We start from the raw sequence: 72,089 nt of genomic DNA on the forward strand, positions 1-72,089 counted from the left end.
TAGATGGTTATTCAGGTAGAGTTAGATGGTAGATGGTTATTCAGGTAGAGTTAGATGGTAGATGGTTATTCAGGTAGAGTTAGATGGTAGATGGTTATTAATGTAGATGGTAGATGGTTATTCAGGTAGAGTGAGATGGTAGATGGTTATTAATGTAGATGGTAGATGGTTATTCAGGTAGAGTTAGATGGTAGATGGTTATTCAGGTAGAGTTAGATGGTAGATGGTTATTCAGGTAGAGTTAGATGGTAGATGGTTATTCAGGTAGAGTTAGATGGTAGATGGTTATTCAGGTAGAGTTAGATGGTAGATGGTTATTAATGTAGATGGTAGATGGTTATTCAGGTAGAGTTAGATGGTAGATGGTTATTCAGGTAGAGTTAGATGGTAGATGGTTATTCAGGTAGAGTTAGATGGTAGATGGTTATTCAGGTAGAGTTAGATGGTAGATGGTTATTAATGTAGATGGTAGATGGTTATTCAGGTAGAGTTAGATGGTAGATGGTTATTCAGGTAGAGTTAGATGGTATATGGTTATTCAGGTAGAGTTAGATGGTAGATGGTTATTCAGGTAGAGTTAGATGGTAGATGGTTATTCAGGTAGAGTTAGATGGTAGATGGTTATTAATGTAGATGGTAGATGGTTATTCAGGTAGAGTTAGATGGTAGATGGTTATTCAGGTAGAGTTAGATGGTATATGGTTATTCAGGTAGAGTTAGATGGTAGATTGTAAGTTACTTTAGTAGGGTATTTGTTTATTTATTTCCCTTTTTTCAAGCTAAGTATAAGGGAGTTTTACTCTGTCTAATAGGCTGCGGTAATACAACATTTATTGGATCCCAACCATCGTTAACCATTTATTGGATCCCAACCATCGTTAACCATTTATTGGATCCCAACCATCGTTAACCATTTATTGGATCCCAACCATCGTTAACCATTTATTGGATCCCAACCATCGTTAACCTCATTGAAGAAGGAGAAGAACCTTGGGGACAGCAGGCTGGGCAGGTAACAGGTTGGCTAAATTAGAGTCAATCCTGGGTTTGGTTATAGACAAACACTTGTTGCCTGAATAGTTTATACTGTGAATATTTAGATTTTTTAAGGTCTTTACATCCATGTCCTGTTTGTTCTTTCCTGAACAAAGTTTCTTGGCCAATTTGTCCTAATATTGTAACTAAAAGCCTGTTAGAGAGGTGAATACCAGAACATCCTGTCTGTCTCCTCTCTGTCCCATCCACCACCTCGGCTTCCTGCACCTGTTAATATTGTAACTAAAAGCCTGTTAGAGAGGTGAATACCAGAACATCCTGTCTGTCTCCTCTCTGTCCCATCCACCACCTCGGCTTCCTGCACCTGTTAATATTGTAACTAAAAGCCTGTTAGAGAGGTGAATACCAGAACATCCTGTCTGTCTCCTCTCTGTCCCAACCACCGCCTCGGCTTCCTGCACCTGTTAATATTGTAACTAAAAGCCTGTTAGAGAGGTGAATACCAGAACATCCTGTCTGTCTCCTCTCTGTCCCATCCACCACCTCGGCTTCTGCTTCACAATCTCCTTGGAATATTATTCTATTTATGCCTCACTTTGAAAGAGAGAAAAACACACCAAATCAACTAATCTATTCCCAAGAAATGTATCAAAATTAGGGGTAGTGCTTGGATAATGATTTTCTATTTAAGTGTTGCTCTATTTATCATTAATTTGAAGCAATATATGGGTCTCCGCGGTGCTGTGGAATAAAGTAGCTTTGGTGTGTGAGTACTAATCTGTCCCAGAGGTTTAGGAGGAGATCCAGATCAGTAGTGTGAATAGAAAACTGCCTGAAGGGCTCAGAACACAGAGGAGATAACAGGAAGATTAAGCTGTTGCTGCTTTCTGAGGTTTCTCTGTGGTTCCTGCCCCCTATATTCACCTTATCTGGTTTATAGGCTTCTTAAGAGTCCCTAACCCTATAGGGTTCTTAACCCAACCTAACCCTAGCCTCGTCGAGAACCACACTTCCCTAAAACAGGTAAGCCTGTCAAAGTTCATGAAATAAATATTGCTAAATAGGGGTGGAGACCGGATGTAAATCAGTGACTCCTTGCAACACGTCAAACCAATGAAATGCCTTGCTTGGGCGGAGCTTGGGCGGAGCTACAGTAGTGCTCACTAGGTGCAACACTGGGAAATTGCTCATTAAAACCCTATACATTTGGTGTATAGAGTACAAAACAGAATAACGTTTTCCTTCCAGAGTTTCTTCCATGTTCTGCTAACTAACTAGCAAAAACATCCATGTGGGGGGAAGGTTCTAGGAAGTGTAACATCCAAGCCGGACCATTCAAACCATTTATACAATACAACATTCTACAGACCTCCATGGGAGGCGTGACAGTGCCGTGATATTGGAAGTATGTCAACATAACAGACCGTAAACCTTTAGGCTTCTAAACCGACTCTAACCCTATAGGCTTCTAAACAGACTCTCCCCCTATAGGCTTCTAAACAGACTCTAACCCTGTAGGCTTCTAAACAGACTCTAACCCTGTAGGCTTCTAAACAGACTCTACCCCTATAGGCTTCTAAAGAGACTCTAACCCTATAGGCTTCTAAACAGACTCTACCCCTATAGGCTTCTAAACAGACTCTAACCCTATAGGCTTCTAAACAGACTCTCCCCCTATAGGCTTCTAAACAGACTCTCCCCCTATAGGCTTCTAAACAGACTCTCCCCCTATAGGCTTCTAAACAGACTCTCCCCCTATAGGCTTCTAAACAGACTCTCCCCCTATAGGCTTCTAAACAGACTCTCCCCCTATAGGCTTCTAAACAGACTCTAACCCTATAGGCTTCTAAACAGACTCTCCCCCTATAGGCTTCTAAACAGACTCTCCCCCTATAGGCTTCTAAACAGACTCTCCCCCTATAGGCTTCTAAACAGACTCTAACCCTATAGGCTTCTAAACAGACTCTCCCCCTATAGGCTTCTAAACAGACTCTAACCCTATAGGCTTCTAAACAGACTCTCCCCCTATAGGCTTCTAAACAGACTCTCCCCCTATAGGCTTCTAAAGAGACTCTAACCCTGTAGGCTTCTAAACAGACTCTCCCCCTATAGGCTTCTAAAGAGACTCTAACCCTGTAGGCTTCTAAACAGACTCTAACCCTATAGGCTTCTAAACAGACTCTAACCCTATAGGCTTCTAAAGAGACTCTCCCCCTATAGGCTTCTAAACAGACTCTAACCCTATAGGCTTCTAAACAGACTCTCCCCCTATAGGCTTCTAAACAGACTCTCCCCCTATAGGCTTCTAAACAGACTCTACCCCTATAGGCTTCTAAACAGACTCTACCCCTATAGGCTTCTAAAGAGACTCTAACCCTATAGGCTTCTAAACAGACTCTAACCCTATAGGCTTCTAAAGAGACTCTAACCATATAGGCTTCTAAACAGACTCTAACCATATAGGCTTCTAAACAGACTCTAACCCTATAGGCTTCTAAACAGACTCTAACCCTATAGGCTTCTAAACAGACTCTCCCCCTATAGGCTTCTAAACAGACTCTAACCCTATAGGCTTCTAAACAGACTCTAACCATATAGGCTTCTAAAGAGACTCTAACCCTATAGGCTTCTAAACAGACTCTAACCCTATAGGCTTCTAAACAGACTCTCCCCCTATAGGCTTCTAAACAGACTCTACCCCTATAGGCTTCTAAACAGACTCTAACCCTATAGGCTTCTAAACAGACTCTCCCCCTATAGGCTTCTAAACAGACTCTCCCCCTATAGGCTTCTAAACAGACTCTACCCCTATAGGCTTCTAAACAGACTCTAACCCTGTAGGCTTCTAAACAGACTCTACCCCTATAGGCTTCTAAAGAGACTCTAACCATAAAGGCTTCTAAACAGACTCTAACCATAAAGGCTTCTAAACAGACTCTAACCATATAGGCTTCTAAACAGACTCTAACCATAAAGGCTTCTAAACAGACTCTAACCCTATAGGCTTCTAAACAGACTCTACCCCTATAGGCTTCTAAACAGACTCTCCCCCTATAGGCTTCTAAACAGACTCTAACCATAAAGGCTTCTAAACAGACTCTCCCCCTATAGGCTTCTAAACAGACTCTAACCATAAAGGCTTCTAAACAGACTCTAACCCTATAGGCTTCTAAAGAGACTCTAACCCTATAGGCTTCTAAACAGACTCTCCCCCTATAGGCTTCTAAAGAGACTCTAACCATAAAGGCTTCTAAACAGACTCTAACCCTATAGGCTTCTAAACAGACTCTCCCCCTATAGGCTTCTAAACAGACTCTAACCCTATAGGCTTCTAAACAGACTCTCCCCCTATAGGCTTCTAAAGAGACTCTAACCATAAAGGCTTCTAAACAGACTCTAACCCTATAGGCTTCTAAACAGACTCTCCCCCTATAGGCTTCTAAACAGACTCTAACCATAAAGGCTTCTAAACAGACTCTAACCCTATAGGCTTCTAAAGAGACTCTAACCCTATAGGCTTCTAAACAGACTCTCCCCCTATAGGCTTCTAAAGAGACTCTAACCATAAAGGCTTCTAAACAGACTCTAACCATAAAGGCTTCTAAACAGACTCTAACCATAAAGGCTTCTAAACAGACTCTAACCCTGTAGGCTTCTAAACAGACTCTAACCATAAAGGCTTCTAAACAGACTCTAACCCTGTAGGCTTCTAAACAGACTCTAACCCTGTAGGCTTCTAAACAGACTCTAACCATATAGGCTTCTAAAGAGACTCTAACCATATAGGCTTCTAAACAGACTCTAACCATAAAGGCTTCTAAACAGACTCTAACCATAAAGGCTTCTAAACAGACTCTAACCCTGTAGGCTTCTAAACAGACTCTAACCATATAGGCTTCTAAACAGACTCTAACCATAAAGGCTTCTAAACAGACTCTAACCCTGTAGGCTTCTAAACAGACTCTAACCATAAAGGCTTCTAAACAGACTCTAACCCTGTAGGCTTCTAAACAGACTCTAACCATATAGGCTTCTAAACAGACTCTAACCATAAAGGCTTCTAAACAGACTCTAACCCTATAGGCTTCTAAACAGACTCTCCCCCTATAGGCTTCTAAACAGACTCTAACCCTATAGGCTTCTAAACAGACTCTAACCATATAGGCTTCTAAACAGACTCTAACCATAAAGGCTTCTAAACAGACTCTAACCCTATAGGCTTCTAAACAGACTCTAACCATATAGGCTTCTAAACAGACTCTAACCATATAGGCTTCTAAACAGACTCTCCCCCTATAGGCTTCTAAACAGACTCTAACCCTATAGGCTTCTAAACAGACTCTCCCCCTATAGGCTTCTAAACAGACTCTACCCCTATAGGCTTCTAAACAGACTCTACCCATATAGGCTTCTAAACAGACTCTAACCATATAGGCTTCTAAACAGACTCTAACCCTATAGGCTTCTAAACAGACTCTAACCCTATAGGCTTCTAAACAGACTCTCCCCCTATAGGCTTCTAAACAGACTCTAACCCTATAGGCTTCTAAACAGACTCTCCCCCTATAGGCTTCTAAACAGACTCTAACCCTGTAGGCTTCTAAACAGACTCTAACCCTATAGGCTTCTAAACAGACTCTAACCATATAGGCTTCTAAAGAGACTCTAACCCTATAGGCTTCTAAACAGACTCTAACCATAAAGGCTTCTAAACAGACTCTAACCATAAAGGCTTCTAAACAGACTCTAACCATATAGGCTTCTAAACAGACTCTAACCATATAGGCTTCTAAACAGACTCTAACCATATAGGCTTCTAAACAGACTCTAACCATAAAGGCTTCTAAACAGACTCTAACCATATAGGCTTCTAAACAGACTCTAACCATATAGGCTTCTAAACAGACTCTAACCATAAAGGCTTCTAAAGAGACTCTAACCATATAGGCTTCTAAACAGACTCTAACCATATAGGCTTCTAAACAGACTCTAACCATATAGGCTTCTAAACAGACTCTAACCATAAAGGCTTCTAAAGAGACTCTCCCCCTATAGGCTTCTAAACAGACTCTCCCCCTATAGGCTTCTAAAGAGACTCTAACCCTGTAGGCTTCTAAAGAGACTCTAACCCTGTAGGCTTCTAAAGAGACTCTAACCCTGTAGGCTTCTAAAGAGACTCTAACCCTGTAGGCTTCTAAACAGACTCTAACCATAAAGGCTTCTAAACAGACTCTCCCCCTATAGGCTTCTAAAGAGACTCTAACCCTATAGGCTTCTAAACAGACTCTACCCCTATAGGCTTCTAAAGAGACTCTAACCCTGTAGGCTTCTAAACAGACTCTAACCCTATAGGCTTCTAAAGAGACTCTAACCCTGTAGGCTTCTAAACAGACTCTAACCCTATAGGCTTCTAAACAGACTCTAACCCTGTAGGCTTCTAAACAGACTCTCCCCCTATAGGCTTCTAAAGAGACTCTAACCCTGTAGGCTTCTAAACAGACTCTCCCCCTATAGGCTTCTAAAGAGACTCTAACCCTATAGGCTTCTAAACAGACTCTACCCCTATAGGCTTCTAAACAGACTCTCCCCCTATAGGCTTCTAAAGAGACTCTAACCCTGTAGGCTTCTAAACAGACTCTCCCCCTATAGGCTTCTAAAGAGACTCTAACCCTATAGGCTTCTAAACAGACTCTACCCCTATAGGCTTCTAAACAGACTCTCCCCCTATAGGCTTCTAAACAGACTCTAACCATATAGGCTTCTAAACAGACTCTAACCATATAGGCTTCTAAACAGACTCTAACCCTATAGGCTTCTAAACAGACTCTCCCCCTATAGGCTTCTAAACAGACTCTCCCCCTATAGGCTTCTAAACAGACTCTAACCCTATAGGCTTCTAAACAGACTCTAACCCTATAGGCTTCTAAACAGACTCTACCCCTATAGGCTTCTAAAGAGACTCTAACCCTGTAGGCTTCTAAACAGACTCTAACCCTGTAGGCTTCTAAACAGACTCTAACCATATAGGCTTCTAAACAGACTCTAACCCTATAGGCTTCTAAACAGACTCTAACCCTATAGGCTTCTTAACAGACTCTAATTAGCCAATTAGGCTTCTAAACAGACTCTAACCCTATAGGCTTCTAAACAGACACAAACCATATAGGCTTCTAAACAGACTCTAACCCTATAGGTTTCTAAACAGACTCTAACCATATAGGCTTCTAAACAGACTCTAACCCTATAGGCTTCTTAACAGACTCTAACCCTGTAGGATTCTAAACAGACTTTAATTAGCCCATATGCTTTTAAACAGACTCTAACCCTATAGGCTTCTTAACAGACTCTAATTAGCCAATTAGGCTTCTGAACAGACTCTAAACCTATAGGATTCTAAACAGACTCTAACCCTGTAGGCTTCTAAACAGACTCTAACCATTTAGGCTTCTAAACAGACTCTAACCCTATAGGCTTCTAAACCGACTCTAACCCTATTGGCTTCTAAACAGACTCTAACCCTATAGGCTTCTAAACAGACTCTAACCCTGTATGCTTCTAAACAGACTCTAATCCTATAGGCTTCAAAACAGACTGGTTTGTCAGAACCACCACAGTCCAGATTGGTTGGGTTTGGTTTGTCAGAACCACCACAGTGCAGAGTGGTTGGGTTTGGTTTGTCAGAACCACCACAGTCCAGGCTGGTTGGGTTTGGTTTGTCAGAACCACCACAGTCCAGGCTAGTTGGGTACGGTTTGTCAGAACCACCACAGTCCAGGCTGGTTGGGTTTGGTTTGTCAGAACCACCACAGTCCAGGCTGGTTGGGTTTGTATCAGTACCACCACAGTCCAGACTGGGTGGGTTGGGTTTGTATCAGAACCACCACAGTCCAGGTTGGTTGGGTTTGTATCAGTACCACCACAGTCCAAACTGGTTGGGTTTGGTTTTTCAGAACCACCACAGTCCAGGCTGGTTGGGTACAGTTTGTCAGAACCACCACAGTCCAGACCACCTGCTACCAGTGACTCTAATGTACTAAGCAGGAGGGGAGATGATTAAGAAGAGCTAAAACAGAGAGAGGTGCAGGGACTGACAGCCAGCTGTCTGTCTGGCCATACTACAGTTACAACAGAGAGAGGTGCAGGGACTGACAGCCAGCTGTCTGTCTGGCCATACTACAGTTACAACAGAGAGAGTTGCAGGGACTGACAGACAGCTGTCTGTCTGGCCATACTACAGTTACAACAGAGAGAGGTGCAGGGACTGACAGCCAGCTGTCTGTCTGGCCATACTACAGTTACAACAGAGAGAGTTGCAGGGACTGACAGCCAGCTGTCTGTCTGGCCATACTACAGTTACAACAGAGAGAGGTGCAGGGACTGACAGCCAGCTGTCTGTCTGGCCATACTACAGTTACAACAGAGAGAGGTGCAGGGACTGACAGCCAGCTGTCTGTCTGGCCATACTACAGTTACAACAGAGAGAGGTGCAGGGACTGACAGCCAGCTGTCTGTCTGGCCATACTACAGTTACAACAGAGAGAGGTGCAGGGACTGACAGACAGCTGTCTGTCTGGCCATACTACAGCTACAACAGAGAGAGGTGCAGGGACTGACAGCCAGCTGTCTGTCTGGCCATACTACAGTTACAACAGAGAGAGGTGCAGGGACTGACAGACAGCTGTCTGTCTGGCCATACTACAGCTACAACAGAGAGAGGTGCAGGGACTGACAGACAGCTGTCTGTCTGGCCATACTACAGTTACAACAGAGAGAGGTGCAGGGACTGACAGCCAGCTGTCTGTCTGGCCATACTACAGTTACAACAGAGAGAGGTGCAGGGACTGACAGCCAGCTGTCTGTCTGGCCATACTACAGTTACAACAGAGAGAGGTGCAGGGACTGACAGCCAGCTGTCTGTCTGGCCATACTACAGTTACAACAGAGAGAGGTGCAGGGACTGACAGCCAGCTGTCTGTCTGGCCATACTACAGTTAAAACAGAGAGAGGTGCAGGGACTGACAGCCAGCTGTCTGTCTGGCCATACTACAGCTACAACAGAGAGAGGTGCAGGGACTGACAGCCAGCTGTCTGTCTGGCCATACTACAGTTACAACAGAGAGAGGTGCAGGGACTGACAGCCAGCTGTCTGTCTGGCCATACTACAGCTACAACAGAGAGAGGTGCAGGGACTGACAGCCAGCTGTCTGTCTGGCCATACTACAGTTACAACAGAGAGAGGTGCAGGGACTGACAGCCAGCTGTCTGTCTGGCCATACTACAGTTACAACAGAGAGAGGTGCAGGGACTGACAGCCAGCTGTCTGTCTGGCCATACTACAGTTACAACAGAGAGAGGTGCAGGGACTGACTACTAGAAGAGAATGATTAATATCTGGGTCTGAACAGTTTTTCAGAATGACACAGTTTCTATTTCTGCAAAACAGAAAAATAGATGATAAAAAAACGAAAAACTAAAACTGAGACAGAAACCAAACAAATCATTGAAACTACTGAGCAGAAATCAACACTGCAGTGTTTAATTATTTACAGGTTCTGCATATTCAGCATAATAATTCAGAGTAATACAGGGAGAATTGTAATGACAAAATGTGCTTGAAGTGAATTATGTATAGTAAAATAGTTTTTGTATAACAAATGAACAAACACATTAAGACTCTTTTTACATTTTGATTTGCTATCTGATTCAATTAGTGAAAGAATGTCATCTTCAGAAGAAGTTCTGTTTCTACTGAGTACACTCTTAGAAAAAGGCTTACAAATGGGTTCAGCTGTCCTCATAGGATAACTCTTTTGGTTCCAGGTTGAACAAGTTTGGATTTCATGTAGAACCCTCTGTAGAAATGGATCTACATGGAACTGAAAAGGGCTCTACATGGAACTGGAAAGGGCTCTAAATGGAACTGGAAAGGGTTCTGAATGGAACTGGAAAGGGTTCTAAATGGAACTGGGAAGGGCTCTAAATGGAACTGGAAAGGGATCTAAATGGAACTGAAAAGGGCTCTAAATGGAACTGAAAAGGGCTCTACATGGAACTGAAAAGGGCTCTAAATGGAACTGGAAAGGGATCTACATGGAACTGAAAAGGGCTCTACATAGAACTGGAAAGGGCTCTAAATGGAACTGAAAAGGGCTCTAAATGGAACTGAAAAGGGCTCTACATGGAACTGAAAAGGGCTCTAAATGGAACTGGAAAGGGCTCTAAATGGAACTGAAAAGGGCTCTAAATGGAACTGAAAAGGGCTCTAAATGGAACTGGAAAGGGTTCTGAATGGAACTGGAAAGGGTTCTGAATGGAACTGGGAAGGGTTCTATGTGGAACTGGAAAGGGTTCTATGTGGAACTGGAAAGGGTTCTATGTGGAACTGGAAAGGGCTCTATGTGGAACTGGAAAGGGCTCTATGTGGAACTGGAAAGGGCTCTACATGGAACTGGAAAGGGTTCTATATGGAACTGGAAAGGGTTCTGAATGGAACTGGAAAGGGTTCTGAATGGAACTGGAAAGGGTTCTGAATGGAACTGGAAAGGACTCTAAATGGAACTGGAAAGGACTCTAAATGGAACTGGGAAGGACTCTAAATGGAACTGGGAAGAACTCTAAATGGAACTGGGAAGGACTCTAAATGGAACTGGGAAGGACTCTAAATGGAACTGGGAAGGACTCTAAATGGAACTGGGAAGGACTCTAAATGGAACTGGGAAGAACTCTAAATGGAACTGGGAAGGACTCTAAATGGAACTGGGAAGGACTCTAAATGGAACTGGGAAGGACTCTAAATGGAACTGGGAAGGACTCTAAATGGAACTGGGAAGGACTCTAAATGGAACTGGGAAGGACTCTAAATGGAACTGGGAAGGACTCTAAATGGAACTGGGAAGGGCTCTAAATGGAACTGGGAAGGGCTCTAAATGGAACTGGGAAGGGCTCTAAATGGAACTGGGAAGAACTCTAAATGGAACTGGGAAGGACTCTAAATGGAACTGGGAAGGACTCTAAATGGAACTGGGAAGGACTCTAAATGGAACTGGGAAGGACTCTAAATGGAACTGGGAAGGGCTCTAAATGGAACTGGGAAGGGCTCTAAATGGAACTGGGAAGGGCTCTAAATGGAACTGGAAACGGCTCTAAATGGAACTGGGAAGGGTTCTGAATGGAACTGGGAATGGTTCTAAATGGAACTGGGAAGCGCTCTAAATGGAACTGGGAAGGACTCTAAATGGAACTGGGAAGGACTCTAAATGGAACTGGAAAAGGTTATACATGGAACTGGAAAGGGTTCTGAATGGAACTGGAAATGGTTCTACATGGAACTAGAAAGGGTTCTGAATGGAACTGGGAAGGGCTCTAAATGGAACTGGAAAGGGTTCTGAATGGAACTGGAAAGGGCTCTATGTGGAACTGGAAAGGATTCTACCTGGAACTGGGAAGGGCTCTACATGGAACTGGGAAGGGCTCTATGTGGAACTGGAAAGGGTTCTACCTGGATCTGGGAAGGGCTCTACATGGAACTGGAAATGGTTCTACATGGAACTAGAAAGGGTTCTGAATGGAACTGGGAAGGGCTCTAAATGGAACTGGGAAGGGCTCTAAATGGAACTGGGAAGGGCTCTAAATGGAACTGGGAAGGGCTCTAAATGGAACTGGAAAGGGCTCTAAATGGAACTGGAAAGGGCTCTAAATGGAACTGGGAAGGGTTCTAAATGGAACTGGGAAGCGCTCTAAATGGAACTGGGAAGGACTCTAAATGGAACTGGGAAGGACTCTAAATGGAACTGGAAAAGGTTATACATGGAACTGGAAAGGGTTCTGAATGGAACTGGAAATGGTTCTACATGGAACTAGAAAGGGTTCTGAATGGAACTGGGAAGGGCTCTAAATGGAACTGGAAAGGGTTCTGAATGGAACTGGAAAGGGCTCTATGTGGAACTGGAAAGGATTCTACCTGGAACTGGGAAGGGCTCTACATGGAACTGGGAAGGGCTCTATGTGGAACTGGAAAGGGTTCTACCTGGATCTGGGAAGGGCTCTACATGGAACTGGAAATGGTTCTACATGGAACTAGAAAGGGTTCTGAATGGAACTGGGAAGGGCTCTAAATGGAACTGGGAAGGGCTCTAAATGGAACTGGGAAGGGCTCTAAATGGAACTGGGAAGGGCTCTAAATGGAACTGGAAAGGGCTCTAAATGGAACTGGAAAGGGCTCTAAATGGAACTGGGAAGGGTTCTGAATGGAACTGGGAAGGGCTCTAAATGGAACTGGGAAGGACTCTAAATGGAACTGGAAAGGGTTCTGAATGGAACTGGGAAGGGCTCTAAACGGAACTTGGAAGGGCTCTAAATGGAACTGGAAAGGGTTCTATGTGGAACTGGAAAGGGTTCTGAATGGAACTGGGAAGGACTCTAAATGGAACTGGGAAGGACTCTAAATGGAACTGGGAAGGACTCTAAATGGAACTGGGAAGGACTCTAAATGGAACTGGGAAGGACTCTAAATGGAACTGGGAAGGACTCTAAATGGAACTGGAAAGGGCTCTAAATGGAACTGGGAAGGGCTCTAAATGGAACTGGGAAGGGCTCTAAATGTAACTGGGAAGGGCTCTAAATGTAACTGGGAAGGGCTCTAAATGGAACTGGGAAGGGCTCTATGTGGAACTGGAAAGGGTTCTGAATGGATCTGGGAAGGGCTCTATGTGGAACTGGGAAGGGCTCTACCTGGATCTGGGAAGGGCTCTATGTGGAACTGGAAAGGGCTCCTGCCTTCTATCTCCCTGGCTCCTGCCTTCTATAACCCTGGCTCCTGCTTTCTATCTCCCTGCCTCTATCTCCCAACCGCCTGCCTTCTATCTCCCTGCCTCTTGCCTCCATCTCCATGCCTCTTGCCTCCATCTCCCTGCCTCTTGCCTCCATCTCCCTGCCTCTTGCCTCCATCTCCCTGCCTCTATCTCCCTGCCGCCTGCCTTCTATCTCCCTGCTTCATGCCTTGTATCTCCCTGCCTCTTCCTCTATCTCCCTGCCTCTTGCCTCCATCTCCCTGCCTCCTGCCTTCGCACTCCCTGCCTCCTGCCTTCGCACTCCCTGCCTCCTGGCTTCTATCACTTTGTGTGAATCCTGATTGTGTCAGCAGTGAGTCAGCCTGTCTATCCTATCTCAGTTCTCCTTGCCTCCTGCCTCCAGCCTGAAGATCAGTAAAGGAATGCTGAGCTAGGGGCCATGTCCTTGGTGGCCTTGAGGTACGAGGCAGCTCCACAGGAAATCACTTTTGATGCTCCTCTGCAGTTAAGCAGATCGCCCACTCAAAACACTAATTGGGGATAAAACCAAGGCAATGCTGATAAGGATAATAAAACTCCCACTGAGAACAAGAGCGACGCACCGCTAAGATCAATGGCTGATATTAGCAGGTAGCCTCTAATAGTTTTTAAATACCCATCAAAATGGACTTGTAAGACAAAGCCTCTTAGCAGAGTGTAAATGGGCAGCTGTTCTGTTACGTCAGCCAGCCAGTCAGCCAGCCAGTCAGTCATCCAGCCAGTCAGTCAGCCAGCCAGCCAGCCAGCCAGCCAGCCCATCAGCCAGTCAGCCAGTCAGCCAGCCAGTCAGCCAGCCAGCCCGTAAGCCAGTCAGCCAGTCAGCCAGCCAGTCAGCCAGCCAGCCAGCCCGTAAGCCAGTCAGCCAGTCAGCCAGTCAGCAAGCCAGTCAGCCAGTCAGCCAGTCAGCCAGCCAGTCAGTCAGCCAGTCAGCCAGTCAGCCAGTCAGTCAGCCAGTCAGCCAGTCAGCCAGTCAGCCAGCCAGTCAGTCAGCCAGTCAGCCAGTCAGCCAGTCAGTCAGTCAGCCAGTCAGCCAGTCAGCCAGCCAGTCAGTCAGCCAGTCAGCCAGTTAGGCAGCCAGTCAGCCAGTCAGCCAGCCAGTCAGCCAGCTAGTCAGCCAGCCAGTCAGTCAGCCAGCCAGTCAGTCAGCCAGTCAGTCAGCCAGTCAGCCAGCCAGCCAGTCAGCCAGTCAGTCAGCCAGTCAGTCAGCCAGTCAGCCAGCTAGTCAGCCAGCTAGTCAGCCAGCCAGCCAGCCAGTCAGTCAGTCAGCCAGCCAGTCAGCCAGTCAGCCAGTCAGTCAGTCAGCCAGTCAGTCAGCCAGTCAGTCAGCCAGTCAGCCAGCTAGTCAGCCAGCTAGGTGTCACATCATTAACATCATGTGAGAGGAGGAGAGTCAGCCAGCCAGCCAGCCAGTCAGTCAGTCAGTCAGTCAGTCAGGTGTCACATCATTAACATCATGTGAGAGGAGGAGATAACCTACAGTGAAACGACATGAGTAAATGTGTACCAATACAGCAGTTATTACTGTTCCCCCTCAGGCAAATTCCTTTCCCTTAAGCCCAAGCAGGGAACATTGTGTTTTATTACCTCCATTGATAAGTCTCTTAAGTACCTGGGGAATTAAAATATTCAGGCTCGTCATATCAGTGTCTGTTCTAAGTTTCATGCAGGGCACATCATTATAGCAGCCTTTTAAATTGAGTCTAGAAGAAAGATGGGTTCAAGTGCAAATTAATTTCAGATTACCACAACAAAGACAATGAATTGTCAACGAGCTAGCCAGCAAAATGCTTTCCAGAGGGCCCAAGGTCCCTTAGTTCCCTACCTCCCTATCAACCATCTGCAGTGAAGAGAAAGACCTTTCTACTCAAACAACACTAATGATCTGAGAGAACAGAGTAGAACCTACCTGCTCCCCCGTCCACCCCCTACTCTCCTCCCATCATCTTGTCTCTCAGAAGTCCCTCATTAACAGTCCTGCTGTTTCCACAGAGTCTAACAAAGTCTAGTAGATTCATTATCACCCCCTGTAATCAGGCTGGACTTAAGAACAGGTCACTCTGGCCTGGCAGCCTGGCAGCAGGTGAAGAAGGTCATCAAGTAAACTGAAGAGGAGCCTTTATCGTTTATTTCTCTGTTTAAACTCTCGACCTGACAGTCACAACCTGACAGTCACAACCTGACAGTCACAACCTGACAGTCACAACCTGACAGTCACAACCTGACAGTCACAACCTGACAGTCACAACCTGACAGTCACAACCTGACAGTCACAACCTGACACTCACAACCTGACACTCACAACCTGACAGTCACAACCTGACAGTCACAACCTGACAGTCACAACCTGACAGTCACAACCTGACAGTCACAACCTGACAGTCACAACCTGACAGTCACAACCTGACAGTCACAACCTGACACTCACAACCTGACAGTCACAACCTGACACTCACAACCTGACAGTCACAACCTGACAGTCACAACCTGACAGTCACAACCTGACAGTCACAACCTGACAGTCACAACCTGACACTCACAACCTGACAGTCACAACCTGACAGTCACAACCTGACAGTCACAACCTGACACTCACAACCTGACAGTCACAACCTGACAGTCACAACCTGACAGTCACAACCTGACAGTCACAACCTGACAGTCACAACCTGACAGTCACAACCTGACAGTCACAACCTGACACTCACAACCTGACAGTCACAACCTGATAGTCACAACCTGACAGTCACAACCTGACAGTCACAACCTGACAGTCACAACCTGACAGTCACAACCTGACAGTCACAACCTGACACTCACAACCTGACACTCACAACCTGACAGTCACAACCTGACAGTCACAACCTGACAGTCACAACCTGACAGTCACAACCTGACACTCACAACCTGACAGTCACAACCTGACAGTCACAACCTGACACTCACAACCTGACAGTCACAACCTGACAGTCACAACCTGACAGTCACAACCTGACACTCACAACCTGACACTCACAACCTGACAGTCACAACCTGACAGTCACAACCTGACAGTCACAACCTGACACTCACAACCTGACACTCACAACCTGACAGTCACAACCTGACAGTCACAACCTGACAGTCACAACCTGACAGTCACAACCTGACACTCACAACCTGACAGTCACAACCTGACAGTCACAACCTGACACTCACAACCTGACAGTCACAACCTGACAGTCACAACCTGACAGTCACAACCTGACAGTCACAACCTGATAGTCACAACCTGACAGTCACAACCTGACAGTCACAACCTGACAGTCACAACCTGACAGTCACAACCTGACAGTCACAACCTGACAGTCACAACCTGACACTCACAACCTGACACTCACAACCTGACAGTCACAACCTGACAGTCACAACCTGACAGTCACAACCTGACACTCACAACCTGACAGTCACAACCTGACAGTCACAACCTGACAGTCACAACCTGACAGTCACAACCTGACACTCACAACCTGACAGTCACAAATTAGTTGAAAAGGAGAGGCTCTGTTTATACTCTCCAACTGACAGTCACAACTGGGTTTAGAAGGAGAGGCTCTGTTTAAACTCTCCAACTGACAGTCACAACTGGGTTTAGAAGGAGAGGCTCTGTTTATACTCTCCAACTGACAGTCACAACTGGGTTTAGAAGGAGAGGCTCTGTTTAAACTCTCCAAATCAAATCAAATCAAATTTATTTGTCACATACACATGGTTAGCAGATGTTAATGCGAGTGTAGCGAAATGCTTGTGCTTCTAGTTCCGACAATGCAGTAATAACGAACAAGTAATCTAACTAACAATTCAAAAAAAAAACTACTGTCTTATACACAGTGTAAGGGGATAAAGAATATGTACAGAAGACCTGACAGTCACAACTGGGTTTAAAAGGAGAGGCTCTGTTTAAACTCTCCAACTGACAGTCACAACTGGGTTTAGAAGGAGAGGCTCTGTTTAAACTCTCCAACTGACAGTCACAACTGGGTTTAAAAGGAGAGGCTCTGTTTAAACTCTCCAACTGACAGTCACAACTGGGTTTAAAAGGAGAGGCTCTGTTTAAACTCTCCAACTGACAGTCACAACTGGGTTTAAAAGGAGAGGCTCTGTTTAAACTCTCCAACTGACAGTCACAACTGGGTTTAAAAGGAGAGGCTCTGTTTAAACTCTCCAACTGACAGTCACAACTGGGTTTAGAAGGAGAGGCTCTGTTTAAACTCTCCAACTGACAGTCACAACTGGGTTTAGAAGGAGAGGCTCTGTTTAAACTCTCCAACTGACAGTCACAACTGGGTTTAGAAGGAGAGGCTCTGTTTAAACTATCCAACTGACAGTCACAACTGGGTTTAAAAGAAGAGGCTATGTTTAAACTCTGGGATGAAATGGGATGAAAGGGAGAGGCAAGAGGTAGTTAAAAAGAGGGAAAAAAGAGGTTGGTATAGTAGGGTCAGGTGGGTATAGTAGTATCAGGTGGGTATAGTAGGGTCAGGAAGAGATGGGTATAGTAGGGACAGGAAGAGGTTGGTATAGTAGGGTCAGGAAGAGGTTGGTATAGTAGGGTCAGGTGGGAATAGTAGGGTCAGGTGGGTATAGTAGGGTCAGGTTGGTATAGAAAGGTTAGGTTGGTATTGTACTATCAGGTTGGTATTATAGTGTCAGGGTGGTATAGTAGGGTCAGGTTTGTATTGTAGGGTCAGGTTGGTATAATAGGGTCAAGTTGGTATTATTGGGTCAGGTTGGTATAGTAGGGTCAGGTTGGTATAGTAGGGTCAGGTTTGTATTGTAGGGTCAGGTTTGTATTGTAGGGTCAGGTTGGTATAGTAGGGTCAGGTTGGTATAGTAGGTCAGGTTGGTATGGTAGGGTCAGGTTGGTATAGCAGGTCAGGTTGGTATAGTAGGGTCAGGTTGGTATAGTAGGTCAGGTTGGTATAGTAGGGTCAGGTTGGTATAGTAGGGTCAGGTTGGTATAGTAGGTCAGGTTGGTATAGTAGGGTCAGGTTGGTATAGTAGGGTCAGGATGGTATAATAGGGTCAGGTTGGTATAGTAGGGTCAGGTTGGTATTGTAGGGTCAGGTTGTTTTTTTTGGGTCAGGTTGGTATAGTAGGGTCAGGTTGGTATTGTATTATCAGGTTGGTATTATTGGGTAGGGTTGGTATTATTGGGTCAGGTTGGTATCGTAGGGTCAGGTTGGTATTGTATTATCAGGTTGGTGTAGTAGGGTCAGCGTTTCCTGGCTTTTAAGTGACAACCTGAACACTGGAGGTTTCTATCAGGTCTACACATCATCACAAGACCTTTTCATCGTAACATTTTGACATGTTGTCTGGATTCATTCTAACCCCGAAATGTATCTCCCTCCCCTTGATCCTCAACTCAACCTCTGGCAGTGAGCTTTCTTCTGCCACCCCAAGCCCTTAACGCCTCTCTCTCTCTCTCTCTCTCTCTCTCTCTCTCTCTCTCTCTCTCTCTCTCTCTCTCTCTCTCTCTCTCTCTCTCTCTCTCTCTCTCTCTCTCTCTCTCTCTCTCTCTCTCTCTCTCTCTCTCTCTCTCTCTCTCTCTCTCTCTCTCTCTCTCATCCATCAGCAGTCTCTCTAGTAGTCATGGCTCTCTTGGTCCTAGCTGAGCCTGTTGTGAGTGGAGTAGAATGAAGTGCTGAATACGCTCCAGTCAAGCCTCATTAGCTTCTCATTACCTTTGCAAACTGAAAGCAACAGAGATTTTTGTATTTAATCGCAGGAGCGGAGGGTCCCTGGAATCACAATGAGAGAGGAAGAGAGGTAGAAGGAGAGAGAGAAAAGGGGAGAGAGAGAGAGTGAATAACCTCTCTCATTTCAGCTGCTGCACAACCAAGCGTTCAGTTGGCCCCGCTCTGGGAATTAAAGGTTTATTTCCATCCCACTAACACAATAATCCCGTCATTAAAGTCAATTCTTAAAGTTAAATATGACATCCGTCAGCAGAGCTCCATTTCCAGCCCTTCAACAACAAGTGGCAGAGCTTTATCAACCTGTCATGTTGTATTACTGCGCTGCAAAACACCTCCTTTTGAAGTTTTCTCTCTGGCTTTCCGCGTCTCAGTTTCCTTTCATAATGCTTCTTCTCCTCCATGGAGTAGCTCATCTGTATGTCTGTACACCGAGGACGAGACAGAAAGGGAGAGTGTTGAGACCAGCGCTGGGGAAACCCTCTCAATGGTCTCGGTCTGACACACACACACACACACACACACACACACACACACACACACACCCAGACAGTAGTGATTCTCGGTGAACTGAGGCACTCTGAAAGCTTGTTGGGAACACAACACAGCTCAAACCTCTGGGGACTTGGTTCATTACTGGAACTCAGTGAAACAACAGAGTTAACAGCATGGAGAGGAGAGATTTTCCAGAAAATGGTGTTGCTTTACATTTACATAGGAGCTGAATGACGTGTAGATAAAGACAGACTGAATGACTTGTAGATACAGACACAGACTGAATGACTTGTAGATAAAGACAGACTGAATGACTTGTAGATACAGACTCACAGACTGAATGACTTGTAGATAAAGACACAGACTGAATGACTTGTAGATACAGACACAGACTGAATGACTTGTAGATAAAGACAGACTGAATGACTTGTAGATACAGACTCACAGACTGAATGACTTGTAGATAAAGACACAGACTGAATGACTTGTAGATACAGACACAGACTGAATGACTTGTAGATACAGACACAGACTGAATGACTTGTAGATACAGGCACAGACTGAATGACTTGTAGATAAAGACAGACTGAATGACTTGTAGATACAGACTCACAGACTGAATGACTTGTAGATAAAGACAGACTGAATGACTTGTAGATACAGACTCACAGACTGAATGACTTGTAGATAAAGACAGACTGAATGACTTGTAGATACAGACTCACAGACTGAATGACTTGTAGATAAAGACACAGACTGAATGACTTGTAGATACAGACTCACAGACTGAATGACTTGTAGATAAAGACACAGACTGAATGACTTGTAGATACAGACACAGACTGAATGACTTGTAGATACAGGCACAGACTGAATGACTTGTAGATACAGGCACAGACTGAATGACTTGTAGATACAGACACAGACTGAATGACTTGTAGATACAGACACAGACTGAATGCCTTGTAGATACAGACACAGACTGAATGAATTGTAGATATAGACACAGACTGAATGAATTGTAGATACAGACACAGACTGAATGACTTGTAGATACAGACATATACTGAATGACTTGTAGACACATATACTCACACATAATGAATGAATTAGCATATACAGACACACATACTGAATGACTTGTAGACACATATTCACACAGACTGAATAACTTGTAGATACAGACACTCACACAGACTTAATGATGTGTAGATACAGACACACAGTCTGAGTGACTTGTAGATACACACACAAATACGAAATTACGTGTAGATAAAGACACTCAAACAGACTGAATGACTTGTAGATACAGACACATACTGAATGACTTATAGATACAGGCACATACTGAATTACTTGTAGACGTAGACTCACAGACCGAATGACTTGTAGATAAAGACACTCAAACAGACTGGTTGAATTGTAGATACAGACTGACAGACTGAATTACTTGTAGACACAGACATTCACACAGACGTAATGACTTGTAGATACAGACTCACATATTGAATGAATTGTAGACACATATACTCACACATAATGAATTACTTGTAGACACAGACATTCACACAGACATAATGACTTGTAGATACAGACTCACATATTGAATGACTTGTAGATACAAACTCACATACTGAATGACTTGTAGATAAAGACACTCAAACGGACTGAATGACTTGTAGATACAAACTCACATACTGAATGACTTGTAGATAAAGACACTCAAACGGACTGAATGACTTGTAGATACAGACTCACATACTGAATGACTTGTAGATAAAGACACTCAAACGGACTGAATGACTTGTAGATACAGACTCACATACTGAATGACTTGTAGATAAAGACACTCAAACAGACTGAATGACTTGTAGACACAGACATTTACACATACATAATGACTTGTAGATACAGACACAGACTGAATGAATTGTAGACACATATACTCACACATAATGAATGACTAGCATATACAGACACACATACTGGATGACTTGTAGATACAGACACAGACTGAATAACTTGTAGATACAGACACTCACACAGACTTGATTGTACTTCCGGCGCCGACAGAGATGGCCGCCTCGCTTCGCGTTCCTAGGAAACTATGCAGTTTTTTGTTTTTTTACGTGTTATTTCTTACATTAGTACCCCAGGTCATCTTAGGTTTCATTACATACAGTCGAGTAGAACTACTGAATATAAGATCAGCGTCAACTCACCATCAGTACGACCAAGAATATGATTTTCGCGAAGCGGATCCTGTGTTCTGCCTTTCAACCAGGACAACGGAATGGATCCCAGCCAGCGACCCAAAAAAACGACTCCGTAAAAGAGGGAAACGAGGCGGTCTTCTGGTCAGACTCCGGAGACGGGCACATCGTGCACCACTCCCTAGCATTCTTCTCGCCAATGTCCAGTCTCTTGACAACAAGGTTGATGAAATCCGAGCAAGGGTAGCATTCCAGAGGGACATCAGAGACTGTAACGTTCTTTGCTTCACGGAAACATGGCTCACTGGTGAGACGCTATCGGAGGCGGTGCAGCCAGCGGGTTTCTCCACGCATCGCGCCGACAGAAACAAACATCTTTCTGGTAAGAAGAGGGGCGGGGGCGTATGCCTTATGGCTAACGAGACGTGGTGTGATCACAGAAACATACAGGAACTCAAATCCTTCTGTTCACCTGATTTAGAATTCCTCACAATCAAATGTCGACCGCATTATCTACCAAGAGAATTCTCTTCGATTATAATCACAGCCGTATATATTCCCCCCCAAGCAGACACATCGATGGCTCTGAACGAACTTTATTTGACTCTTTGCAAACAGGAATCCATACATCCTGAGGCTGCATTCATTGTAGCTGGGGATTTTAACAAGGCTAATCTGAAAACAAGACTCCCTAAATTGTATCAGCATATCGATTGCGCAACCAGGGGTGGAAAAACCTTGGATCATTGTTATTCTAACTTCCGCGACGCATATAAGGCCCTGCCCCGCCCTCCTTTCGGAAAAGCTGACCATGACTCCATTTTGCTGATCCCTGCCTACAGACAGAAACTAAAACAAGAAGCTCCCACGCTGAGGTCTGTCCAACGCTGGTCCGACCAAGCTGATTCCACACTCCAAGACTGCTTCCATCACGTGGACTGGGATATGTTTCGTATTGCGTCAGATAACAACATTGACGAATACGCTGATTCGGTGTGCGAGTTCATTAGAACGTGCGTTGAAGATGTCGTTCCCATAGCAACGATTAAAACATTCCCTAACCCGAAACGGCTCAGACACAAGAGGTATGTGGCAGGGTCTACAGTCAATCACGGACTACAAGAAGAAAACCAGCCCAGTCACGGACCAGAATGTCTTGCTCCCAGGCAGACTAAATAACTTTTTTGCCCGCTTTGAGGACAATACAGTGCCACTGACACGGCCTGCAACGAAAACATGCGGACTCTCCTTCACTGCAGCCGAGGTGAGTAAAACATTTAAACGTGTTAACCCTCGCAAGGCTGCAGGCCCAGACGGCATCCCCAGCTGCGCCTTCAGAGCATGCGCAGACCAGCTGGCCGGTGTGTTTACGGACATATTCAATCAATCCCTGTACCAGTCTGCTGTTCCCACATGCTTCAAGAGGGCCACCATTGTTCCTTTTTCCCAAGAAAGCTAAGGTAACTGAGCTAAACGACTACCGCCCCGTAGCACTCATTTCCGTCATCATGAAGTGCTTTGAGAGACTAGTCAAGGACCATATCACCTCCACCCTACCTGACACCCTAGACCCACTCCAATTTGCTTACCGCCCAAATAGGTCCACAGACGATGCAATCTCAACCACACTGCACACTGCCCTAACCCATCTGGACAAGAGGAATACCTATGTGAGAATGCTGTTCATCGACTACAGCTCGGCATTCAACACCATAGTACCCTCCAAGCTCGTCATCAAGCTCGAGACCCTGGGTCTCGACCCTGCCCTGTGCAACTGGGTACTGGACTTCCTGATGGGCCGCCCCCAGGTGGTGAGGGTAGGCAACAACATCTCCACCCCGCTGATCCTCAACACTGGGGCCCCACAAGGGTGCGTTCTGAACCCTCTCCTGTACTCCCTGTTCACCCACGACTGCGTGGCCACGCACGCCTCCAACTCAATCATCAAGTTTGCGGACGACACAACAGTGGTAGGCTTGATTACCAACAACGACGAGACGGCCTACAGGGAGGAGGTGAGGGCCCTCGGAGTGTGGTGTCAGGAAAATAACCTCACACTCAACGTCAACAAAACTAAGGAGATGATTGTGGACTTCAGGAAACAGCAGAGGGAACACCCCCCTATCCACATCGATGGAACAGTAGTGGAGAGGGTAGTAAGTTTTAAGTTCCTCGGCATACACATCACAGACAAACTGAACTGGTCCACTCACACAGACAGCATCGTGAAGAAGGCGCAGCAGCGCCTCTTCAACCTCAGGAGGCTGAAGAAATTCGGCTTGTCACCAAAAGCACTCACAAACTTCTACAGATGCACAATCGAGAGCATCCTGTCGGGCTGTATCACCGCCTGGTACGGCAACTGCTCCGCCCACAACCGTAATGCTCTCCAGAGGGTAATGAGGTCTGCACAACGCATCACCGGGGGCAAACTACCTTCCCTCCAGGACACCTACACTACCCGATGTTACAGGAAGGCCATAAAGATCATCAAGGACAACAACCACCCGAGCCACTGCCTGTTCAGCCCGCTATCATCCAGAAGGCGAGGTCAGTACAGGTGCATCAAAGCTGGGACCGAGAGACTGAAAAACAGCTTCTATCTCAAGGCCATCAGATTGTTAAACAGCCACCACTAACATTGAGTGGCTGCTGCCAACACACTGACTCAACTCCAGCCACTTTAATAATGGGAATTGATGGGAAATTATGTAAAATATATCACTAGCCACTTTAAACAATGCTACCTAATATAATGTTTACATACCCTACATTATTCATCTCATATGTATACGTATATACTGTACTCTATATCATCTACTGCATCCTTATGTAATACATGTATCACTAGCCACTTTAACTATGCCACTTTGTTTACATACTCATCTGATATGTATATACTGTACTCGATACCATCTACTGTATCTTTCCTATGCTGCTCTGTACCATCACTCATTCATATATCCTTATGTACATATTCTTTATCCCCTTACACTGTGTATAAGACAGTAGTTTTGGAATTGTTAGTTAGATTACTTGTTGGTTATTACTGCATTGTCGGAACTAGAAGCACAAGCATTTCGCTACACTCGCATTAACATCTGCTAACCATGTGTATGTGACAAATACATTTTGATTTGATTTGATTTGACTTCTGGATGCAAATCAAATCCAATCAAATGTATTTATATAGCCCTTCTTACATCAGCTGATATCTCAAAGTGCTGTACAGAAACTCAGCCTAAAACCCCAAACAGCAAGCAATGCAGGTGTGGAAGCACGGTGGCTAGGAAAAACTCCCTAGAAAGGCCAATACCTAGGAAGAAACCTAGAGAGGAACCAGGCTATGAGGGGTGGGCCAGTCCTCTTCTGGCTGTGCCAGGTGGAGATTATAACAGAACATGGCCAAGATGTTCAAATGTTCATAAATGACCAATATGGTCAAATAATAAAAATCACAGTAGCTGTTGAGGGTGCAGCAAGTCAGCACCTCAGGAGTAAATGTCAGTTGGCTTTTCATAGCCGATCATTAAGAGTATCTCTACCGCTCCTACTGTCTTTAGAAAGTTGAAAACAACAGGTCTGGGACGTGTAGCACGTCCAGTGAACAGGTCAGGGTTCCATAGCTGCAGGCAGAACAATTCAAACTGGAGCAGCAGCACGACCAGGTGGACTGGAGACAGCAAGGAGTCATCACGCCAGATAGTCCTGAGGCATGGTCCTAGGGCTCAGGTTCTCCGAGAGAGAGAAAGAAGGAGAGAAAGAAAGAGAGAATTGGAGAGATCATACTTAAATTCACACAGGACACCGGATAAGACAGGAGAAGTACTCCAGATATAACAAACTGACCCTAGCCCCCCAACACATAAACTACTGCAGCATAAATACTGGAGGCTGAGACAGGAGGGGTCAGGAGACACTATGGACCCATCCGATGATACCCCCGGACAGGGCCAAACAGGAAGGATATAACCCAACCCACTTTGCCAAAGCACAGCCCCCACACCACTAGAGGGATATCTTCAACCACCAACTTACCATCCTGAGACAAGGCCGAGTATAGCCCACAAAGATCTCCGCCACGGCACAACCCAAGGGGGGTCGTCAACCCAGACAGGAAGATCACGTCAGTGACTCAACCCACTCAAGTGACGCACCCCTCCTAGGGACGGCATGGAAGAGCACCAGTAAGCCAGTGACTCAGCCCCTGTAATAGGGTTAGAGGCAGAGAATCCCAGTGGAGAGAGGGGAACCGGCCAGGCAGAGACAGCAAGGGCGGTTCGTTGCTCCAGAGCCTTTCCGTTCACCTTCCCACTCCTGGGCCAGACTACACTCAATCATATGACCCACTGAAGAGATGAGTCTACAGTAAAGACTTAAAGGTTGAGACCGAGTCTGCGTCTCTCACATGGGTAGGCAGACCGTTCCATAAAAAACACCATTCACAACACTACGTTTATAAAACAATGTTCACACCATTCACAATACTACGTTTATAAAACAATGTTCACACCATTCATCTTCCTTCTGACCAAGCAGTCTCAGTCTCTGTGAACAGTCTTCCTTCTGACCAAGCAGTCTCAGTCTCTGTGAACAGTCTTCCTTCTGACCCAGCAGTCTCAGTCTCTGTCAACAGACTTCCTTCTGACCCAGCAGTCTCAGTCTTCCTTCTAACCCAGTCTGTCTGTCTGTCTGTCAACAGTCTTCCTTCTGACCCAGCAGTCTCAGTCTCTGTCAACAGTCTTCCTTCTGACCAGTCTGTCTGTGAACAGTCTTCCTTCTGACCCAGCAGTCTCAGCCTCTGTCAACAGTCTTCCTTCTGACCCAGCAGTCTGTCTGTGAAAAGTCTTCCTTCTCACCCAGCAGTCTCAGTCTCTGTGAACAATCTTCCTTCTGACCAAGTCTGTCTGTCAACAGTCTTCCTTCTGACCCAGCAGTCTCAGTCTCTGTCAACAGTCTTCCTTCTAACCCAGTCTGTCTGTCTGTCTGTCTGTCAACAGTATTCCTTCTGACCTAGCAGTCTCAGTCTCTGTCAACAGTCTTCCTTCTGACCCAGTCTGTCTGTGAACAGTCTTCCTTCTGACCCAGCAGTCTCAGTCTCTGTCAACAGTCTTCCTTCTGACCCAGCAGTCTGTCTGTCAACAGTCTTACCTCTGACCCAGCAGTCTGTCTGTCAACAGTCTTCCTTCTGACCCAGCAGGCTGTCTGTGAACAGTCTTCCTTCTCACCCAGCAGTCTCAGTCTCTATGAACATGGCATGCAGTTCCCTCCATGGTTCAATCTGTCATTTAATGTGAGCTGTAACCCCTATTGGGTCACTAGACATTCATTCACAGCCATATGTTGGCATCACCAGACGGGAACACACTGCCCTCCTCACATTCACAGCCCCTCAAAGGGCTCAGGAATCTAACACTTTGTTTTAACACCCTTTAACCCAAACACTACCAGCTGCTTCAATAAGTGAAGGATTAAGAGCTGAGGATGTAAATGAACACACAGCTTTCCATCTTCTCTCTGCTCAATGCAACATTACCAAAGTCTTACCAAGATCAACCGGGACATTTCAACTAGACAGGAAGTTGAAGGTCATTTCTGTTTCTAGTTACTCCATTTTGACTTGTAGTGTCTAACAAGAGATTGAGATAAATCCCATGTTTTAGGAGAAATACACTGAGTGATTCAGCAATGTTTAGGGGAAAAAAGATATCAGACATAATGTTGTGACATATTGTTCAACGTACAATAAACACCACATTTCAGTCTAATGTGGTCTGTTGTGGTCTCACTCCCTAATAACACTGTGGTCTGTTGTGGTCTCACTCCGTAATAACACTGGTCTGTTGTGGTCTCACTCCCTAATAACACTGTGGTCTGTTGTGGTCTCACTCCGTAATAACACTGGTCTGTTGTGGTCTCACTCCCTAATAACACTGTGGTCTGTTGTGGTCTCACTCCCTAATAACACTGTGGTCTGTTGTGGTCTCACTCCGTAATAACACTGGTCTGTTGTGGTCTCACTCCCTAATAACACTGTGGTCTGTTGTGGTCTCACTCCGTAATAACACTGGTCTGTTGTGGTCTCACTCCCTAATAACACTGTGGTCTGTTGTGGTCTCACTCCGTAATAACACTGGTCTGTTGTGGTCTCACACCATAATAACACTGGTCTGTTGTGGTCTCACACCATAATAACACTGGTCTGTTGTGGTCTCACACCATAATAACACTGGTCTGTTGTGGTCTCACACCATAATAACCCTGTTCTGTTGTGGTCTCACTCCATAATAACACTGGTCTGTTGTGGTCTCACTCCGTAATAACACTGGTCTGTTGTGGTCTCACTCCATAATAACACTGTGGTCTGTTGTGGTCTCACACCGTAAGAACAACTTTGATAAAAGCCAGTTAGCTGATAAATGCTTCCTCTACAGCTCATATCAGCGGCCAGGGGAGGGAAGTTGTTTTTCTCTTGGTTCATCTGTGAACTTTTTACTCCCGTTGATAAACAGACTGTGTTTTCTCCATATTTCTATCAGCCAGGAAGATGCTGCTATCAGGAAAAATGAAGAGGAGAGCTGAGTAATGAAGTGAGCTGTGATAGGAAACTACCTGATAACACTGTCATATAATACATTATATTAGGACTTAACATTCTGCAGGTGGAACACAGAGGGAAGAGAGAGGAGACTTTTCCTTTGGTTCAGATGATCTCTCCTCCACTGTGGTTCTACATGCTGCTTAGGAAGGTAGTATACAGACTAGGTAGGCTAGACAGTTAGTATGCAGGTTAGGTAGATAGTATTCAGACTAGGTAGGTTAGGTAGATAGTATTCAGACTAGGCAGGTTAGGTAGATATTATTCAGACTAGGTAGGCTAGATAGTTAGTATTCAGACTAGGTAGATAAGGTAGTTATTATTCAGGCTAGGTAGTTAGTATTCAGACTAGGTAGGTTAGGTAGTTATTATTCGGGCTAGGTAGTTAGTATTCAGACTAGGTAGGTTAGGTAGTTAGTATTCAGACTAGGTAGGCTAGACAGTTAGTATGCAGGTTAGGTAGATAGTATTCAGACTAGGCAGGTTAGGTAGATAGTATTCAGGCTAGGTAGTTAGTATTCAGACTAGGTAGGTTAGGTAGTTAGTATTCAGACTAGGTAGATAAGGTAGTTATTATTCGGGCTAGGTAGGTTAGGTAGTTAGTATTCAGGCTAGGTAGTTAGTATTCAGACTAGGTAGGTTAGGTAGTTATTATTCGGGCTAGGTAGGTTAGGTAGTTAGTATTCTGGCAAGGTAGGTTAGGTAGTTAGTACTCAGACTAGGTAGATAAGGTAGTTATTATTCGGGCTAGGTAGGTTAGGTAGTTAGTATTCAGGCTAGGTAGTTAGTATTCAGACTAGGTAGGTTAGGTAGTTAGTATTCGGGTTAGGTAGATAGTATTCAGACTAGGCAGGTTAGGTAGATATTATTCAGACTAGGTAGGCTAGACAGTTAGTATTCAGGTTAGGTAGATAGTATTCAGACTAGGTAGGTTAGGTAGGTAGTATTCAGACTAGGTAGGCTAGACAGTTAGTATTCAGGTTAGGTAGATAGTATTCAGACTAGGCAGGTTAGGTAGATATTATTCAGACTAGGTAGGCTAGACAGTTAGTATTCAGGTTAGGTAGATAGTATTCAGACTAGGTAGGTTAGGTAGGTAGTATTCAGACTAGGTAGGCTAGACAGTTAGTATTCAGGTTAGGTAGATAGTATTCAGACTAGGTAGGCTAGACAGTTAGTATTCAGGTTAGGTAGATAGTATTCAGACTAGGTAGGCTAGACAGTTAGTATTCAGGTTAGGTAGATAGTATTCAGACTAGGTAGGTTAGGTAGATAGTATTCAGACTAGGCAGGTTAGGTAGATAGTATTCAGACTAGGTAGGCTAGACAGTTAGTATTCAGGTTAGGTAGATAGTATTCAGACTAGGTAGGCTAGACAGTTAGTATTCAGGTTAGGTAGATAGTATTCAGACTAGGTAGGTTAGGTAGATAGTATTCAGACTAGGCAGGTTAGGTAGATAGTATTCAGACTAGGTAGGCTAGACAGTTAGTATTCAGGTTAGGTAGATAGTATTCAGACTAGGTTAGGTAGTTAGTATTCGGGTTAGGTAGATAGTATTCAGACTAGGTAGGCTAGACAGTTAGTATTCAGGTTAGGTAGATAGTATTCAGACTAGGTAGGTTAGGTAGGTAGTATTCAGACTAGGTAGGCTAGACAGTTAGTATTCAGGTTAGGTAGATAGTATTCAGACTAGGTAGGTTAGGTAGTTAGTATTCAGACTAGGTAGGTTAGGTAGATAGTATTCAGACTAGGCAGGTTAGGTAGATATTATTCAGACTAGGTAGGCTAGACAGTTAGTATTCAGGTTAGGTAGATAGTATTCAGACTAGGTTAGGTAGTTAGTATTCAGACTAGGTAGGTTAGGTAGATAGTATTCAGACTAGGTAGGTTAGGTAGATAGTATTCAGACTAGGTAGGTTAGGTAGTTAGTATTCAGGTTAGGTAGGTTAGGTAGTTAGTATTCAGACTAGGTAGGTTAGGTAGATAGTATTCAGACTAGGTAGGTTAGGTAGTTAGTATTCAGGTTAGGTAGGTTAGGTAGTTAGTATTCAGACTAGGTAGGTTAGGTAGTTAGTATTCAGGTTAGATAGATATTATTCAGACTAGGTAGGCTAGGTAGTTAGTATTCGGGTTAGGTAGATAGTATTCAGACTAGGCAGGTTAGGTAGATATTATTCAGACTAGGTAGGCTAGACAGTTAGTATTCAGGTTAGGTAGATAGTATTCAGATTAGGTTAGGTAGATAGTATTCAGATTAGGTTAGGTAGTTAGTATTCAGGTTAGGTAGATAGTATTCAGATTAGGCTAGACAGTTAGTATTCAGGTTAGGTAGATAGTATTCAGACTAGGTTAGGTAGTTAGTATTCAGACTAGGCAGGTTAGGTAGTTAGTATACAGACTAGGTAGGTTCGGTAGTTAGTATTCAGGCTAGGTGGGTTAGATAGTTAGTATTCAGGTTAGGTAGTTAGAATTCAGACTAAGTAGGCTAGGTAGTTAGTATTCAGACTAGGTAGGTTAGGTATTTAGTATTCAGGCTAGGTAGTTAGTATTCAGACTAGGTAGGTTAGGTAGTTAGTATTCAGACTAAGTAGGTTAGGTAGTTAGTGTTCAGGCTAGGTAGGTTAGGTAGATGGTATTCAAGCTAGGTAAATAGTTTTTAGACTAGGTAGGTTATGTAGTTAGTATTTAGACTAGGTAGGTTGGGTAGTTAGTATTCTGGCAAGGTAGGTTAGGTAGTTAGTACTCAGACTAGGTAGATAAGGTAGTTATTATTCGGGCTAGGTAGGTTAGGTAGTTAGTATTCAGGCTAGGTAGTTAGTATTCAGACTAGGTAGGTTAGGTAGTTAGTATTCGGGTTAGGTAGTTAGTATTCAGACTAGGTAGGTTAGGTAGATATTATTCTGGCAAGGTAGGTTAGGTAGTTAGTACTCAGACTAGGTAGATAAGGTAGTTATTATTCGGGCTAGGTAGGTTAGGTAGTTAGTATTCAGGCTAGGTAGTTAGTATTCAGACTAGGTAGGTTAGGTAGTTAGTATTCGGGTTAGGTAGATAGTATTCAGACTAGGCAGGTTAGGTAGATATTATTCAGACTAGGTAGGCTAGACAGTTAGTATTCAGGTTAGGTAGATAGTATTCAGGTTAGGTAGTTAGTATACAGACTAGGTAGGTTAGGTAGTTAGTATTCAGACTAGGTAGGTTAGGTAGATAGTATTCAGACTAGGTAGGTTAGGTACATTGTATTCAGACTAGGTAGGTTAGGTAGTTAGTATTCAGGTTAGGTGGTTGGAATTCAGACAAGGTAGGTTAGGTAGTTAGTATTCAGACTAGGTAGGCTAGGTAGTTAGTTTCAGACTAGGTAGGCTAGATAGTTAGTATTCAGGTTAGGTAGTTAGTATTCAGACTAGGTAGGTTAGGTAGTTAGTATTCAGACTAGGTAGGTTAGGTAGTTAGTATACAGACTAGGTAGGTTCGGTAGTTAGTATTCAGGCTAGGTGGGTTAGATAGTTAGTATTCAGGTTAGGTAGTTAGAATTCAGACTAGGTAGGTTAGGTAGTTAGTATTCAGACTAAGTAGGTTAGGTAGTTAGTGTTCAGGCTAGGTAGGTTAGGTAGATGGTATTCAAGCTAGGTAAATAGTTTTTAGACTAGGTAGGTTATGTAGTTAGTATTTAGACTAGGTAGGTTGGGTAGTTAGTATTCTGGCAAGGTAGGTTAGGTAGTTAGTATTCAGGCTAGGTAGTTAGTATTCAGACTAGGTAGTTAGTATTCAGACTAGGTAGGTTAGGTAGTTTGTATTCAGGCTAGGTAGTTAGTATTCAGACTAGGTAGGTTAGGTAGATGGTATGCAAGCTAGGTAAATAGTTTTTAGACTAGGTAGGTTATGTAGTTAGTATTTAGACTAGGTAGGTTGGGTAGTTAGTATTCTGGCAAGGTAGGTTAGGTAGTTAGTATTCAGGCTAGGTAGTTAGTATTCAGACTAGGTAGTTAGTATTCAGACTAGGTAGGTTAGGTAGTTTGTATTCAGGCTAGGTAGTTAGTATTCAGGCTAGGTAGTTAGTATTCAGAGTAGGTAGTTAGTATTCAGACTAGGTAGGTTAGGTAGTTTTTATTCAGGCTAGGTAGGTTAGGTAGATGGTATTCAAGCTAGGTAAATAGTTTTTAGACTAGGTAGGTTATGTAGTTAGTATTTAGACTAGGTAGGTTGGGTAGTTAGTATTCTGGCAAGGTAGGTTAGGTAGTTAGTATTCAGGCTAGGTAGTTAGTATTCAGACTAGGTAGTTAGTATTCAGACTAGGTAGGTTAGGTAGTTTGTATTCAGGCTAGGTAGTTAGTATTCAGACTAGGTAGGTTAGGTAGTTAGTATTCAGGCTAGGTAGTTCGTATTCAGACTAGGTAGATTAGGTAGTTAGTATTCAGACTAGGTAGGTTAGGTAGTTAGTATTCAGGCTAGGTAGGCTAGGTAGATAGTATTCAGGTTAGGTAGTTAGTATTCAGACTAGGTGGTGTGGGGGCTGTGCTTTGGCAAAGTGGGTGGGGTTATATCCTTCCTGTTTGGCCCTGTCCGGGGGTGTCCTCGGATGGGGCCACAGTGTCTCCTGACCCCTCCTGTCTCAGCCTCCAGTATTTATGCTGCAGTAGTTTATGTGTCGGGGGGCTGGGGTCAGTTTGTTATATCTGGAGTACTTCTCCTGTCCTATTCGGTGTCCTGTGTGAATCTAAGTGTGCGTTCTCTAATTCTCTCCTTCTCTCTTTCTTTCTCTCTCTCGGAGGACCTGAGCCCTAGGACCATGCCCCAGGACTACCTGACATGATGACTCCTTGCTGTCCCCAGTCCACCTGGCCATGCTGCTGTTCCAGTTTCAACTGACCTGAGCCCTAGGACCATGCCCCAGGACTACCTGACATGATGACTCCTTGCTGTCCCCAGTCTACCTGGCCATGCTGCTGCTCCAGTTTCAACTTCCACCTGACTGTGCTGCTGCTCTAGTTTCAACTGTTCTGCCTTATTATTATTCGACCATGCTGGTCATTTATGAACATTGAACATCTTGACCATGTTCTGTTATAATCTCCACCCGGCACAGCCAGAAGAGGACTGGCCACCCCACATAGCCTGGTTCCTCTCTAGGTTTCTTCCTAGGTATTGTCCTTTCTAGGGAGTTTTTCCTAGCCACCGTGCTTCTACACCTGCATTGCTTGCTGTTTGGGGTTTTAGGCTGGGTTTCTGTACAGCACTTTGAGATATCAGCTGATGTACGAAGGGCTATATAAATAAATTTGATTTCATTTGATTTGATTTGACTAGGTAGGCTAGGTAGTTAGTATTCAGACTAGGTAGGTTAGGTAGTTAGTATTCAGAATCGGTAGGTTAGGTAGTTAGTATTCAGACTAGGTTGGTTCGGTAGTTAGTATTCAGACTAGGTAGGCTAGGTAGTTAGTATTTAGACTAGGTTGGTTAGGTAGTTAGTATTCAGACTAGGTAGGTTAGGTAGTTAGTATTCAGAATCGGTAGGTTAGGTAGTTAGTATTCAGACTAGGTAGGTTAAGTAGTTAGTATTCAGGCTAGGTGGAACTGCTACAGAAGTCGCATTCCATGTCCATATTGGGCTGACTGTTTCATTACATAAACCAAATGGTTGTGTTCCATGTCCATATTGGGCTGACTGTTTCATTACATAAACCAAATGGTTGTGTTCCATGTCCATATTGGGCTGACTGTTTCATTACATAAACCAAATGGTTGTGTTCCATGTCCATATTGGGCCGACTGTTCCATTACATAAACCAAATGGTTGTGTTCCATGTCCATATTGGGCCGACTGCCCAGCCCAGTCTCCCTCATCCCCTAGCCTGACCCCCAGCCCAGTCTCCCTCATCCCCCAGCCTGACCCCCAGCCCAGTCTCCCTCATCCCCCAGCCTGACCCCCTCCAGCTCCTCTCTACCATTGGTTAACATGTTCCTCTGTTTCAACCTGGTCCAACGTTCTTTACCTCTAAGGTTTCCTCTAAATAGTTTCAGATCAGTCTGGTGTAGGGTACATGTATAGAGTGTTTTATTACATGTTGGGAAGATGAAGACTGCTGTTTCTGTGAAGCTGTGTGTGTGTGTGTGTGTGTGTGTGTGTGTGTGTGTGTGTGTGTGTCCTGTGCTCTGAGCTGACCCTGGTCCCACTGGAGCTCCCCTCCTAATTACCACCCACAGCCCCAACACAAGTTTTTCACTAACTCTCTCTCTCTTTCATTCTTTCTCTCTCTTCCTCCCTCTCACAGCGACCAGCCCAGCCCCCTCTCTTCCTCACTCTCACAGGTACCAGCCCAGCCCCCTCTCTTCCTCACTCTCACAGCGACCAGCCCAGCCCCCTCTCTTCCTCACTCTCACAGGGACCAGCCCAGCCCCCTCTCTACCTCACTCTCACAGGGACCAGCCCAGCCCCCCCTCTTCCTCACTCTCACAGGGACCAGCCCAGCCCCCTCTCTTCCTCACTCTCACAGGGACCAGCCCAGCCCCCTCTCTTCCTCACTCTCACAGGGACCAGCCCAGCCCCCTCTCTACCTCACTCTCACAGGGACCAGCCCAGCCCCCTCTCTTCCTCACTCTCACAGGGACCAGCCCAGCCCCCCCTCTTCCTCACTCTCACAGGGACCAGCTGTCTGGCTGTCTGGCTGGCTGACTGGGAGAAAACCCCAATATGCCTAACCAAAGAGATTGTCTTCAAACATGCAAATTATAATGTTCTGTTTTTTAACCAGGCAAGTCAGTTAATTAAGAACTAATTCTTATTTACAATGACGGTCTAGGAACAGTGAGTTAACTGGTCTAGGAACAGTGTGTTAACTGCCTTGTTCAGGGGCAGAACGACAGATGTTTACCTTGTCAGCTCTGGGATTCAATCTAGCAACCTTTCGGCAACTTTTTTTTTATTTTATTTTTTATTTTTATTTTTTCACCTTTATTTAACCAGGTAGGCTAGTTGAGAACACCTTTATTTAACCAGGTAGGCTAGTTGAGAACACCTTTATTTAACCAGGTAGGCTAGTTGAGAACACCTTTATTTAACCAGGTAGGCTAGTTGAGAACACCTTTATTTAACCAGGTAGGCTAGTTGAGAACACCTTTATTTAACCAGGTAGGCTAGTTGAGAACACCTTTATTTAACCAGGGAGGCTAGTTGAGAACACCTTTATTTAACCAGGTAGGCTAGTTGAGAACACCTTTATTTAACCAGGTAGGCTAGTTGAGAACACCTTTATTTAACCAGGTAGGCTAGTTGAGAACACCTTTATTTAACCAGGTAGGCTAGTTGAGAACACCTTTATTTAACCAGGTAGGCTAGTTGAGAACACCTTTATTTAACCAGGTAGGCTAGTTGAGAACACCTTTATTTAACCAGGTAGGCTAGTTGAGAACACCTTTATTTAACCAGGTAGGCTAGTTGAGAACACCTTTATTTAACCAGGTAGGCTAGTTGAGAACACCTTTATTTAACCAGGTAGGCTAGTTGAGAACACCTTTATTTAACCAGGTAGGCTAGTTGAGAACACCTTTATTTAACCAGGTAGGCTAGTTGAGAACACCTTTATTTAACCAGGTAGGCTAGTTGAGAACAAGTTCTCATTTGCAACTGCGACCTGGCCAAGATAAAGCATAGCAGTGTGAGCATACAACAAAGAGTTACTGGCCCAACGCTCTAACCACTAGGATACTTGCCGCCTTGCTGTTGCTGGGTTTAAACTTTAAATTATAGTTATTTTTAAAAAACATAGTTATTTCTCAATTCTTGGTTAACCACAGGATCCTGTGATATCTAAAAGCAGAATAGTAATTTAACTGGTGTTTTTATTGCGTGGTCTGTCTGTCTGCTCGTCTGGCTAGCAAAGACAGAAGTAGCATCACTCAGGTGAGTTATAATGATGTACTGTGTTCCTGAATATGAGTGGTTCAACTGTCATTATCACCATAGGTCATCCATGTATGAATGTGCCTTATTCAGAGAGATCCACTGGTCTCCAGTCTGGTCCCACAGAGCAGCTGAGAGGAGACTGAAGAGAGGGGAGAGACGAGGAAGGAACCAGCCAGGAGACTGAAGAGAGGGGAGAGGGGAGGAAGGAACCAGCCAGGAGACTGAAGAGAGGGGAGAGATGAGGAAGGAACCAGCCAGGAGACTGAAGAGAGGGGAGAGACCAGGAAGGAACCAGCCAGGAGACTGAAGAGAGGGGAGAGATGAGGAAGGAACCAGCCAGGAGACTGAAGAGAGGGGAGAGACCAGGAAGGAACCTCCTCCTCCTCCAGTGTAGTTAGCTGGTGGCTCCCCCTCTCCTCCTCCTCCAGTGTAGTTAGCTGGTGGCTCCCCCTCTCCTCCTCGTCCAGTGTAGTTAGCTGGCGGCTCCCCTCTCTCCTCCTCCTCCAGTGTAGTTAGCCGGCGGCACCCCCTCTACTCCTCCTCCAGTGTAGTTAGCTGGCGGCTCCCCCTCTACTCCTCCTCCAGTGTAGTTAGCTGGCAGCTCCCCCTCTCCTCCTCCTCCAGTGTAGTTAGCTGGCAGCTCCCCCTCTCCTCCTCCTCCAGTGTAGTTAGCCGGCGGCTCCCCCTCTCCTCCTCCTCCAGTGTAGTTAGCTGGTGGCTCCCCCTCTCCTCCACCTCCTCCAGTGTAGTTAGCTGGCGGCTCCCCCTCTCCTCCTCCTCCAGTGTAGTTAGCCGGCGGCTCCCCCTCGCCTCCTCCTCCTCCAGTGTAGTTAGCTGGCAGCTCCCCCTCTCCTCCTCCTCCAGTGTAGTTAGCCTTTGGCTACCCCTCTCCTCCTCCTCCAGTGTAGTTAGCTGGCAGCTCCCCCTCTACTCCTCCTCCAGTGTAGTTAGCCGGCGGCTCCCCCTCTACTCCTCCTCCAGTGTAGTTAGCCGTTGGCTCCCCCTCTCCTCCTCCTCCAGTGTAGTTAGCCGGTGGCTCCCCTCTCCTCCTCCTCCAGTGTAGTTAGCTGGTGGCTCCCCCTCTCCTCCTCCAGTGTAGTTAGCCGGTGGCTCCCCCTCTCCTCCTCTTCCAGTGTAGTTAGCTGGTGGCTCCCCCTCTCCTCCTCCTCCAGTGTAGTTAGCCGGTGGCTCCCCCTCTCTTCCTCCTCCAGTGTAGTTAGCTGGTGGCTCCCCCTCTCCTCCTCCTCCAGTGTAGTTAGTCGGCGCTCCTCCTCCCCTCCTCCTCCAGTGTAGTTAGCTGGTGGCTCCCCCTCTCCTCCTCCTCCAGTGTAGTTAGCCGGTGGCTCCCCCTCTCCTCCTCCTCCAGTGTAGTTAGCTGGCGGCTCCCCCTCTCCTCCTCCTCCAGTGTAGTTAGCCGGCGGCTACCCCTCTCCTCCTCCTCCAGTGTAGTTAGCCGGCGGCTCCCCCTCTACTCCTCCTCCAGTGTAGTTAGCCTTTGGCTACCCCTCTCCTCCTCCTCCAATGTAGTTAGCTGGCAGCTCCCCTCTACTCCTCCTCTAGTGTAGTTAGCCGGTGGCTCCCCCTCTCCTCCTCCTCCAGTGTAGTTAGCTGGTGGCTCCCCCTCTCCTCCTCCTCCAGTGTAGTTAGCCGGTGGCTCCCCCTCTCCTCCTCCTCCAGTGTAGTTAGCTGGCAGCTCCCCCTCTACTCCTCCTCCAGTGTAGTTAGCCAGCGGCTCCCCCTCTACTCCTCCTCCAGTGTAGTTAGCTGGTGGCTCCCCCTCTCCTCCTCCTCCAGTGTAGTTAGCTGGTGGCTCCCCCTCTCCTCCTCGTCCAGTGTAGTTAGCTGGCGGCTCCCCTCTCTCCTCCTCCTCCAGTGTAGTTAGCCGGCGGCACCCCCTCTACTCCTCCTCCAGTGTAGTTAGCTGGCGGCTCCCCCTCTACTCCTCCTCCAGTGTAGTTAGCTGGCAGCTCCCCCTCTCCTCCTCCTCCAGTGTAGTTTGCTGGCAGCTCCCCCTCTCCTCCTCCTCCAGTGTAGTTAGCCGGCGGCTCCCCCTCTCCTCCTCCTCCAGTGTAGTTAGCTGGTGGCTCCCCCCTCTCCTCCACCTCCTCCAGTGTAGTTAGCTGGCGGCTCCCCCTCTCCTCCTCCTCCAGTGTAGTTAGCCGGCGGCTCCCCCTCTCCTCCTCCTCCTCCAGTGTAGTTAGCTGGCAGCTCCCCCTCTCCTCCTCCTCCAGTGTAGTTAGCCTTTGGCTACCCCTCTCCTCCTCCTCCAGTGTAGTTAGCTGGCAGCTCCCCCTCTACTCCTCCTCCAGTGTAGTTAGCCGGTGGCTCCCCCTCTCCTCCTCCTCCAGTGTAGTTAGCTGGTGGCTCCCCCTCTCCTCCTCCTCCAGTGTAGTTAGCTGGTGGCTCCCCCTCTCCTCCTCCTCCAGTGTAGTTAGCTGGTGGCTCCCCCTCTCCTCCTCGTCCAGTGTAGTTAGCTGGCGGCTCCCCCTCTCCTCCTCCTCCAGTGTAGTTAGCCGGCGGCGCCCCCTCTACTCCTCCTCCAGTGTAGTTAGCTGGCGGCTCCCCCTCTACTCCTCCTCCAGTGTAGTTAGCTGGCAGCTCCCCTCTCTCCTCCTCCTCCAGTGTAGTTAGCTGGTGGCTCCCCCTCTCCTCCTCCTCCAGTGTAGTTAGCCTTTGGCTCCCCCTCTCCTCCTCCTCCAGTGTAGTTAGCTGGCAGCTCCCCCTCTACTCCTCCTCCAGTGTAGTTAGCTGGTGGCTCCCCCTCTCCTCCTCCTCCAGTGTAGTTAGCCGGTGGCTCCCCCCTCTCCTCCTCCTCCAGTGTAGTTAGCTGGTGGCTCCCCCTCTCCTCCTCCTCCAGTGTAGTTAGTCGGCGGCTCCTCCTCTCCTCCTCCTCCAGTGTAGTTAGCCGGCGGCTCCCCCTCTCCTCCTCCTCCAGTGTAGTTAGCCGGCGGCTCCCCCCTCTCCTCCTCCTCCAGTGTAGTTAGCTGGTGGCTCCCCCTCTCCTCCTCCTCCAGTGTAGTTAGCCGGTGGCTCCTCCTCTCCTCCTCCTCCAGTGTAGTTAGCTGGTGGCTCCCCCTCTCCTCCTCCTCCAGTTTAGTTAGCCGGTGGCTCCCCCTCTCCTCCTCCTCCAGTGTAGTTAGCCGGCGGCTCCCCCTCTCCTCCTCCTCCAGTGTAGTTAGCCGGCGGCTACCCCTCTCCTCCTCCTCCAGTGTAGTTAGCCGGCGGCTCCCCCTCTACTCCTCCTCCAGTGTAGTTAGCCTTTGGCTACCCCTCTCCTCCTCCTCCAGCGTAGTTAGCCGGCGGCTCCCCCTCTACTCCTCCTCCAGTGTAGTTAGCCTTTGGCTACCCCTCTCCTCCTCCTCCAGTGTAGTTAGCTGGCAGCTCCCCCTCTACTCCTCCTCCAGTGTAGTTAGCCGTTGGCTCCCCCTCTCCTCCTCCAGTGTAGTTAGCCGGCGGCTCCCCCTCTACTCCTCCTCCAGTGTAGTTAGCTGTTGGCTCCCCCTCTCCTCCTCCTCCAGTGTAGTTAGCCGGCGGCTACCCCTCTCCTCCTCCTCCAGTGTAGTTAGCCGGCGGCTCCCCCTCTACTCCTCCTCCAGTGTAGTTAGCCTTTGGCTACCCCTCTCCTCCTCCTCCAGTGTAGTTAGCTGGCAGCTCCCCCTCTCCTCCTCCTCCAGTGTAGTTAGCCGGCGGCTCCCCCTCTCCTCCTCCTCCAGTGTAGTTAGCTGGCGGCTCCCCCTCTCCTCCTCCTCCAGTGTAGTTAGCCGGTGGCTCCCCCTCTGCTCCTCCTCCAGTGTAGTTAGCCGGCGGCTCCCCCTCTCTTCCTCCTCCAGTGTAGTTAGCCTTTGGCTACCCCTCTCCTCCTCCTCCAGCGTAGTTAGCCGGCGGCTCCCCCTCTACTCCTCCTCCAGTGTAGTTAGCCTTTGGCTACCCCTCTCCTCCTCCTCCAGTGTAGTTAGCTGGCAGCTCCCCCTCTACTCCTCCTCCAGTGTAGTTAGCCGTTGGCTCCCCCTCTCCTCCTCCAGTGTATTTAGCCGGCGGCTCCCCCTCTACTCCTCCTCCAGTGTAGTTAGCTGTTGGCTCCCCCTCTCCTCCTCCTCCAGTGTAGTTAGCCGGCGGCTCCCCCTCTACTCCTCCTCCAGTGTAGTTAGCCGGCGGCTCCCCCTCTCCTCCTCCTCCAGTGTAGTTAGTCGACGGCTCCCCCTCTCCTCCTCCTCCAGTGTAGTTAGCTGGTGGCTCCCCCTCTCCTCCTCCTTCAGTGTAGTTAGCCGGTGGCTCCCCCTCTCCTCCTCCTCCAGTGTAGTTAGCTGGTGGCTCCCCCTCTCCTCCTCCTCCAGTGTAGTTAGCTGGTGGCTCCCCCTCTCCTCCTCCTCCAGTGTAGTTAGCTGGTGGCTCCCCCTCTCCTCCTCCTCCAGTGTAGTTAGCCGGCGGCTCCTCCTCTCCTCCTCCTCCAGTATAGTTAGCTGGTGGCTCGCCTTCTCCTCCTCCTCCAGTGTAGTTAGCTGGTGGCTCCCCCTCGCTGCCTCCTCCAGTGTAGTTAGCCGGTGGCTCCCCCTCTCCTCCTCCTCCAGTGTAGTTAGCTGGTGGCTCCCCCTCTCCTCCTCCTCCAGTGTAGTTAGCCCGGGGCTCCCCCTCTCCTCCTCTTCCAGTGTAGTTAGCCGGCGGCTCCCCCTCTCCTCCTCCTCCAGTGTAGTTAGCCGGTGGCTCCCCCTCTCCTCCTCCTCCAGTGTAGTTAGCCGGCGGCTCCCCCTCTCCTCCTCCTCCAGTGTAGTTAGCCGGCGGCTCCCCCTCTCCTCCTCCTCCAGTGTAGTTAGCCTTTGGCTACCCCTCTCCTCCTCCTCCAGCGTAGTTAGCCGGCGGCTCCCCCTCTACTCCTCCTCCAGTGTAGTTAGCCTTTGGCTACCCCTCTCCTCCTCCTCCAGTGTAGTTAGCTGGCAGCTCCCCCTCTACTCCTCCTCCAGTGTAGTTAGCCGGCGGTTCCCCCTCTACTCCTCCTCCAGTGTAGTTAGCCGGCGGCTCCCCCTCTCCTCCTCCTCCAGTGTAGTTAGCTGGTGGCTCCCCCTCTCCTCCTCCTCCAGTGTAGTTAGCCGGCGGCTCCCCCTCTACTCCTCCTCCAGTGTAGTTAGCTGGTGGCTCCCACTCTCCTCCTCCTCCAGTGTAGTTAGCTGGTGGCTCCCCCTCTGCTCCTCCTCCAGTGTAGTTAGCCGGCGTCTCCCCCTCTCCTCCTCCAGTGTAGTTAGCCGGCGGGTCCCCCTCTCCTCCTCCTCCAGTGTAGTTAGCCGGCGTCTCCCCCTCTCCTCCTCCAGTGTAGTTAGCCGGCGTCTCCCCCTCTCCTCCTCCAGTGTAGTTAGCCGGCGGATCCCCAGGGCCTCCAGTTAATAATCATTACTGATGTTCAGTGAAGTGGCTGAGCAGAATAATGAACTCACCTGAGACAAACTAAATGAACCCCTTTCCTCTCTGTTATCCATTCTTCTGCTATCACCCCCTGCATCAGGGGACCTATTATAAACATCTATTAACCGTTAAAACACTGACGTTCCTCTCACTACGCTAACATCTGATCAGAGACCAGATGATGCTGTTTTGGGGGACGTAACCAGCATGCTCCTTCTCAATAAATACAGACTACACACGGAAGTAGTTTTTACAAGAGATTACAGTCTGACCTGCAGCAATATTATAGGGTATGCATCACTCATACAATGATCTCTAAAAAATGATATGATGATCACTATAGAATGATATGATGATCTATATAGAGTGATAAGATGATTTTTATAGAATGATATGATGATCTATATATAATGATATGATGATCTATATATAATGATATGATGATCTATATAGAATTATATGATGATCTACTGTATATAGAATGATATGATGATCTACTGTATATAATGATATGATGATCTATATAGAATGATATGATGATCTACTGTATATAATGATATGATGATCTATATAGAATGATATGATGATCTACTGTATATAGAATGATATGATGATGTGTATAGAATGATATGATGATCTATATATAATGATATGATGATCTACATAGAATGATATGATGATCTACATAGAATGATATGATGATGTGTATAGAATGATATGATGATCTATATAGTGATATGATGATCTATATAGAATGATATGATGATCTATATAGAATGATATGATGATCTACATATAATTATATGATGATCTACTGTATATAGAATGATATGATGATCTGTATATAATGATATGATGATCTGTATATAATGATATGATGATCTATATATAATGATATGATGATCTATATATAATGATATGATGATCTACATATAATGATATGATGATCTATATATAATGATATGATGATCTATATATAATGATATGATGATCTACTGTATATAGAATGATATGATGATCTACTGTATATAATGATATGATGATCTATATAGTGATATGATGATCTATATATAATGATATGATGATCTACTGTATATAGAATGATATGATGATCTACTGTATATAATGATATGATGATCTATATAGTGATATGATGATCTATATAGAATGATATGATGATCTATATAGAATGATATGATGATCGATATAGAATGATATGATGATCTATATAGAATGATATGATGATCTATAAAGAATGCTATGATGATCGATATAGAATGATATGATGATCTATATAGAATGCTATGATGATCGATATAGAATGATATGATGATCTATATAGAATGCTATGATGATCTATATAGAATGATATGATGATCTGATGATCTATATAGAATGCTATGATGATCTATATAGAATGATATGATGATCTACTCTGTATAGAATGATATGATGATCTATATAGAATGCTATGATGATCTATATAGAATGCTATGATGATCGATATATAATGATATGATGATCTATATAGAATGATATGATGATCTATATAGAATGCTATGATGATCGATATAGAATGATATGATGATCTATATAGAATGCTATGATGATCTATATAGAATGATATGATGATCTGATGATCTATATAGAATGCTATGATGATCTATATAGAATGATATGATGATCTACTCTGTATAGAATGATATGATGATCTATATAGAATGCTATGATGATCTATATAGAATGCTATGATGATCGATATATAATGATATGATGATCTATATAGAATGATATGATGATCTATATAGAATGATATGATGATCGATATAGAATGATATGATGATCTATATAGAATGATATGATGATCGATATAGAATGATATGATGATCTATATAGAATGATATGATGATCTATATAGAATTATATGATGATCTACTCTGTGTAGAATGATATGATGATCTATATAGAATGCTATGATGATCGATATAGAATGATATGATGATCGATATAGAATGATATGATGATCTATATAGAATGATATGATGATCGATATAGAATGATATGATGATCTATATAGAATGCTATGATGATCGATATAGAATGATATGATGATCTATATAGAATGATATGATGATCGATATAGAATGATATGATGATCTATATAGAATGCTATGATGATCTATATAGAATGATATGATGATCTATATAGAATGATATGATGATCTATATAGAATGATATGATGATCTATATAGAATTATATGATGATCTACTCTGTATAGAATGATATGATGATCTATATAGAATTATATGATGATCTACTCTGTATAGAATGATATGATGATCTATATAGAATGATATGATGATCTATATAGAATGATATGATGATCTATATAGAATTATATGATGATCTACTCTGTATAGAATGATATGATGATCGATATAGAATGATATGATGATCGATATAGAATGATATGATGATCGATATAGAATGATATGATGATCGATATAGAATGATATGATGATCTATATAGAATGCTATGATGATCGATATAGAATGATATGATGATCGATATAGAATGATATGATGATCTATATAGAATGCTATGATGATCTATATAGAATAATATGATGATCTGATGATCTATATAGAATGCTATGATGATCTATATAGAATGATATGATGATCTACTCTGTATAGAATGATATGATGATCTATATAGAATGCTATGATGATCTATATAGAATGCTATGATGATCGATATATAATGATATGATGATCTATATAGAATGATATGATGATCTATATAGAATGATATGATGATCGATATAGAATGATATGATGATCTATATAGAATGATATGATGATCGATATAGAATGATATGATGATCTATATAGAATGATATGATGATCTATATAGAATTATATGATGATCTACTCTGTGTAGAATGATATGATGATCTATATAGAATGCTATGATGATCGATATAGAATGATATGATGATCGATATAGAATGATATGATGATCTATATAGAATGATATGATGATCGATATAGAATGATATGATGATCTATATAGAATGCTATGATGATCGATATAGAATGATATGATGATCTATATAGAATGATATGATGATCGATATAGAATGATATGATGATCTATATAGAATGCTATGATGATCTATATAGAATGATATGATGATCTATATAGAATGATATGATGATCTATATAGAATGATATGATGATCTATATAGAATTATATGATGATCTACTCTGTATAGAATGATATGATGATCTATATAGAATTATATGATGATCTACTCTGTATAGAATGATATGATGATCTATATAGAATGATATGATGATCTATATAGAATGATATGATGATCTATATAGAATTATATGATGATCTACTCTGTATAGAATGATATGATGATCGATATAGAATGATATGATGATCGATATAGAATGATATGATGATCGATATAGAATGATATGATGATCGATATAGAATGATATGATGATCTATATAGAATGCTATGATGATCGATATAGAATGATATGATGATCGATATAGAATGATATGATGATCTATATAGAATGCTATGATGATCTATATAGAATGCTATGATGATCTATATAGAATGATATGATGATCTATATAGAATGCTATGATGATCTATATAGAATGCTATGATGATCTATATAGAATGATATGATGATCTATATAGAATGCTATGATGATCTATATAGAATGCTATGATGATCGATATAGAATGATATGATGATCGATATAGAATGATATGATGATCTATATAGAATGCTATGATGATCTATATAGAATGATATGATGATCTATATTAACACGTTAAATGTGATGTTTCTGTAGAAATATCTAATAAGGCTGACTGAACCTTCTAATGTTATCTGTGTTATGACCAGAAAGGATCAGAGATTAATTTCAGACTGATTAAATCCATAGTCATAACAGAGTGTCTCCATTACCGATGATTGAACTGAGATCTTTTAAGCCTGTTACACTGGCAGAGCTCATCACTTGTGAACAGATTACAGAGAGATGAGGAGACTCTGCACAAAGGAAGTGAACTAGCTTGTGAGAGCAGAAATACCAACGCACCAAAGCTATCCGGGCCCTCCAGTACATATTAGATGTCATACATATGAATGTTTTTAGGTACTTCTTTCTACCTTAACCCTACCTTTTACCAGGTAAATTGACTAAGAACATTCTCTTAGTTACAGGGGAGAGGAGGTGGGATGAACGAACCAATTGGAAGCAGGGGATGATTAAGGTGGCCATGATGATATTGTTTGATTTGATTTGATTCATTAGGGTCCCCATTAGCCGACGCCAATGGAGACAGTATGAGGGCCTGATTGGGAATTTAGCCAAGACACTACTCTTACAATACGTGTCATGGTATCGTAGTGATCACAGAGAGTCAGGATACCCGTTTAACGTCCCATCTGAAAGACAGCACCCAACACAGGGCAATGTCCCCAATCACTGTCCTGCTGCATTAGTGATCACAGAGAGTCAGGAAACCCGTTTAACGTCGCATCTGAAAGACAGCACCCTACACAGGGCAATGCCCCCAATCACTGCTCTGATGCATTTTTTTAGACCAAAGGACCGAGTGCCTCCTACTGGCCCTCCAACACCACTTCCAGCAGCATCTGCTCCCCCATCCAGGGACTGACCAGGGACTGCCTCCTACTGGCCCTCCAACACCACTTCCAGCAGCATCTGGTCCCCCATCCAGGGACTGACCAGGGACTGCCTCCTACTGGCCCTCCAACACCACTTCCAGCAGCATCTGGTCCCCCATCCAGGGACTGACCAGGGACTGCCCCCTACTGGCCCTCCAACACCACTTCCAGCAGCATCTGGTCCCCCATCCAGGGACTGACCAGGAACTGCCTCCTACTGGCCCTCCAACAACACTTGCAGCAGCATCTGGTCCCCCATCCAGGGACTGACCAGGGACTGCCTCCTACTGGCCCTCCAACACCACTTCCAGCAGCATCTGGTCCCCCATCCAGGGACTGACCAGGTCCAACCCTGCTTAGCTTCAAAGGCAGGTCAGCAGTGGGATGTGGTCAGCATGGAAATGTCGGCCTGGCAGTTTGGATGTGAATGAATGAAGGATATCAGATGATTTGGTAACATTTCATTAGATGGTCCACCACAGATCATCTGTAGTATGAGGACATTGTCAATCACTATGACCCCTGTCGGTCTCTCTGCCAGGTCACATGGTCAGGAACAAGAAGTAGATCAGAAAGTAGACAGCTACAACTGGAAGGGACTTTTCTTAGCTGGTTAGGAGAATTTGCCAACCAGTTAGGATAATGAATTTAGCAGGTTAGGTGAATTAGGTTAAGGTTTAGGGTTAGGGTTAGGTTTAGCTAAAATGCTCTCCTAACCTGCTACGATAAGTAACTTCTGTTCGTAGCTATATCGAAGTGTGATGTTTTTAGGGAATAGCGTCTGTTTACCTCTCTAGATTAGATGAGTTTAATGGTCACATGCACAGGGTCACAGATGTAATTGCAGGGTACAGTGAAAGAGTTCAGCTCCGAGCTCCAACAGTGGAGGAAAAAAGAGAAGCAAATGTTTCAATTTAATTTTACCTTTATTTTACTAGGCAAGTCAGTTAAGAACAAATTCTTATTTTCAATGACGGCCTAGGAACAGTGGGTTAACTGCCTGTTCAGGGGCAGAACGACAGATTTATACCTTGTCAGCTCGGGGATTAGTCCAACGCTCCAACCACTAGGCTACCTGCCGCCCCAATGTAACAATACAAATACTAATAGTTAACAGCTCCAGTCTCAGTAGAGACAGAGGTACCTCTGACCAGATAACAGCTCCAGTCTCAGCAGAGACAGAGGTACCTCTGACCAGATAACAGCTCCAGTCTCAGCAGAGACAGAGTAGAGACAGAGGTACCTCTGACCAGATAACAGCTCCAGTCTCAGTAGAGACAGAGGTACCTCTGACCAGATAACAGCTCCAGTCTCAGCAGAGACAGAGGTACCTCTGACCAGATAACAGCAACAGTCAGTAGAGACAGAGGAACCTCTGACCAGATAACAGCTCCAGTCTCAGCAGAGACAGAGTAGAGACAGAGGTACCTCTGACCAGATAACAGCTCCAGTCTCAGCAGAGACAGAGTAGAGACAGAGGTACCTCTGACCAGATAACAGCTCCAGTCTCAGCAGAGACAGAGTAGAGACAGAGGTACCTCTGACCAGATAACAGCTCCAGTCTCAGTAGAGACAGAGTAGAGACAGAGGAACCTCTGACCAGATAACAGCTCCAGTCTCAGCAGAGACAGAGGCACCTCTGACCAGATAACAGCTCCAGTCTCAGCAGAGACAGAGTAGAGACAGTGGTACCTCTGACCAGATAACAGCTCCAGTCTCAGCAGAGACAGAGTAGAGACAGAGGTACATCTGACCAGATAACAGCTCCAGTCTCAGCAGAGACAGAGGCACCTCTGACCAGATAACAGCTCCAGTCTCAGCAGAGACAGAGTAGAGACAGTGGTACATCTGACCAGATAACAGCTCCAGTCTCAGCAGAGAAAGAGTAGAGACAGAGGTACCTCTGACCAGATAACAGCTCCAGTCTCAGCAGAGACAGAGTAGAGACAGAGGTACCTCTGACCAGATAACAGTTCCAGTCTCAGTAGAGACAGAGAAACCTCTGACCAGATAACAGCTCCAGTCTCAGTAGAGACAGAGCAGAGACAGGTACCTCTGACCAGATAACAGCTCCAGTCTCAGCAGAGACAGAGGTACCTCTGACCGGATAACAGCTCCAGTCTCAGCAGAGACAGAGGAACCTCTGACCAGATAACAGCTCCAGTCTCAGCATAGACAGAGCAGAGACAGAGGTACCTCTGACCAGATAACAGCTCCAGTCAGTAGAGACAGAGGTACCTCTGACCAGATAACAGCTCCAGTCTCAGCAGAGACAGAGTAGAGACAGAGGTACCTCTGACCAGATAACAGCTCCAGTCTCAGCAGAGACAGAGTAGAGACAGAGGTACCTCTGACCAGATAACAGCTCCAGTCTCAGTAGAGACAGAGGTACCTCTGACCAGATAACAGCTCCAGTCTCAGTAGAGACAGAGGTACCCCTGACCAGATAACAGCTCCAGTCTCAGCAGAGACAGAGTAGAGATAGAGGTACCTCTGACCAGATAACCGCTCCAGTCTCAGCAGAGACAGAGGAACCTCTGACCAGATAACAGCTCCAGTCTCAGTAGAGACAGAGTAGAGACAGAGGAACCTCTGACCAGATAACAGCTCCAGTCTCAGCAGAGACAGAGTAGAGACAGAGGTACCTCTGACCAGATAAGAGCTCCAGTCTCCGTAGAGACAGAGGTACCTCTGACCAGATAACAGCTCCAGTCTCAGCAGAGACAGAGTAGAGACAGAGGAACCTCTGACCAGATAACAGCTCCAGTCTCAGCAGAGACAGAGCAGAGACAGAGGTACCTCTGACAAGATAACAGCTCCAGTCTCAGCAGAGACAGAGTAGAGACAGAGATACCTCTGACCAGATAACAGCTCCAGTCTCAGCAGAGACAGAGTAGAGACAGAGGTACCTCTGACTAGATAACAGCTCCAGTCAGTAGAGACAGAGGTACCTCTGACCAGATAACAGCTCCAGTCTCAGCAGAGACAGAGTAGAGACAGAGGTACCTCTAACCAGATAACAGCTCCAGTCTCAGCAGAGACAGAGGTACCTCTGACCAGATAACAGCTCCAGTCTCAGCAGAGACAGAGGAACCTCTGACCAGATAACAGCTCCAGTCTCAGCATAGACAGAGCAGAGACAGAGGTACCTCTGACCAGATAACAGCTCCAGTCAGTAGAGACAGAGGTACCTCTGACCAGATAACAGCTCCAGTCTCAGCAGAGACAGAGTAGAGACAGAGGTACCTCTGACCAGATAACAGCTCCAGTCAGTAGAGACAGAGGTACCTCTGACCAGATAACAGCTCCAGTCTCAGTAGAGACAGAGGTACCTCTGAACAGATAACAGCTCCAGTCTCAGCAGAGACAGAGGAACCTCTGACCAGATAACAGCTCCAGTCTCAGCAGAGACAGAGGTACCTCTGACCAGATAACAGCTCCAGTCTCAGCAGAGACAGAGGTACCTCTGACCAGATAACAGCTCCAGTCTCAGCAGAGACAGAGTATAGACAGAGGTACCCCTGACCAGATAACAGCTCCAGTCTCAGCAGAGACAGAGGTACCTCTGACCAGATAACAGCTCCAGTCTGAGTAGAGACAGAGGTACCCCTGACCAGATAACAGCTCCAGTCTCAGCAGAGACAGAGTAGAGACAGAGGTACCTCTGACCAGATAACAGCTCCAGTCTCCGTAGAGACAGAGGTACCTCTGACCAGATAACAGCTCCAGTCTCAGCAGAGACAGAGCAGAGACAGAGGTACCTCTGACCAGATAACAGCTCCAGTCTCAGCAGAGACAGAGTAGAGACAGAGGTTCCTCTGACCAGATAACAGCTCCAGTCTCAGTAGAGACAGAACAGAGACAGAGGTACCTCTGACCAGATAACAGCTCCAGTCTCAGCAGAGACAGAGGTACCTCTGACCAGATAACAGCTCCAGTCTCAGTAGAGACAGAGGTACCTCTGACCAGATAACAACTCCAGTCTCAGCAGAGACAGAGGTACCTCTGACCAGATAACAGCTCCAGTCTCAGCAGAGACAGAGGTACCTCTGACCAGATAACAGCTCCAGTCTCATCAGAGACAGAGTAGAGACAGAGTAGAGAAAGAGCAGTGACAGAGGTACCTCTGACCAGTTAACAGCTCAAATCTCAGCAGAGACAGAACAGAGACAGAGGTACCTCTGACCAGATAACAGCTCCAGTCTCAGTAGAGACAGAGTAGAGACAGAGGTACCTCTGACCAGATAACAGCTCCAGTCTCAGCAGAGACAGAGTAGAGACAGAGGTACCTCTGACCAGATAACAGCACCAGTCTCAGCAGAGACAGAGTAGAGACAAAGGTACCTCTGACCAGATAACAGCTCCAGTCTCAGCAGAGACAGAGGTACCTCTGACCAGATAACAGCTCCAGTCTCAGGAGAGACAGAGGTACCTCTGACCAGATAACAGCTCCAGTCTCAGCAGAGACAGAGTAGAGACAGAGGTACCTCTGACCAGATAACAGCTCCAGTCTCAGCAGAGACAGAGTAGAGACAGAGGTACCTCTGACCAGATAACAGCTCCAGTCTCAGCAGACACAGAGTAGAGAAAGAGGTACCTCTGACCAGATAACAGCTCCAGTCTCAGCAGAGACAGAGTAAAGACAGAGGTACCTCTGACCAGATAACAGCTCCAGTCTCCGTAGAGACAGAGGTACCTCTGACCAGATAACAGCTCCAGTCTGAGCAGAGACAGAGGTACCTCTGACCAGATAACAGCTCCAGTCTCAGTAGAGACAGAGTAGGGACAGAGGTACCTCTGACCAGATAACAGCTCCAGTCTCAGCAGACACAGAGTAGAGACAGAGGTACCTCTGACCAGATAACAGCTCCAGTCTCAGCAGAGACAGAGGTACCTCTGACCAGATAACAGCTCCAGTCTCAGCAGAGACAGAGGTACCTCTGACCAGATAACAGCTCCAGTCTCAGCAGAGACAGAGTAGAGACAGAGGTACCTCTGACCAGATAACAGCTCCAGTCTCAGTAGAGACAGAGGTACCCCTGACCAGATAACAGCTCCAGTCTCAGCAGAGACAGAGTAGAGACATAGGTACCTCTGACCAGATAACAGCTCCAGTCTCAGCAGAGACAGAGTAGAGACAGAGGAACCTCTGACCAGATAACAGCTCTAGTCTCAGCAGAGACAGAGTAGAGACAGAGGTACCTCTGACCAGATAACAGCTCCAGTCTCAGCAGAGACAGAGCAGAGACAGAGGAACCTCTGACCAGATAACAGCTCCAGTCTCAGCAGAGACAGAGTAGAGACAGAGGTACCTCTGACCAGATAACAGCTCCAGTCTCAGCAGAGACAGAGGTACCTCTGACCAGATAACAGCTCCAGTCTCAGCAGAGACAGAGCAGAGACAGAGGTACCTCTGACCAGATAACAGCTCCAGTCTCAGCAGAGACAGAGGTACCTCTGACCAGATAACAGCTCCAGTCTCAGCAGAGACAGAGGTACCTCTGACCAGATAACAGCTCCAGTCTCAGCAGAGACAGAGTAGAGACAGAGGTACCTCTGACCAGATAACAGCTCCAGTCTCAGTAGAGACAGAGGTACCCCTGACCAGATAACAGCTCCAGTCTCAGCAGAGACAGAGTAGAGACATAGGTACCTCTGACCAGATAACAGCTCCAGTCTCAGCAGAGACAGAGTAGAGACAGAGGAACCTCTGACCAGATAACAGCTCCAGTCTCAGTAGAGACAGAGGTACCTCTGAACAGATAACAGCTCCAGTCTCAGCAGAGACAGAGGAACCTCTGACCAGATAACAGCTCCAGTCTCAGCAGAGACAGAGGTACCTCTGACCAGATAACAGCTCCAGTCTCAGCAGAGACAGAGGTACCTCTGACCAGATAACAGCTCCAGTCTCAGCAGAGACAGAGTATAGACAGAGGTACCCCTGACCAGATAACAGCTCCAGTCTCAGCAGAGACAGAGGTACCTCTGACCAGATAACAGCTCCAGTCTGAGTAGAGACAGAGGTACCCCTGACCAGATAACAGCTCCAGTCTCAGCAGAGACAGAGTAGAGACAGAGGTACCTCTGACCAGATAACAGCTCCAGTCTCCGTAGAGACAGAGGTACCTCTGACCAGATAACAGCTCCAGTCTCAGCAGAGACAGAGCAGAGACAGAGGTACCTCTGACCAGATAACAGCTCCAGTCTCAGCAGAGACAGAGTAGAGACAGAGGTTCCTCTGACCAGATAACAGCTCCAGTCTCAGTAGAGACAGAACAGAGACAGAGGTACCTCTGACCAGATAACAGCTCCAGTCTCAGCAGAGACAGAGGTACCTCTGACCAGATAACAGCTCCAGTCTCAGTAGAGACAGAGGTACCTCTGACCAGATAACAACTCCAGTCTCAGCAGAGACAGAGGTACCTCTGACCAGATAACAGCTCCAGTCTCAGCAGAGACAGAGGTACCTCTGACCAGATAACAGCTCCAGTCTCATCAGAGACAGAGTAGAGACAGAGTAGAGAAAGAGCAGTGACAGAGGTACCTCTGACCAGTTAACAGCTCAAATCTCAGCAGAGACAGAACAGAGACAGAGGTACCTCTGACCAGATAACAGCTCCAGTCTCAGTAGAGACAGAGTAGAGACAGAGGTACCTCTGACCAGATAACAGCTCCAGTCTCAGCAGAGACAGAGTAGAGACAGAGGTACCTCTGACCAGATAACAGCACCAGTCTCAGCAGAGACAGAGTAGAGACAAAGGTACCTCTGACCAGATAACAGCTCCAGTCTCAGCAGAGACAGAGGTACCTCTGACCAGATAACAGCTCCAGTCTCAGGAGAGACAGAGGTACCTCTGACCAGATAACAGCTCCAGTCTCAGCAGAGACAGAGTAGAGACAGAGGTACCTCTGACCAGATAACAGCTCCAGTCTCAGCAGACACAGAGTAGAGAAAGAGGTACCTCTGACCAGATAACAGCTCCAGTCTCAGCAGAGACAGAGTAAAGACAGAGGTACCTCTGACCAGATAACAGCTCCAGTCTCCGTAGAGACAGAGGTACCTCTGACCAGATAACAGCTCCAGTCTGAGCAGAGACAGAGGTACCTCTGACCAGATAACAGCTCCAGTCTCAGTAGAGACAGAGTAGGGACAGAGGTACCTCTGACCAGATAACAGCTCCAGTCTCAGCAGACACAGAGTAGAGACAGAGGTACCTCTGACCAGATAACAGCTCCAGTCTCAGCAGAGACAGAGGTACCTCTGACCAGATAACAGCTCCAGTCTCAGCAGAGACAGAGGTACCTCTGACCAGATAACAGCTCCAGTCTCAGCAGAGACAGAGTAGAGACAGAGGTACCTCTGACCAGATAACAGCTCCAGTCTCAGTAGAGACAGAGGTACCCCTGACCAGATAACAGCTCCAGTCTCAGCAGAGACAGAGTAGAGACATAGGTACCTCTGACCAGATAACAGCTCCAGTCTCAGCAGAGACAGAGTAGAGACAGAGGAACCTCTGACCAGATAACAGCTCTAGTCTCAGCAGAGACAGAGTAGAGACAGAGGTACCTCTGACCAGATAACAGCTCCAGTCTCAGCAGAGACAGAGCAGAGACAGAGGAACCTCTGACCAGATAACAGCTCCAGTCTCAGCAGAGACAGAGTAGAGACAGAGGTACCTCTGACCAGATAACAGCTCCAGTCTCAGCAGAGACAGAGGTACCTCTGACCAGATAACAGCTCCAGTCTCAGCAGAGACAGAGCAGAGACAGAGGTACCTCTGACCAGATAACAGCTCCAGTCTCAGCAGAGACAGAGGTACCTCTGACCAGATAACAGCTCCAGTCTCAGCAGAGACAGAGGTACCTCTGACCAGATAACAGCTCCAGTCTCAGCAGAGACAGAGTAGAGACAGAGGTACCTCTGACCAGATAACAGCTCCAGTCTCAGTAGAGACAGAGGTACCCCTGACCAGATAACAGCTCCAGTCTCAGCAGAGACAGAGTAGAGACATAGGTACCTCTGACCAGATAACAGCTCCAGTCTCAGCAGAGACAGAGTAGAGACAGAGGAACCTCTGACCAGATAACAGCTCTAGTCTCAGCAGAGACAGAGTAGAGACAGAGGTACCTCTGACCAGATAACAGCTCCAGTCTCAGCAGAGACAGAGCAGAGACAGAGGAACCTCTGACCAGATAACAGCTCCAGTCTCAGCAGAGACAGAGTAGAGACAGAGGTACCTCTGACCAGATAACAGCTCCAGTCTCAGCAGAGACAGAGGTACCTCTGACCAGATAACAGCTCCAGTCTCAGCAGAGACAGAGCAGAGACAGAGGTACCTCTGACCAGATAACAGCTCCAGTCTCAGTAGAGACAGAGGTACCTCTGACCAGATAACAGCTCCAGTCTCAGCAGAGACAGAGGTACCTCTGACCAGATAACAGCTCCAGTCTCAGCAGAAACAGAGTAGAGAAAGAGGTACCTCTGACCAGATAACAGCTCCAGTCTCAGCAGAGACAGAGTAAAGACAGAGGTACCTCTGACCAGATAACAGCTCCAGTCTCCGTAGAGACAGAGGTACCTCTGACCAGATAACAGCTCCAGTCTCAGCAGACACAGAGTAGAGGCAGAGGTACCTCTGACCAGATAACAGCTCCAGTCAGCAGAGACAGAGGTACCTCTGACCAGATAACAGCTCCAGTCTCAGCAGAGACAGAGGTACCGCTGACCAGATAACAGCTCCAGTCTCAGCAGAGACAGAGGTACCTCTGACCAGATAACAGCTCCAGTCTCAGCAGAGACAGAGTAGAGACAGAGGTACCTCTGACCAGATAACAGCTCCAGTCTCAGTAGAGACAGAGGTACCCCTGACCAGATAACAGCTCCAGTCTCAGCAGAGACAGAGTAGAGACATAGGTACCTCTAACCAGATAACAGCTCCAGTCTCAGCAGAGACAGAGTAGAGACAGAGGTACCTCTGACCAGATAACAGCTCCAGTCTCAGCAGAGACAGAGGTACCTCTGACCAGATAACAGCTCCAGTCTCAGCAGAGACAGAGGTACCTCTGACCAGATAACAGCTCCAGTCTCAGCAGAGACAGAGGTACCTCTGACCAGATAACAGCTCCAGTCTCAGCAGAGACAGAGGTACCTCTGACCAGATAACAGCTCCAGTCTCAGCAGAGACAGAGTAGAGACAGAGGTACCTCTGACCAGATAACAGCTCCAGTCTCAGTAGAGACAGAGGTACCCCTGACCAGATAACAGCTCCAGTCTCAGCAGAGACAGAGTAGAGACATAGGTACCTCTAACCAGATAACAGCTCCAGTCTCAGCAGAGACAGAGTAGAGACAGAGGTACCTCTGACCAGATAACAGCTCCAGTCTCAGCAGAGACAGAGTAGAGACAGAGGAACCTCTGACCAGATAACAGCTCCAGTCTCAGCAGAGACAGAGTAGAGACAGAGGTACCTCTGACCAGATAACAGCTCCAGTCTCAGCAGAGACAGAGCAGAGACAGAGGAACCTCTGACCAGATAACAGCTCCAGTCTCAGCAGAGACAGAGTAGAGACAGAGGTACCTCTGACCAGATAACAGCTCTAGTCTCAGCAGAGACAGAGGTACCTCTGACCAGATAACAGCTCCAGTCTCAGTAGAGACAGAGGTACCTCTGACCAGATAACAGCTCCAGTCTGAGCAGAGACAGAGGTACCTCTGACCAGATAACAGCTCCAGTCTCAGTAGATACAGAGTAGGGACAGAGGTACCTCTGACCAGATAACAGCTCCAGTCTCAGCAGACACAGAGTAGAGGCAGAGGTACCTCTGACCAGATAACAGCTCCAGTCTCAGCAGAGACAGAGGTACCTCTGACCAGATAACAGCTCCAGTCTCAGCAGAGACAGAGGTACCTCTGACCAGATAACAGCTCCAGTCAGTAGAGACAGAGGTACCTCTGACCAGATAACAGCTCCAGTCTCAGCAGAGACAGAGGTACCGCTGACCAGATAACAGCTCCAGTCTCAGCAGAGACAGAGGTACCTCTGACCAGATAACAGCTCCAGTCTCAGCAGAGACAGAGTAGAGACAGAGGTACCTCTGACCAGATAACAGCTCCAGTCTCAGTAGAGACAGAGGTACCCCTGACCAGATAACAGCTCCAGTCTCAGCAGAGACAGAGTAGAGACATAGGTACCTCTGACCAGATAACAGCTCCAGTCTCAGCAGAGACAGAGGAACCTCTGACCAGATAACAGCTCCAGTCTCAGCAGAGACAGAGTAGAGACAGAGGTACCTCTGACCAGATAACAGCTCCAGTCTCAGCAGAGACAGAGGTACCTCTGACCAGATAACAGCTCCAGTCTCAGTAGAGACAGAGGTACCTCTGACCAGATAACAGCTCCAGTCTCAGCAGAGACAGAGGTACCTCTGACCAGATAACAGCTCCAGTCTCAGCAGAGACAGAGTAGAGACAGAGGTACCTCTGACCAGATAACAGCTCCAGTCTCAGCAGACACAGAGCAGAGACAGAGGTACCTCTGACCAGATAACAGCTCCAGTCTCAGTAGAGACAGAGGTACCTCTGACCAAATAACAGCTCCAGTCTCAGCAGAGACAGAGTAGAGACAGAGGTACCTCTGACCAGATAACAGCTCCAGTCTCAGCAGAGACAGAGTAGAGACAGAGGAACCTCTGACCAGATAACAGCTCCAGTCTCAGCAGAGACAGAGTAGAGACAGAGGTACCTCTGACCAGATAACAGCTCCAGTCTCAGCAGAGACAGAGCAGAGACAGAGGAACCTCTGACCAGATAACAGCTCCAGTCTCAGCAGAGACAGAGTAGAGACAGAGGTACCTCTGACCAGATAACAGCTCCAGTCTCAGCAGAGACAGAGGTACCTCTGACCAGATAACAGCTCCAGTCTCAGTAGAGACAGAGGTACCTCTGACCAGATAACAGCTCCAGTCTGAGCAGAGACAGAGGTACCTCTGACCAGATAACAGCTCCAGTCTCAGTAGATACAGAGTAGGGACAGAGGTACCTCTGACCAGATAACAGCTCCAGTCTCAGCAGACACAGAGTAGAGGCAGAGGTACCTCTGACCAGATAACAGCTCCAGTCTCAGCAGAGACAGAGGTACCTCTGACCAGATAACAGCTCCAGTCTCAGCAGAGACAGAGGTACCTCTGACCAGATAACAGCTCCAGTCAGTAGAGACAGAGGTACCTCTGACCAGATAACAGCTCCAGTCTCAGCAGAGACAGAGGTACCGCTGACCAGATAACAGCTCCAGTCTCAGCAGAGACAGAGGTACCTCTGACCAGATAACAGCTCCAGTCTCAGCAGAGACAGAGTAGAGACAGAGGTACCTCTGACCAGATAACAGCTCCAGTCTCAGTAGAGACAGAGGTACCCCTGACCAGATAACAGCTCCAGTCTCAGCAGAGACAGAGTAGAGACATAGGTACCTCTGACCAGATAACAGCTCCAGTCTCAGCAGAGACAGAGGAACCTCTGACCAGATAACAGCTCCAGTCTCAGCAGAGACAGAGTAGAGACAGAGGTACCTCTGACCAGATAACAGCTCCAGTCTCAGCAGAGACAGAGGTACCTCTGACCAGATAACAGCTCCAGTCTCAGTAGAGACAGAGGTACCTCTGACCAGATAACAGCTCCAGTCTCAGCAGAGACAGAGGTACCTCTGACCAGATAACAGCTCCAGTCTCAGCAGAGACAGAGTAGAGACAGAGGTACCTCTGACCAGATAACAGCTCCAGTCTCAGCAGACACAGAGCAGAGACAGAGGTACCTCTGACCAGATAACAGCTCCAGTCTCAGTAGAGACAGAGGTACCTCTGACCAAATAACAGCTCCAGTCTCAGCAGAGACAGAGGTACCTCTGACCAGATAACAGCTCCAGTCTCAGCAGAGACAGAGGTACCTCTGACCAGATAACAGCTCCAGTCTCAGCAGAGACAGAGTAGAGACAGAGGTACCTCTGACCAGATAACAGCTCCAGTCTCAGCAGAGACAGAGTAGAGACATAGGTACCTCTGACCAGATAACAGCTCCAGTCTCAGCAGACACAGAGCAGAGACAGAGGTACCTCTGACCAGATAACAGCTCCAGTCTCAGTAGAGACAGAGGTACCTCTGACCAGATAACAGCTCCAGTCTCAGCAGAGACAGAGGTACCTCTGACCAGATAACAGCTCCAGTCTCAGCAGAGACAGAGGTACCTCTGACCAGATAACAGCTCCAGTCTCAGCAGAGACAGAGTAGAGACAGAGTAGAGAAAGAGCAGAGACAGAGGTACCTCTGACCAGTTAACAGCTCCAGTCTCAGCAGAGACAGAACAGAGACAAAGGTACCTCTGACCAGATAACAGCTCCAGTCTCAGCAGAGACAGAGGTACCTCTGACCAGATAACAGCTCCAGTCTCAGGAGAGACAGAGGTACCTCTGACCAGATAACAGCTCCAGTCTCAGTAGAGACAGAGTAGAGACAGAGGTACCTCTGACCAGATAACAGCTCCAGTCTCAGCAGAGACAGATGTACCTCTGACCAGATAACAGTTCCAGTCTCAGTAGAGACAGAGTAGAGACAGAGGTACCGCTGACCAGATAACAGCTCCAGTCTCAGCAGAGACAGAGGTACCTCTGACCAGATAACAGTTCCAGTCTCAGCAGAGACAGAGTAGAGACAGAGGAACCTCTGACCAGATAACAGCTCCAGTCTCAGTAGAGACAGAGTAGAGACAGAGGTACCTCTGACCAGATAACAGGTCCAGTCTCAGCAGAGACAGAGTAGAGACAGAGGAACCTCTGACCAGATAACAGCTCCAGTCTCAGCAGAGACAGAGTAGAGACAGAGGTACCTCTGACCAGATAACAGCTCCAGTCTCAGCAGAGACAGAGCAGAGACAGAGGAACCTCTGACCAGATAACAGCTCCAGTCTCAGCAGAGACAGAGTAGAGACAGAGGTACCTCTGACCAGATAACAGCTCCAGTCTCAGCAGAGACAGAGGTACCTCTGACCAGATAACAGCTCCAGTCTCAGCAGAGACAGAGGTACCTCTGACCAGATAACAGCTCCAGTCTCAGCAGAGACAGAGTAAAGACAGAGGTACCTCTGACCAGATAACAGCTCCAGTCTCAGCAGAGACAGAGGTACCTCTGACCAGATAACAGCTCCAGTCTCAGCAGAGACAGAGGTACCTCTGACCAGATAACAGCTCCAGTCTCAGCAGAGACAGAGTAAAGACAGAGGTACCTCTGACCAGATAACAGCTCCAGTCTCAGCAGAGACAGAGGTACCGCTGACCAGATAACAGCTCCAGTCTCAGCAGAGACAGAGGTACCTCTGACCAGATAACAGCTCCAGTCTCAGCAGAGACAGAGTAGAGACAGAGGTACCTCTGACCAGATAACAGCTCCAGTCTCAGTAGAGACAGAGGTACCCCTGACCAGATAACAGCTCCAGTCTCAGCAGAGACAGAGTAGAGACATAGGTACCTCTAACCAGATAACAGCTCCAGTCTCAGCAGAGACAGAGTAGAGACAGAGGTACCTCTGACCAGATAACAGCTCCAGTCTCAGTAGAGACAGAGTAGAGACAGAGGTACCTCTGACCAGATAACAGGTCCAGTCTCAGCAGAGACAGAGTAGAGACAGAGGAACCTCTGACCAGATAACAGCTCCAGTTTCAGCAGAGACAGAGTAGAGACAGAGGTACCTCTGACCAGATAACAGCTCCAGTCTCAGCAGAGACAGAGCAGAGACAGAGGAACCTCTGACCAGATAACAGCTCCAGTCTCAGCAGAGACAGAGTAGAGACAGAGGTACCTCTGACCAGATAACAGCTCCAGTCTCAGCAGAGACAGAGGTACCTCTGACCAGATAACAGCTCCAGTCTCAGCAGAGACAGAGGTACCTCTGACCAGATAACAGCTCCAGTCTCAGCAGAGACAGAGTAAAGACAGAGGTACCTCTGACCAGATAACAGCTCCAGTCTCAGCAGAGACAGAGGTACCTCTGACCAGATAACAGCTCCAGTCTCAGCAGAGACAGAGGTACCTCTGACCAGATAACAGCTCCAGTCTCAGCAGAGACAGAGGTACCTCTGACCAGATAACAGCTCCAGTCTCAGCAGAGACAGAGTAGAGACAGAGGTACCTCTGACCAGATAACAGCTCCAGTCTCAGCAGAGACAGAGGTACCTCTGACCAGATAACAGCTCCAGTCTCAGGAGAGACAGAGGTACCTCTGACCAGATAACAGCTCCAGTCTCAGCAGAGACAGAGTAGAGACAGAGGTACCTCTGACCAGATAACAGCTCCAGTCTCAGCAGACACAGAGTAGAGAAAGAGGTACCTCTGACCAGATAACAGCTCCAGTCTCAGCAGAGACAGAGTAAAGACAGAGGTACCTCTGACCAGTTAACAGCTCCAGTCAGTATAGACAGAGGAACCTCTGACCAGATAACAGCTCCAGTCTCAGCAGAGACATAGTAGAGACAGAGGTACCTCTGACCAGATAACAGCTCCAGTCTCCGTAGAGACAGAGATACCTCTGACCAGATAACAGCTCCAGTCTGAGCAGAGACAGAGGTACCTCTGACCAGATAACAGCTCCAGTCTCAGTAGAGACAGAGTAGGGACAGAGGTACCTCTGACCAGATAACAGCTCCAGTCTCAGTAGAGACAGAGGTACCTCTGACCAGATAACAGCTCCAGTCTCAGCAGAGACAGAGGTACCTCTGACCAGATAACAGCTCCAGTCTCAGCAGAGACAGAGGTACCTCTGACCAGATAACAGCTCCAGTCTCAGCAGAGACAGAGTAGAGACAGAGGTACCTCTGACCAGATAACAGCTCCAGTCTCAGCAGAGACAGAGGTACCTCTGACCAGATAACAGCTCCAGTCTCAGCAGAGACAGAGGTACCGCTGACCAGATAACAGCTCCAGTCTCAGCAGAGACAGAGGTACCGCTGACCAGATAACAGCTCCAGTCTCAGCAGAGACAGAGGTACCTCTGACCAGATAACAGCTCCAGTCTCAGCTGAGACAGAGTAGAGACAGAGGTACCTCTGACCAGATAACAGCTCCAGTCTCAGCAGAGACAGAGGTACCTCTGACCAGATAACAGCTCCAGTCTCAGCAGAGACAGAGTAGAGACAGAGGTACCTCTGACCAGATAACAGCTCCAGTCTCAGCAGAGACAGAGGTACCTCTGACCAGATAACAGCTCCAGTCTCAGCAGAGACAGAGTAGAGACAGAGGTACCTCTGACCAGATAACAGCTCCAGTCTCAGCAGAGACAGAGTAGAGACAGAGGAACCTCTGACCAGATAACAGCTCCAGTCTCAGCAGAGACAGAGTAGAGACAGAGGAACCTCTGACCAGATAACAGCTCCAGTCTCAGTAGAGACAGAGTAGAGACAGAGGTACCTCTGACCAGATAACAGCTCCAGTCTCAGCAGAGACAGAGTAGAGACAGAGGAACCTCTGACCAGATAACAGCTCCAGTCTCAGCAGAGACAGAGTAGAGACAGAGGTACCTCTGACCAGATAACAGCTCCAGTCTCAGCAGAGACAGAGGTACCTCTGACCAGATAACAGCTCCAGTCTCAGCAGAGACAGAGTAGAGACAGAGGTACCTCTGACCAGATAACAGCTCCAGTCTCAGCAGACACAGAGTAGAGACAGAGGCACCTCTGACCAGATAACAGCTCCAGTCTCAGCAGACACAGAGTAGAGAAAGAGGTACCTCTGACCAGATAACAGCTCCAGTCTCAGCAGAGACAGAGTAAAGACAGAGGTACCTCTGACCAGTTAACAGCTCCAGTCAGTATAGACAGAGGAACCTCTGACCAGATAACAGCTCCAGTCTCAGCAGAGACAGAGTAGAGACAGAGGTACCTCTGACCAGATAACAGCTCCAGTCTCAGCAGAGACAGAGTAGAGACAGAGGTACCTCTGACCAGATAACTAAAAAACCTCCTCTTTATTCATACAAACTTAACATTATTTCATTTCAACGGCAATTCCTGGTAAATTCTGTTGGAAACACCCCCTGAGGAAGCTGTTTTTAAACGGAGTGGTTTGGAGTGGAGAGCCACTCTCAGTAGTGAATAATACCTTATTACACTAAACCCTACACCCTCTGTGTAATGATGTCATAAAACAGTCATCTGTTTAGAATGACCATCTGAATGATCTGTGTGTATTAATGTTTAACCTTCAGCTCCACTAACCTCCTTTAATTAGACACTAATACCCCATCATCATCGCCCTGGAAGAAACTAGCCGTGACCAAACCAATGGACCCCAGCTATGCTGCTAATTCCTGACGCAATTAGCTTTTCATGTTGAGAGATTTAGCTGATTATCTGCACAATTTCACACCGTTTTTATGCAGTTCTGCCTTTACAGAACGTCTTGTTAATTCTGCCTTTACAGAACGTCTTGTTAATTCTGCCTTTACAGAACGTCTTGTTAATTCTGCCTTTACAGAACGTCTTGTTAATTCTGCCTTTACAGAACGTCTTGTTAATTCTGCCTTTACAGAACGTCTTGTTAATTCTGCCTTTACAGAACGTCATGTTCATTCTGCCTTTACAGAACGTCTTGTTAATTCTGCCTTTACAGAACGTCTTGTTAATTCTGCCTTTACAGAACGTCATGTTCATTCTGCCTTTACAGAACGTCTTGTTAATTCTGCCTTTACAGAACGTCATGTTCATTCTGCCTTTATAGAACATCAGGTTCATTCTGCCTTTATAGAACATCAGGTTCATTCTGCCTTTACAGAACGTCATGTTCATTCTGCCTTTATAGAACATCAGGTTCATTCTGCCTTTACAGAACGTCATGTTCATTCTGCCTTTACAGAACGTCTTGTTAATTCTGCCTTTACAGAACGTCATGTTCATTCTGCCTTTACAGAACGTCTTGTTAATTCTGCCTTTACAGAACGTCTTGTTAATTCTGCCTTTACAGAACGTCATGTTCATTCTGCCTTTATAGAACATCAGGTTCATTCTGCCTTTACAGAACGTCTTGTTAATTCTGCCTTTACAGAACGTCATGTTCATTCTGCCTTTATAGAACATCAGGTTCATTCTGCCTTTACAGAACGTCATGTTCATTCTGCCTTTATAGAACATCAGGTTCATTCTGCCTTTACAGAACATCAGGTTCATTCTGCCTTTATAGAACATCAGGTTCATTCTGCCTTTACAGAACATCAGGTTCATTCTGCCTTTACAGAACATCAGGTTCATTCTGCCTTTACAGAACATCTGGTCCATTCTGCCTTTATAGAACATCAGGTTCATTCTGCCTTTACAGAACATCAGGTTCATTCTGCCTTTACAGAACATCTGGTCCATTCTGCCTTTATAGAACATCAGGTTCATTCTGCCTTTACAGAACATCTGGTCCATTCTGCCTTTATAGAACATCAGGTTCATTCTGCCTTTACAGAACATCAGGTTCATTCTGCCTTTACAGAACATCAGGTTAATTCTGCCTTTACAGAACATCAGGTTCATTCTGCTTTTACAGAACATCAGGTTCATTCTGCCTTTACAGAACATCTGGTCCATTCTGCCTTTATAGAACATCAGGTTCATTCTGCCTTTACAGAACATCAGGTTCATTCTGCCTTTACAGAACATCAGGTTCATTCTGCCTTTACAGAACATCTGGTCCATTCTGTCTTTACAGAACATCAGGTTCATTCTGCCTTTACAGAACATCTGGTCCATTCTGTCTTTACAGAACGTCTTGTTCAAAACACTTTTCATAGCAGAGGCTGAAAAGCCCACAAGAGGACATTCTTCATATTGTTGGGCCATTGTGTCAATGCAATGCCATATTACTGGGCTGTAACCTTATGGTGAATCTGGTCATTTCTGACAGAGTAAATGTCCACACTACCAGAGACTCCAAGTCAACTATAACACCACCACAGAGATAAGATCAATGCAATCCTTACAGAGGAAACTCAGCACTAAAGCCTAATAGAAATATAAAGGCCTTGTTCCCGCGTTTGGGCGGAGACGGCATTCACAGTGAACACTGCATACCTTGGTTCAATCAGAAATCACCTTGACATTCAAATAGAGCATGAAGTCTCCATTAGATGTTAAATCAGGACAACAGACATGAGAACAGTGTTGTCCTGGTGCTAACTCAGACCAGAGGGAGTCTATATTAGATGTTAAATCAGGACAACAGACATGAGAACAGTGTCAGTGTTGTCCTGATGCTAACTCAAACCAGAGGGAGTCTATATTAGATGTTAAATCAGGACAGTGACAGTATTGTCCTGGTGCTAACTCAGACCAGAGGGAGTCTATATTAGATGTTAAATCAGGACAACAGACATGAGAACAGTGTCAGTGTTGTCCTGGTGCTAACTCACACCAGAGGGAGTCTATATTAGATGTTAAATCAGGACAACAGACATGATAACAGTGTCAGTGTTGTCCTGATGCTAACTCAAACCAGAGGGAGTCTATATTAGATGTTAAATCAGGACAGTGACAGTGTTGTCCTGGTGCTAACTCAAACCAGAGGGAGTCTATATTAGATGTTAAATCAGGACAACAGACATGAGAACAGTGTTGTCCTGATGCTAACTCAAACCAGAGGGAGTCTATATTAGATGTTAAATCAGGACAGTGACAGTGTTGTCCTGGTGCTAACTCAGACCAGAGGGAGTCTATATTAGATGTTAAATCAGGACAGTGACAGTGTTGTCCTGGTGCTAACTCAGACCAGAGGGAGTCTATATTAGATGTTAAATCAGGACAGTGACAGTGTTGTCCTGGTGCTAACTCAGACCAGAGGGAGTCTATATTAGATGTTAAATCAGGACAACAGACAAGAGAACAGTGACAGTGTTGTCCTGGTGCTAACTCAGACCAGAGGGAGTCTATATTAGATGTTAAATCAGGACAACAGACATGAGAACAGTGTCAGTGTTGTCCTGGTGCTAACTCAGACCAGAGGGAGTCTATATTAGATGTTAAATCAGGACAACAGACATGAGAACAGTGTCAGTGTTGTCCTGATGCTAACTCAAACCAGAGGGAGTCTATATTAGATGTTAAATCAGGACAACAGACATGAGAACAGTGTTGTCCTGGTGCTAACTCAGACCAGAGGAAGTCTATATTAGATGTTAAATCAGGACAACAGACATGAGAACAGTGTTGTCCTGGTGCTAACTCAGACCAGAGGGAGTCTATATTAGATGTTAAATCAGGACAGTGACAGTGTTGTCCTGGTGCTAACTCAGACCAGAGGGAGTCTATATTAGATGTTAAATCAGGACAACAGACATGAGAACAGTGTTGTCCTGGTGCTAACTCAGACCAGAGGGAGTCTATATTAGATGTTAAATCAGGACAACAGACATGATAACAGTGTTGTCCTGGTGCTAACTCAGACCAGAGGGAGTCTCCATTAGATGTTAAATCAGGACAACAGACATGAGAACAGTGTTGTCCTGGTGCTAACTCAGACCAGAGGAAGTCTATATTAGATGTTAAATCAGGACAACAGACATGAGAACAGTGACAGTGTTGTCCTGGTGCTAACTCAGAACAGAGGGAGTCTATATTAGATGTTAAATCAGGACAGTGACAGTGTTGTCCTGGTGCTAACTCAGACCAGAGGGAGTCTATATTAGATGTTAAATCAGGACAACAGACATGAGAACAGTGACAGTGTTGTCCTGGTGCTAACTCAGAACAGAGGGAGTCTATATTAGATGTTAAATCAGGACAGTGACAGTGTTGTCCTGGTGCTAACTCAGACCAGAGGGAGTCTCCATTAGATGTTAAATCAGGACAACAGACATGAGAACAGTGTTGTCCTGGTGCTAACTCAGACCAGAGGGAGTCTATATTAGATGTTAAATCAGGACAACAGACATGAGAACAGTGACAGTGTTGTCCTGGTGCTAACTCAGAACAGAGGGAGTCTATATTAGATGTTAAATCAGGACAGTGACAGTGTTGTCCTGGTGCTAACTCAGACCAGAGGGAGTCTCCAGGTTAAGAATGGAGGATTGGAGAGAGAGATCAGAGATCAGCCTAACTTTCTAGGCACTGAATAAAATAAGTAATCACTTGTTCTCCAGAGCACCACCTTATTAACAACTTTATCCTGACTTTATAACTACTCTATAAACAATATTTTCCCACGGATCCATCAGAGAAGTGTTTTGTAGTTCTCTCTCTGTGTGTGTGTGTGGTGGCCTCTGGTGAGAACAGATGACGTGTCTACAGAGCTGCTCTGATGAAGGATCTGAACAGCTCCAACACATCCCACCCCTGGAAGACAGCCTTTCCTGCCAACATAATTACAACCACACTTTCAACTACTGACGCTGCTTTAGATGGCTAATCTTATCAAATCCACACCAGGCCCATCAAACTATCATATTTATTAATCAAGTAAGAACAAAGTTAATGGTTCAATCTGAAGAAGAAGAAAGAAAATGAAAAGTAATCAGCTCTACATTTAGATCATTAAACAACAGTGAAGGGTGTTGTATTCTTGGTGATTTGATCATATGAACATATTTCAGACTCATCATTTAAATATATTTCAGACTCAAAATATGAACTTATTTCAGACTCATCATTTAAATATATTTCAGACTCAAAATATGAACTTATTTCAGACTCATCATTTAAATATATTTCAGACTCAAAATATGAACTTATTTCAGACTCATCATTTAAATATATTTCAGACTCAAAATATGAACTTATTTCAGACTCATCATTTAAATATATTTCAGACTCAAAATATGAACTTATTTCAGACTCATCATTTAAATATATTTCAGACTCACAATATGAACATATTTCAGACTCATCATTTTAATATCTTTCACTATCATCAAATTAATATGTTTTATATCATCATATGAACATATTTCAGGATCATCAAATTAATATCTTTCACTATCATCAAATTAATATCTTTCACTATCATCAAATTAATATATTTTAGTATCATCAAATGAATATATTTTAGCATCATTATAGGAATATATTTTAGCATCATTATAGGAATATATTTTAGCATCATTATAGGAATATATTTTAGCATCATTATAGGATTATATTTTAGCATCATTATAGGATTATATTTTAGTATCATCAAATGAATATATTTTAGCATCATTATAGGAATATATTTTAGCATCATTATATGAATATATTTTAGCATCATTATAGGAATATATTTTAGCATCATTATAGGATTATATTTTAGCATCATTATAGGAATATATTTTAGCATCATTATAGGATTATATTTTAGCATCATTATAGGATTATATTTTAGTATCATCAAATGAATATATTTTAGCATCATTATAGGAATATATTTTAGCTTCCCACCGCGGTAAGAGGGATATCATTCCCAAACGATGTTCTTTATAACAGATGATTTTCACAATAGCTGCTGCACTTCATATGCTATATTTGCTGTAATAATTGCTATATAAATGCTATGGCTATCACAGATAGTGTACACACACACACACACACACACACACACGCACACACGCACGCACGCACGCACGCACGCACGCACGCACGCACGCACGCACACAGACACACACACACACACACGCACGCACGCACACACACAGACACACACACACACACACACACACACACACACACGCACGCACGCACGCACGCACGCACGCACGCACGCACACAGACACACACACACACACGCACGCACGCACGCACGCACACACACAGACACACACACACACACACACACACGCACGCACGCACGCACACACACACACAGACACAGACACACACACACACACACACACGATCACCCTTCTGAAAATGTATTTCAACATGCGTTGGCCTAAAGTGTCCCCATCCTCTCCTGAAAGTGTTTTTCAGCAGCATAAGAGGTCGTATTCAAATGAAGAGAGAAGACCTTTCACATACTGTACATGAGACCATAGTGGAGAGCTTAGCATAACTTCCACTGATTTACAATGCTAATTCTGGCAGTCAAATTCAGTGTGTGGCTCCAGACTATGGAGACACCCAGCAATTCTTTACGCTCTGAAACGTTCTGCTTATCAGCCAGACGCAACGATCAACTTCTCACATCCCCCCAATTCCTCACAGACTTCAAGGGGAGGATCATCAACACTCAAATGCAGGCAGATGTTTCCTACTCATGTCAATACGTATATCTAAATCCTTAAATGAAACATGTTAATTGCTGTTAAGGCTTAGTATCAAACTGGGACCCCTTTGCCTCCCTTCCCCTGTCCTAATAACATGTCACCAAGTATTGTTGAAGTCATTAAATGGTGTCTTTCAAACAGAGGAACAATGAGCCCTGTGTCTCCCTGCCTTCCTTCTGAGAGTAATAACCCCTAAGAACCATAACAGAGGATTTATTACACCAACAATCGTTTGTGAACCAAGGAGATCATTCTATTAAAACCTGTCTGTCTATGGAGGGGAGAATTCATCTAGTTTCCCTCCTGTCTGTCTGTCTATGGAGGGGAGAATTCATCTAGTTTCCCTCCTGTCTGTCTGTCTATGGAGGGGAGAATTCATCTAGTGTCCCTCCTGTCTGTCTGTCTATGGAGGGGATAATTAATATAGTGTCCCTCCTGTCTGTCTTTCTGTCTATGGAGGGGATAATTTATCTAGTTTCCCTCCTGTCTGTCTGTCTATGGAGGGGAGAATTAATCTAGTGTCCCTCCTGTCTGTCTGTCTATGGAGGGGAGAATTCATCTAGTGTCCCTCCTGTCTGTCTGTCTATGGAGGGGATAATTAATATAGTGTCCCTCCTGTCTGTCTGTCTGTCTATGGAGGGGAGAATTCATCTAGTTTCCCTCCTGTCTGTCTGTCTATGGAGGGGAGAATTCATCTAGTTTTCCCTCCTGTCTGTCTTTCTGTCTATGGAGGGGATAATTCATCTAGTTTCCCTCCTGTCTGTCTGTCTATGGATGGGAGAATTCATCTAGTTTCCCTCCTGTCTGTCTATGGAGGGGATAATTAATCTAGTGTCCCTCCGGTCTGTCTGTCTGTCTGTCTGTCTGTCTGTCTGTCTGTCTGTCTGTCTGTCTGTCTGTCTTTCTGTCTATGGAGGGGATAATTCATCTAGTTTCCTGTCTGTCTGTCTGTCTGTCTGTCTGTCTGTCTGTCTGTCTGTCTGTCTGTCTGTCTGTCTGTATGTCTGTCTGTCTATGGAGGGGATAATTCATCTAGTTTCCCTCCTGTCTTTCTGTCGATGGAGGGGAGAATTAATCTAGTTTCCCTCCTGTCTGTCTGTCTATGGAGGGGAGAATTCATCTAGTTTCCCTCCTGTCTGTCTTTCTGTCTATGGAGGGGAGAATTCATCTAGTTACCCTCCTGTCTGTCTGTCTGTCTATGGAGGGGATAATTAATCTAGTTTCCCTCCTGTCTGTCTGTCTATGGAGGGGAGAATTCATCTAGTTTTCCCTCCTGTCTGTCTTTCTGTCTATGGAGGGGATAATTCATCTAGTTTCCCTCCTGTCTGTCTGTCTGTCTATGGAGGGGAGAATTCATCTAGTTTCCCTCCTGTCTGTCTGTCTATGGAGGGGATAATTCATCTAGTGTCCCTCCTGTCTGTCTGTCTATGGAGGGGAGAATTCATCTAGTTTCCCTCCTGTCTGTCTGTCTATGGAGGGGATAATTCATCTAGTGTCCCTCCTGTCTGTCTGTCTATGGAGGGGAGAACTCATCTAGTTTCCCTCCTGTCTGTCTGTCTATGGAGGGGATAATTCATCTAGTTTCCCTCCTGTCTGTCTGTCTATGTAGGGGAGAATTAATCTAGTTTCCCTCCTGTCTGTCTGTCTATGGAGGGGAGAATTCATCTAGTTTCCCTCCTGTCTGTCTGTCTATGGAGGGGAGAAGTCATCTAGTTTTCCCTCCTGTCTATCTTTCTGTCTATGGAGGGGATAATTAATCTAGTTTCCCTCCTGTCTGTCTGTCTATGGAGGGGAGAATTCATCTAGTTTTCCCTCCTGTCTGTCTTTCTGTCTATGGAGGGGATAATTCATCTAGTTTCCCTCCTGTCTGTCTGTCTATGGAGGGGAGAATTCATCTAGTGTCTCTCCTGTCTGTCTGTCTATGGAGGGGAGAATTCATCTAGTTTCCCTCCTGTCTGTCTGTCTATGGAGGGGAGAATTCATCTAGTTTCCCTCCTGTCTGTCTGTCTGTCTGTCTATGGAGGGGAGAATTCATCTAGTGCCCCTCCTGTGTTCCATATTCACAACTACGTATATGTTGTGTCCATTTAGTAGTGTAGTATAGAGTAGTGTAGTGTAGTATAGTGCAGCATGGAGTAGTACTTTGTAGTATACTGGAGCGTGGTGTGATGCAGTATAGTATAGTATAGTGTAGTGTGGTGTAGTGTAGTGTGGTGTAGTATAGTGGAGTGTGATGTGACGCAGGATAGTATAGTATAGTGTAGTGTGGTGTAGTATAGTGTAGTGTAGTATAGTGGAGTGTGATGCGATGCAGTATAGCATAGTGTAGTGTGGTGTAGTATAGTGTAGTGTGATGTGATGCAGTATAGTATAGTGTAGTGTGGTGTAGTGTAGTGTGGTGTAGTATAGTGTAGTGTAGTATAGTGGAGTGTGATGTGATGCAGTATAGTATAGTGTAGTGTGGTGTAGTATAGTGTAGTGTGATGTGATGCAGTATAGTACAGTATAGTGTAGTGCAGTACAGTATAGAGTTGTGTAGTATAGAGTTGTGTGTTGCAGTATAGTGTAGTATAGTGCAGTAGAGTGGAGTGTAGTATAGTGGGGTGTGGTGTAATACAGTATAGTGTAGTATGGTGTAGTGCAGTGCAGTATAGAGTGATGTAATGCAGTATGGTGTAGTGTAGTGTAATGCAGTATAGTGTCGTGTAGTATAGAGTAGTGTAATGCAGTATAGTGTAGTGTAGTATAGAGTTGTGTGGTGTAATACAGTATAGTGTAGTGTAGTGTAGTGTAGTGTAGTGTAATGCAGTATAGTGTAATGCAATGCAGTATAGTGTAGTGCAGTATAGTGTAGTGTAACATAGTATAGTGTGGTGTAGTATGGTGTAGTGTAACACCGTATGGTGTAGTGTAGTATAGGGTGATGTAGTATAGCATAGCGTGGCACAGTATAGCGCAGTATAGTATAGTGTAGGCAGTGCAGTATAGTGTGGTGTAGTGTAATGCAGTATAGTGTAGGCGGTGTAGTATAGTGTAGTGTAACGTAGTATAGTGCAGTATAGTGTGGTGTAGTGTAACGTAGTATAGTGCAGTATAGTGTGGTGTAGTGTAATGTAGTATAGTGCAGTATAGTGTGGTATAGTGTAGTGTAATACAGTATAGTGTGGTATGATGTAGTGCAATGCAGTATAGCGCATATTCTATAGGTGTGAGCGTCTGTTTTAGTGGTGTCCATATTCTATAGGTGTGAGTGTCTGTTTTAGTGGTGTCCATATTCTATAGGTGTGAGCGTCTGTTTTAGTGGTGTCCATATTCTATAGGTGTGAGTGTCTGTTTTAGTAGTCTCCATATTCTATAGGTGTGAGTGTCTGTTTTAGTAGAGTCCATATTCTATAGGTGTGAGCGTCTGTTTTAGTGGTGTCCATATTCTATAGATGTGATGTGACCATCTGTTTTAGTAGTGTCCATATTCTATAGGTGTGAGCGTCTGTTTTAGTGGTGTCCATATTCTATAGGTGTGAGAGTCTGTTTTAGTAGTGTCCATATTCTATAGATGTGAGTGTCTGTTTTAGTAGAGTCCATATTCTATAGGTGTGAGAGTCTGTTTTAGTAGTGTCCATAATCTATAGGTGTGAGCGTCTGTTTTAGTAGAGTCCATATTCTATAGGTGTGAGCGTCTGTTTTAGTAGTGTCCATATTCTATAGATGTGAGTGTCTGTTTTAGTAGTGTCCATAATCTATAGGTGTGAGCGTCTGTTTTAGTAGAGTCCATATTCTATAGGTGTGAGTGTCTGTTTTAGTGGTGTCCATATTCTATAGATGTGAGTGTCTGTTTTAGTGGTGTCCATATTCTATAGGTGTGAGTGTCTGTTTTAGTAGTGTCCATATTCTATAGATGTGAGTGTCTGTTTTAGTAGTGTCCATAATCTATAGGTGTGAGTGTCTGTTTT

The sequence above is a fragment of the Oncorhynchus kisutch genome, unplaced genomic scaffold (genome assembly GCF_002021735.2).
Source record: "Oncorhynchus kisutch isolate 150728-3 unplaced genomic scaffold, Okis_V2 Okis02a-Okis13b_hom, whole genome shotgun sequence".
In the NCBI taxonomy this organism is placed as follows: Eukaryota; Metazoa; Chordata; class Actinopteri; order Salmoniformes; family Salmonidae; genus Oncorhynchus; species Oncorhynchus kisutch.